Source organism: Dendropsophus ebraccatus, chromosome 1 (assembly GCF_027789765.1).
Source record: "Dendropsophus ebraccatus isolate aDenEbr1 chromosome 1, aDenEbr1.pat, whole genome shotgun sequence".
NCBI lineage: Eukaryota > Metazoa > Chordata > Amphibia > Anura > Hylidae > Dendropsophus > Dendropsophus ebraccatus.
In genome coordinates this window covers 160,085,648-160,157,736 of record NC_091454.1, presented here as the reverse complement: position 1 = coordinate 160,157,736, position 72,089 = coordinate 160,085,648, and the positions used below count along the sequence as shown (strand labels likewise).

Below are 72,089 nucleotides of genomic sequence, written 5' to 3'. Positions count from 1 at the left end.
AGCTATTTGCCAGATTGATAGCACAGCGAGAAGCTCCACTGCTACCTAGCCTGATAAGCAAGGATCAGTCGGGTTTTGTCCCAGGCCATCAGGCATCTGTCAATACACGTAGGCTGCTGAACATCTTGCACACAGTGGAGCAGAGGGGTGCCCCCGTCTTGGTATTGGCGCTTGATGCCGAGAAGGCATTCGACCGGCTTCGCTGGTCGTTTGCCTTCTTGGTACTGAAAAAGATGGGATTTGCTGGCAAGATAATATCTGCCATAGCAGCATTATACTCTAATCCTTTGGCAAAGGTGTTTATAAATGGAGCTTTATCCCAAGATCTAATAATAACTAATGGAAGCAGGGGGGGGGGGCCCACTGTCTCCATTAATCTTTATACTTTCTATGGAGCCTTTGGCCCAAGCCATAGGCAGCAACAGAGATATTACAGGGGTCATTATCGGTGATAAGAAGCATACTATAACTCTTTATGCAGATGATGTCATACTGACACTATCAAATCCAACGGAGTCTTTGCCAGCGGTTATGGACCTGATCGATAAATATGGTATTCTATCATACTATCACCTCAATACATCTAAAACTCAGGCATTACAATGTAATTTACCCCAGGAGGTATATGCTAACATAAAAGAGAAATTTTCCTTTGACTGGAAAGCAGAGGGAATAGATTACTTAGGAATCACACTGACAGCCCCACATGATAGACTATACGCAGCTAACTATGAACCTTTGTTGAAAAAGGTGGCTGAAGAAGCCCAGATACTGTCTAAATAAGAGATTTCCTGGATTGGTAGGGTGGCCTCCTGTAAAATGTTTCTATTGTCCCGATTCCTATATGTGTTTCGTACTGTCCCAATAGGTCTAACTGCCCGCTTTTTTACTAAGGCCCCAAAAATTATTAATTCCTTTGTTTGGGCAAATAAGAGATCAAGAGTTGCCACAAAAACTTTGTTCAAACTTAGAGGAGTTGAAGTTATTATATTGCCTCTATGGTAGCGGGAATTAGAAAATGGTGGCAAGCAAACTCATCCGCTCCTTGGATACAAATCTAATGAAGTACCCCCACTTAGCCTTAACCATGTTATGTTCCTCCCTTTCTGGAAGGGACTACGCTTTGCCTGTTCTAACCCTTTAGTACTAGCGTCTCTCCAACATTTATCACATTTCCTCGGACTCCAACACGGACCTCCACCCCTCTGTAATCCCTCTGTCATTTATTGAAGCGAAATTACCAAATCTTTCACTTTCCGAATGAAAAGCTAAGGGTCTAACCACTACAGCAACATTCTATGAGGCTGATCTTCTCCGCCCTTATCAAAGTCTGCAGGATGAATTTAATATACCAAAAGAAGACTTTTAAAATTTTTTACAAGTAAGACATTTTTTGCAAGAGCTGAGACCTTCAGGATTAAGGGCGGAGAAAGCAGTATTTTTATTCTTATGTTCTAACAAAAAAGGCCTGCGTGCTATACATGAGCAACTAAATAACCTGACGTCCTTTACAAAAATGCCGCCCTTGTGTACTTGGGAGCGGGCGCTGGCCGGCAATTTAGTGGCAAAAATTGGCAAGCAGCCTTTTCTGTTATACATAAAACCTTCACATGTAGCACCCATATAGAATCTGCTATAAAAACCATCTTGCAATGGTACTACACACCCACGAAACTGGCACATATCTACCCAATAACATCAGACAAATGCTGGAGGAACTGTGGCCACTATGGCACGCTCTTCCATCTACTTTGGCAGTGCCCTGTAGTGAAACAGTATTGGGACTCATGTATTAATATCATTAATAGAGTACTATAGGTACAGCTGCCCCTGGGGCCCCACATGATCCTTCTTTTCTTGGATACCCACTCTATTCCTCCCACAATCAGACCATTAGCTTGTCTACTATTCATACACGCAAAAATAGTGTTAGCCAGATACTGGAAAACTTGCAGTTAACTCATCTTTCTATTTTGAAAAGGTTTTAGCATCTGGCGCTGGCCCCACACAATCTTTTATGCGCAAATGGGGTTTATGGATAGAATCATCATACTGTACACACAATGAGCAGTTCACATATGGGCTTTGAGGAAATTTACATTATATTACAATATATTATTTTTCTCTCTTTACCTTGTATATTATCTTTACTGACAAACCAGTATACTTTACACTAATTTGCTCAGGAGGTGCTACACCTAATGCAATTCTACCAGGCTGAATGTATGTTACCACAATTTTATATTTATGTAATATAACTAATGTTACTACTGTTGTTTCTAAACATGTTAACTATACTTTTGGCACTAAAGTCAGTGCTTATAGACTTTCTCTTTTGTAATATGTTCTTAAAAACCTAATAAAAACATTGAACCAGAAAACCTCTCCTGCTCTCCAGACTGGAAAGAATACACCACTTCCTGCAGGGCATACAGCAGCTAATAAGGACTGAAAGACTTGAGATGTATTATTAGAAGTAAATGACAAATTTCTAGCACTTCCTGGCAATATTTGATTTTAAAGATTTTTTTTTTTGATGAACCCATGATTGCAATATTTCATCATTTCATTGCAGTGTTGTATCATTTCATTGTGTTATTGCATTATTTTATTGCAGTAAATAATCAATAATCACCATCCAGAATTTGTGTGAGAACATATAGTGAAAAGCCATTGAAAAAAATCAGTTCCGTAGCTTCTACATAAGATATAAATATCTCACATAGATTCACAGCCACAAGCATGTATTTTTTTAATGTACATTGAGTGAGCCCACAGATGACAAATGTGCACATAATGTTCTGCATATGGATTGTTTCTAAGCACAGGGATGCCTGTAGATCTATGCAGTGATTAAGACGTACTAACGTAGAAACACGTTGCACTATCCGTCTGTTGGATGTTTTATCTTTGTCCGAGCTAAATAAAAAGTGGATTTTATTAAGGACGGCTGTCTCGCTGGAATACGTTTTGGACATTGCATGTAGATCTAGCTATATTAAAACCATTTCCCTATCCATTATATTTGTTGTTCCCTTCTTACACATGAATGTACATCATATATCTCTGCAGATGTGGTTCTCTCATAAATCTTTACTCCGATAATTGAAAGCATTTTTATTATTTATTTGGCTGGTTGTGTACACAATATACACCAGACACATGGAGTTAACATTACTACAAAATATGCGTTTATTTTGACAACTTGTGATTTTTTTTTCACCGAAACCCAAATACATGATGACTTTAGTTGTGCTGTTGTCATAGTCCTTGACACTTTCGCTGGGAGAGATAACGTCTTTTTGATTACTCCCAATGTTAATGTATACGTTAGTTGTTAAGAGGGCTGCACTCATGTATCCGTCAGCTAGATATTATCATTTGTGATTAATTAGTGAAAATCTCTAAATATACAAAAACATACTTAATTCCAAAGCAACAAAACACTTAGCAGATACTTCTATGGGCTTCTGATAAGCCCAGGATATGTGTCTCTATGTGTCCCTAATACAATGCCATGGCTGTATTTCATTATTCCAAGACACTCCAAAAAGTATGTTATTGCACCCCTTCCATCTGCTGCCCCCGGATGTGGGGGCATCACAGCCCAAGCAACAGAAGTCTCCTCAAGCAGTCTGTATTATCATGTTTATCAGCAATCACACCCTTCCCTTTTGGTGCCCACAACCTCTGGCATCATCAGTTCAGTTACACATGAGCCTGCTTGCCTGGGCCTAAGGCCTATGTAACATTATTCCTGTATAAGGTGTATCTGTAATAAACTTGCATAGGGAGTGCAGCAGGTGGTGTAGAGTAGAGCTTTGTCATGTGGCTTTGGGTGGTGTTGATAACTAGAGATGAGCGAACCGGGTTCGGGTTCGAGTCCATCCGAACCCAATTGTTCGGCATTTGATTAGCAGTGGCTGCTGAACTTGGATAAAGCTCTAAGGTTGTCTGGAAAACATGGATACAGCCAATGACTATATCCATGTTTTCCACATAGCCTTAGGGCTTTATCCAACTTTAGCAGCCACCGCTAATCAAATGCCGAACGATCGGGTTCGGATCGACTCGAGCATGCTCCAGATTCGCTCATCTCTATTGATAACCCAATACTCCTAGTGCAATGCAAACTCTCTGCCAAGTAGCTGTTTCAGCCATGCAAAGTGCAGGCAAATGACTTTTGAAACTAGGATTCTGTGAAACAACTGTAAACTTTAATGAACAGTCTCTGTGTAGCAATACAGAAAACAAAATGACTTCTGAGGCTCAAGACTTGCAGTGGACAGTAAAGATGTGGTCACAGTTTCCTTCAGCAAAGAGCACTTTTACAGGTTGCAGGAAACAAAAAACTAAGGCTTGGTGTCTAAGGGCCCTATTACATGGAGTGATACTCGGCCAAGAACCGCCCGAGACAACAAGTAGCCGATGAAACGATCGCCTGATCGTTTCTGTAGACCCAGACTAAAAATCTTTGGGCGCTGATTGCAAAGCGCTACGTGTCAATGGCCAGCGGCTGACGATTCTACAAACAGTATACATGACCCATGCATGCTCCAGGGCTCCTCCTGCTCTCTGCTTCCTCCCCGATCCTGCACGCTGCAGCTTCACAGCGGCCCATCTAACAAGCCGCTCAGCCAATCACTGGCCGCTGTAACAATGTCCATGCATCCCATGATAAATGATTAACGGGCCGTGTAATAGGCCCAGTAAACCAGCCCAGAGTGCCGATTTAGCAGATCAGAGCTCCTTTACAGTATTCATTGGGCCCCCATGTAATAGAACCCTTAGGCTTGGGGTGAGGCCTAGCACTAAGGTTGGACAGCTAAGATGTTTTCTCACTCTCCTGACTAATCTGGAAAAGTCTATCCCTCTGAGATGAGGGGATGGACTGTATTTTTGCACAGATTCTGGGCTCCCTTCACACGAAAGCTGCCTGTAGAAAAGTCATGTGACCAAATCTTTACTTCCTCGCATGTGACCAATACACAATTATGCTAACCCTTGCATTGGCCATATACTGTAGCTTAGTGTATGACGCTTAGCAGTGTGACATATAAAGCATCAGTACATGCAAGAAACCCAAACACAGTTTCTGACTTTATGTAAAAATTTCCCAAGCCACATGACAACTTTGGGCTATTAGAACACTGCATAGCTATGCTATCTATGTAAATTTATTTCTATTTTCTGTGAAAACCTATTCTATGTGTAATATATTATGGTTGGGCTTATTTTTCTAAAAAGATATATGAGTAATCTTAATATGTGAAAGCATATTATGTGCTAATCTCATTTCATGTTGAATTGTAAGGTGAGAACTGTGCCGTCCCTAATGATGACACCATGGCTGGTAAATCTGGTGAGAAGACCAATGGCATTGTCTCAAAGAAAGATGGTAAATAATCTGATGGTATTCATAGCCCTTGGTGTCCTACTCATATCTAATAACACCTGTTTCTTAACTAGACTGCACCATAAAGGCCATAGAGAATCCAATTCAAATTGCAAAAGTAAAAGAAACGTTTGGAGCATGGATGACAGATTTCTCAAACCAGAGCAGCGATGACAGAATCTGGATTGTGGCACATTTTTCAGGTACATAAGATGAAAATATGTTTATAACTTCATAACAAGATGTTGGGAAGTCAGACTAATATTCAGCAGTATTATGGCACTGTTTGACGTTCGAAATCTACCTTTAAATGGGCACAGTCATCTCAAAATACTTGTGATGTGTTGTAGAGACAGTTTCAACCAGTTGAGACCCTGACTAATCACTAGATAAGTAAATGTGTGCTCTAAGAACATCCTCGCACGGCTCTGTTCCAAGTGACTGAGATGCTCTCATCCGTCTTAAGGCCCTATTACACAGAGAGATTAAGGCTGGGTCCACACTACGTTTTTGCAATACATTTTTTTCATCCATTTTTGAAAAAAAAAAAAACGGATGGAAAAAACGGATGCATTTGTACGCATCTGTTTTGATCCGTTTTTCCATTGGCTTCTATTATTAAAGAAAAATGGATCAAAACGCATCAGTTTTTTTAACGTACACAAAAGTAAGGTCAGCTACGTTTTTGTGTACGTTAAAAAAATCGAATGCGTTTTGAACTGTTATTTTTTATAATGGAAGTCAATGAAAAAAATGATCAAAACGGATACACACACATGCATCCGTTTTTTATCCATCTTTTGCAAAAAAAAAAAAAAAAAACAATTGCAAAAACGTAGTGTGAACCCAGCCTTATCTGACAGATTTGTGAAGCCAAAGCCAGGAATGGATATGAAAAGAGAAGAAATCTCAGTCTTTCCTTTATGACCTGTTCTCTGTTTATAGTCTGGCTTTGGCTTCAATGATCTGTCAGATAAATTAGTGTGTATTAGGGCCCTTATGTTGTGTTTACACAGAGAGATTTATCTGACAGATTTATGAAGCCAAAGCCAGGAACAAACTATAAACAGAGAAGAGGTCATAATGGAAAGACTGAGATTTCTCCTCTTTACAAATCCATTCCTGGCTTTGGCTTTCAAAATCTGTCAGATAAATCTCTCTGTGTAAATGCACCCTTAGAGAGCTAGGAGAGAAATGCTCAGCTGCTTGTCTAGTAATCAGAGTGTGAACACTCAGGCCCCACCAACTAAAATTTTTAACTTGTCTCTAGGGCATATCAAAAGTTTGCAATACTATATACAAATACTAAATGGACAAAAGTATTGGGACACCTACACATTACACCTACTGGAGCTTCTTGGATATCCTATTGTCGATCCATATTAGTTAATATGGAGCTGGTTTAATTTAACAGTAATAACTAAAGATGAGCGAACCGGGTTCGGGTTTGAGTCGATCCGAACCCGAACGTTCGGTATTTGATTAGCGGGGGCTGCTGAACTTGGATAAAGCTCTAAGATTGTCTGGAAAACATGGATACAGTCAATGACTATATCCATGTTTTCCACATAGCCTTAGGGCTTTATCCAACTTCAGCAGCCCCCGCTAATCAAATGTCGAACGATCGGGTTCGGATCGACTCGAACATGCACAAGGTTCGCTCATCTCTAGTAATAACAGCTTCCATTCTTCTGGGAAGACTTTCTATGAGATTTTTAAGCAGTGATGGGGGAACCTAAGACCCTGCAGTTGTTGAAAAACTACAATTCCCATCATGCCTGGGCAGCCAAAACTTTGGCTTTTGCTGTCCAGACTTGCAATTTGGGGTCTCCATCCCTGTTTTAGGCCATGTTCCCACTTTGTATGACACAGACCGTTCCGTGACCCGGCCTGGACACGGAATGGCAGAAAAGATCATCTTCACAGCCGCTGAATTCGGATGCGGAAGGTTCAACAAGATTCGAGTTCTATAGAACCTAAGATTTTCCGCTGTTCGATCATCTCTAGTTGAGATCAGGGTTCTGAGCAGTTAAATTCTTCATGGACCTTGCTTTGTGCACTGGCGGGCAGTCATGATGGAACATGACTTTTACTATATATCTGAAAGCATACAATTGTCCATTAGGATTTCCCTTCACTGCAACCAAGGGACCTAGACCATGGCGGTATTCCATCAACTTTTTTAGCAGTCGCAATGCAGTCAGGCAGGTAACATTCTTATGCCATTTAGACCTTTTACAAATGCAGACTGCATTGGAAGGAGCTGAATTTTATATACCTATGGCAATACGACTGAATGGAACACCTGAATTTAATGATGAAGATGTGTGTCCCAATACGTACATCACTGTATGCCTATATTGTACATTGACATTGGCCTTTCATCAGATTTAAAAAGTTGCCCTGATCTTTTTATATAAGGCTTTAGTGCAGTAAAGAAAGAGCTTTTTACAGCTCTGTCAAAATCTATAGTTCTCATTAAAAAGCCCGAAAGTAAAAAATAAAAATAAATAAACATGCATATTTAGTATGTTGCAATGGTGGCTGGGCTATGTATATAATGCATTTTACCCTTTGTGTGCAATCTTATGTTATTCGGCTGTTCCTCCCGCAGGAATAATCATAAAGGAATATGAGAATATAACTGGCTTGCTGAGTGATAATTACAAGACCACAAAACTGCGCTGGTTCTACCATGGATGTGGGCATCTTGTGTATGATAATTCACTGTATTACCACAAGGGAGGATCAAATAAAATTGTAAGGTAGGGATTTATAACAATATTACAAATTACAATATTTCTCTTTTTACCGATGATTTAGACTATGTTCACACAATGTCTTTTTTGCCAAATCGATGGCCAATTTTTTTAGGCGCCCATCATTTGTGGCCAAATAATGGCCGTTTTTAAAGGGGTTATCTAGCGTTAGAAAAACATGGCCACTTTCTGTCAGAGACACCATGACTCCTGTTCAGGTGTGATTTTCAATTAAGTTCCATTTACTACAATGTAACAGAGTTGCAAAACCTACACCCAAACTGTCCCGCCACCCCAGTCACTGATTGGCTTGGCGATGGGTGAGTTCACTTGTTTATTATTTTCTCACCCACCCACACCTGTCTGGCGTTATTACAGTGGGACTTCTTTAACGTACATTGGAGTAAGATGCCCTAAATCTGTTAAGAGGCAAATGCTCAGCAGGGCTCTTCACCTGTCAGGCACTATGTGTAATACTGATGTCTGATGCAGAGGGACCTTTGGATACCAGTTCCCAGGTAGAACCGCTCCCTCTATACCCTTATTGATATGCCCATGCACTCGTACCTTTTTTACAGGAAGTCAGTTACCAGATGAGAATTGGTTTTGGAATAAAGCAGGAAACCCACATAAACACAAAAATAACATACACATTCTATGCAGATGTTATACTTGGTGTGAACAGTGGTAACTACTGTCTACACTGACACTGGAAATAAACACAACTATTTTTTTGTTTTTGATCTTTTAGGTATGAACTTGATTCAGAAGACTTCCAGACTCTCAGCATCGACAATGCGGCTTATCACAATCGCAGCTACCTTTTCTCAAATTCCAAATCTTACTTTAAACTGGCAGCCGATGAGAAAGATCTCTGGATAATCTACTCCTCTGACGCAGATAAAAATATCATGGTTGCTCACTTGGATGACAAAACCTTCTCTGTCACCCAACACATCAACACAACGTACCCCAAATCCAAAGCAGGGAATGCATTTATCGCATATGGAATTCTTTATGTTACAGACACTAAAGATTTAAGGGTGACCTTTGCATTTGACCTCTTGAAACAGAGGCAGGTTGATGCTAGCTTTGACCTTAGGTCATCAACCTCGGTTCTTTCTATGCTATCCTACAACCCTAAAGATCAGAAACTGTATGCATGGGAAGATGGATACCTTATGTTATATACTGTGCGCTTTTTATCTAGTGCGTAGTGGGGGCATACAGCAGCCATAGTTCCTCCAAAGTTAACAAAACGTGATTACACTTCAAGTTTAAATGGACATTGTGTAGACATTAAGCCCTGGTTTATCAATCCGGAAGTCAAATTATAAGTTTACATTTCCAAAAAAATATTTTTTAATAAAAAGGCATCATTGATGAAAGATACTGTTTACTTGTTTCTGCCTAGTCACAAGCATTTCACTTGGCACGAAATAACTTTGTAGACAGAATTCAGTATACAGTCATTTTGCTGTCAGTATCAATCAATAGAGTAGAAATAAAAGTACAAGGTTATGTTACCTAGAGCATGAAGAACGAAAACAGGTTTGTAAAGGTAGTTAAAGAGATATTACCCACCCTAATACCCACCCCCTGACTGTATAATCACACCCATCACCTGACCCTTAGGCTATGTTCACACTACGTATATGTACGGCCGCATATTTTTCGCGGCCGGACATATACATGTAAAACTCCGGCCGGAATTTACGCAAGTTGCGGCCGGCTACGTAAGTACCTACGTAATTTTACTGGGATATCTTCGGCTAGCCCCGGACACCCCACAAAACCTTTTGAATCGGCAAATCAAAGTGGAAAAAAGAAGAAATCACCACTCCGTACGGGACCGCATGTTACGCTACGGGCTTAAGTTCCAGCATTTCCGTCCCGAAACAATGGTATGGTTCATTTTTTACGGCGCCGCATACGATCCGGGCGTAAGTTCGTATGTAGTGTGAACTGTGCAGCCGTAGATCGTATACTTTCCATTGTACGCAAACTACGTAAATCGACGGCCGCTTATTCACGGAGCGCGCTACGGCTGGAAACTTACGTAGTGTGAACCTAGCCTTAGGGTGCGTGCACACTACAGAATTGCCGCATATAACCCGCGGCGTATTCCCTCGCTCGTCCCCGCACGCGGAGGCGCGCATTTCCGCCCGTGCCATAGACACTATTCTGTGCACGGGTGGATTAAAAAAATGTGTCTTTCAAGGTTTGGTGTTTTTCTACTGAAAGTGCTGTCTCCTGTGTTTATTTACAATGGTATTTTGGTCAGTATTATTAAGCCAAAACTAGGTCCAAAATCTAAATACAGTACAACAGTTTGTGTTGTACTAATGTAAAATACTGATCCAAATGCTGGGGTGTGAAAGTGACACAATTTCATAAAAACTTTTTACAAGCTCCAAACAAAGTGAATTTATGGATCTAGATCAGTGAGCTTTTGGATATGAGTAATCAGTATATTCAGGGCCGATTCTGGGGTCTCTGCCGCCTGAGGCAAACCTCAGGCGGCCTCCCTGAGTGATGGCCGGCATCGCCCCCCTCCCCCCCCCCCCCAGCCAGCCGTTCACCTGTCCCACGCCGCAGCCGGCCCGCGCTCTCCGCTGTCTCCACATTCCGTCTGGTCCCGCAACGTCACCCTGCAGCTGTCACGGACCTCCAGGCTGTGGTGAGTGAGTGGGGTGATCACCCCAGCTCGTCCCCCACCGACCCCGGGCACTCACCACAGCCTGGAGGTCCGTGACAGCTGCAGGGTGACGTCGCGGGACCTGACGGGATGTGGAGAGCGCGGGCGACGGGACAGGTGAGCGGCCGCTGTCATTTTTGTTAAGTGATACTTAACAAAAATTACAGCAGGGGGGACATAATGCCGCCCCCCTGCCGGACCGCAAAATCTGCCGCCTGAGGCGGAAGGCTCATTCCGCCTCATGGCAGAAGCGGGCCTGAGTATATTACATAAAAATATCTTTCATATGAGAGATGACTGTCTTACTCATTTTATCGCTGAATTCACAGCAGCATCTAACCTGCTGATATCCCCGTATTGTGCACAGGGTGCTGAGAATGAAGGTGCGTTTCTTACCTTGATTCCTGGTGCTGTTTCGGTGATAGTAGGAGTTTATTCCCTATGCTAATTAGGTGTTTTGGTGCACTGGGGGCGAGCCATTCCCTAACTGGCCCACTCTGCTGCTATTTATTAGGAGGACAAATCTAACCTGCCATGGGTTACTGCTCCATTTTTCTTTTGCACCAGTTTTCATTTGTTTTCTTACCTACTACAAAATGACTAGTTATGGACACCCATTTTATAGTCATGTAGGCCATCAGAATCTTTATATTATTTAATGCAATGTAAATAAATGAAAGCTGCCACTTCCCCGGATTAAAGTGCGTACAAATTAGGGGCCTGCCACCCCAGCAGCAATGTCCAATGTAAACACACACACGAATGCAGTTGTGATTTTTCTTTTTTATATGCAAATTTTTACATCTTACATGCAGTAAAAATTTTCACCCTTGGTGCAAATATCGCTTGTAAACGGGGAAGAAATAAATAAAGTCCACGGCTCACATAGAGCTCTTACAGTCCTCTCGGAACAAGGTCTTGACGTCCGCGTTCACATGCTGCGACGTTTCGAGTGTATTCACTCTTTCTCAAGCATGAACTGTGCAGTCCCACCACCACATGAAATACAAGGGAAGTCTCGCGAGATCACTTCCACTACAATTGAACACAGACAACCGGGATTATAACTTAATACAATCATTTCATTTTGATACATCTTCCAATCCCAAAAATGACTGTGTCCATCTCTGATTAGAAACTTACAGAAATGTTTTAAAAATTATAAGAACACATTAAAATTACATTGCTCGTTCAATCCCAAGGGGTTCAATGTCTCCAGTGTCTGAATCCAGTACACCTCCCTTCTTAGTAATCTTAATTTTACCTCTTTGTCACTGGCGCCCTGTATCTCTTCCAAAATAGTCCTTTTGAGCTCACTAACACAATGTCTGAACTCAGCAAAATGTCTGGCAACCCCGATCTCACCGTATTTACATGTAGCCGCCCCTCCACCTGTAGATGCTCTCCTGATGGCAGCGCGATGTTCGTTAAGTCTAACTTTCACCGTTCTCATAGTCTGCCCTACATATGCCATCCCGCAGGGGCATCTTAGCAGGTAGATGACCTTTTTTTTTTTTATTCACTCCTTTATTAAATTTTTACATAATTACATAAAATAGAGCCAACCCCCCCCCCCCCCCCCCCAACACACACACAATTATACAAAAGACATGTAAACCCACTCAACCCCTCCCCCCAAGAGGAAAAAAAAAACAACACACCCAACAAAACACCCCAACCCCTCCATCCCTCCTCTCCTCTCTAAATGTCCATTATCCTTTTATATTCGGTGGATTCCTTATATTGACACCAGGAATACCAGGTATCTAGAAATCTATTATTGTTTTCTCGTAATTGTGAGGTAAGGTCTTCCATTTTATATATTTTTTCAACCTCATTTAACCACATTTTAACGGATGGTACCTCCTCACTCTTCCATAGCATTGGAATACATACTTTAGCCGCATTAATCAGATGACCTACCAATGAGCGCCGATAACTCCCCATTGGAATATCTGACAGATGTAAAAAAACAAGGCTGGTGTAAAAGGCAAAGGATATGTTGTAAAACTGGAAGTTATCCTCCACACCTCTTTCCAAAACCCATCTAAATGTGGACAATTCCAAAAGGTGTGAATGAGTGTTCCCTCCTCCCCACACCCCCTCCAACATCCTGAGGGACTTTCTGGGTAAATTCTGTGCAGCCACGTTGGAACACGATACCACCTAGAAAGGATCTTAAAACTAGTTTCTTGATATCTGCTCGAAATTGAGGAAGTATGGGTGAGTGCATAAATGCGAGTTTTCTGCTGCTTCCCGTAAGAGTCATCTCTAAATCTCTCTCCCACTCGGACAGGTAAGGAGGACTGATGGTGTTCGGGGGGGGGGGGGGGCGCAAAGAACTGAATAAATAATAGAAAGAGAGTGACGCAGATAACCCACTCCCGTGCATAACCGTTCAAAATCTGTTAAAGGTCTATCATACCTTCTAGCATTAGGCAGAGAGCGCAGAAAATGGTTCAGTTGAAAACATCGCCACCAGCCCAATGGGCAAGGATCAGTTACTCCGGTTAGATGGACAATTGTAATCCAGTGCCCCTCCTTTATAAAAGCGCCAGCTCGCCCTGCATTCGCCCAGTGCCATTTCCTAAATACCGTATCCTCAATTCCCGGAGTAAACTCTGGGTTCCCTATGACAGGGAAAAGCGGGGAGGGGTGGGGAGCTAAATGGCCCTTAGATAAATGCTTATCACACATCCTGAGCGTTGGGGTGATTGTTGGGTGCGAAGAACTGTATTGAAAAGCCCTTGGGATCCACACTACAGAAGTCAGATCCCACTCCATACTATTCTGTTCCAACTTAACCCATAGTTTATTCTCCTGATGGCGATGCCAGTCTATTACTCTTGTTAAGTGTGAAGCAACATAATATAGATAAATATTTGGCAGCCCAAGACCCCCCTCACCCTTAGGACGAAACATTATACTTCTAGCTAGCCTAGGGGTTCTCTGTGCCCAGATGAATTTAGTAAAACGAGATGAGATAGATCTAAAAAAAACAAACGGTATTGATATTGGGAGGGCCTGGAACAAAAACAATATCCTGGGTAGGACATTCATTTTAATAATCGAGCACCTTCCAAACCATGAAAAGGTCCCTTTGTGCCATTTATCCAGATCTTTTGAGATGGTTTCAAGAAGAGGGAGAAAGTTCGCCCTGTATAACTGTGATGTTTTGGGGGTCAAGTGTACTCCCAGATATTTCAGTGAAACTGAATTCCATTTAAAAGCAAAGGAAGAAGATAAGCCCTGCACCACAGAAGCCGGGAGTGAGATATTCAGTGCTTCAGACTTCTGAAAATTTATTTTATAATTGGAGAGCTCCCTGTAACGTGCCAATTCTTTAAGAAGGTTAGGAAGAGAAATAATTGGACTTGAAAGAAAAAATAGTAAATCGTCTGCAAACGCTGCAACTTTGTGTTCATGCTCTTTTAATACAAAACCCCTAATATCCTGGTTGCGTCTAACATAACATAGAAAAGGCTCCAAGGTGAGAATAAAAATCAAAGGTGAAAGAGGGCATCCTTGACGGGTGCCATTAAAAATACTAAAGAAAGGCGAGAGAAGGCCGTTGACCGAGACAGCTGCCGAGGGCGAAGAGTACAACGCTCCCACTCAAGCTAGCATATTAGGACCAAGTCCAAGGTGAGATAAGGTCCGTAAGAGAAAAGGCCAGCTGACTCGGTCAAAGGCCCTCTCCGCATCCGTGGAAAGAAACATTAAAGAAGAAGGGTGTGTGGATGCATGATGTATGATATTTATTGCTCGAGTCGTATTATCACGTACCTGATCCAAATGAATAATATGCTGTAAGTGCGGCGTAAGTCTAGACGCTAGTATTTTTGCAAACAATTTTAGGTCCACATTTAGTAAAGAAATGGGACAGTAATTATGACATTGGGATGTATCCTTTCCCTCCTTGGGAATAACTGTAATATAGGCCCTGAGTGAATCGTTGGGCAGCTCACCATCAATTACAAGCGAATTGAAAGCTTCCAAGAAATGATCCTTGATTATTGGGCCAAATTTCTTATAATATGATAAGGAGAATCCGTCCAGACCCGGGGCTTTATTCGCATCCGAGGACCCAACGGCCTCCTCAAATTCCTTTGTTGTAATCGGTAACTCAAGAGCATCCCTAATTTCAGACGCTAGACTCGGCATGTCTGAGTGTTTAATATAGTCATCTATTGCTGTATATGCTGAAGCAGAGGGGGGCTGTATGTCAGAATTAGGTAATCCATATAGAGCTTCATAATAGGATTTAAATACCTCTGCCATCTGTGATGTCTGGGAAACCCTCTTCCCTCTCCTTGAAGTAATATAACGGATAAAAGTATGTGAGCGTTTTACCCGTAGCACCCATGCAAGCATTTTACCTGGTCTATTCCCAAATTCATAAAAACACCGGTGGCACTTGGCGAATGCCGCCCTAGCCTTCATAAACATCATATCTCGCAATTTCATACGGAGCATGCAAAGCTCCTCACCCACTGCCACTACCCCAATGCGTTTATGGCACCTATCTAGTACCGCAATTCTAGAAAGCAATGAGGAAATCTGTGCTGACCTTTCCTTCTTAAGTCTAGTACCAATTTTAAGAAAGGAGCCCCGAATAAAACATTTGTGTGATTCCCAGACAGTGGTAGGTGGTACCTCAGGTGTTTGATTGAACAAAAAGAATTCTCTTAAATCCCTTTGTATCTCCTCTACCACCTTCGGATCTTTTAGGAGCGATTCATTAAGGCATCACCTCCATGTCCGGTTCTCCTGTGATGAAAGAGAAAGTGTTAAAGAAACCAGTGCGTGATCAGAAAACACGTCAATCTTAGTGGTAGTGACCCTTTCCAAGTGAGCATGAGAGATAAAGACATAATCTATACGTGAGTATGATTTGTGCGGGTGGGAAAAAAAAGTGTAATCCTTTTCCGATGGATGCATAAGACGCCATACATCCATTAATTGAAAAGAGTGAAGAGTGGATTTAACTCTACGCAGTGCTGAGTGAGAAAGTGCAGATGTCCCAGAAGAAGTGTCAAGAGACGGGTCCAAAACCATATTTAAATCCCCCCCAAACACCACCATCCCCTCTAAGAAATCTTCCGCTGCTCGTAAATAAGAATCGAGTGCCGAGTGCTGCCCTGAATTCGGAATATACACCGTCCCAAATGTACACAAAATGCCAGCCATTTTCCCCTTAACAAAAATATATCTACCATTCGGGTCCATCATCTGATCAATGTATTCCCACGGGGCTGAGCGATCATGATGCTGCTGAAGCTATACGCGACGTTCTTTCCATGAATGTCTCATTGGACAATCGTAAAATAGCTTTTCTGATGGAACTTTTAGAGTTCATTTTATTGAAAAACTATTTCCGTTTTGGTGACGATTATTATTTACAGCTGCAGGGGACTTTGATGGGGTCCCCTGCAGCACCAAGTGTCGCCAATATCTATATGTCGCAGTTTGAGCAAAAATATGTATGGATCCACGAACTAAGCTCCCATGTGAGGCTTTGGACAAGGTATGTGGATGATGTTTGCCTGCTTTGGTCAGGCGATAAGGACTCTCTTGTGTCCTTTGTCACATATCTTAACCAATGCCATCCACTCATTGAATTCTCCCTTGAGTGTAATCTTGAATGTATCCATTATTTGGATGTAGAAGTTAGAAAAGGGTCAAGAGGTGAGGTAGTGACTACACTTTATTCCAAACCCACTGATAAAAATAATGCACTGATATGTAGTAGCGCACATGCCCCACAGACCTTTAAAGGCATCCCACGTGGGCAGTTCATTAGAGCCCGCCGCATATGTAGCAGTGATGAAGAATATTGTATTCATTAAAAAAAACTCATTGCTAGATATGCGGATAGAGGCTATGACTCTGTGGAATTAAGACGGACAGGTGATGAGGTGGGGAGAATAGAGAGAAAAGAGTTATTTCAGGGTAGTAAGAAAAAGAAGAACGACGATTGTCCCATGTTTATCTCTACTTATGATGCCCATTCCAGGATGGTTGAGAATGTGATCCGTCCCCATTGAAAAATGATGAAAGGAGATACCAAATATGGCCAGATCTTTGAAAAACCTCCCAGGTTTGTGTATAGAAGGGGTAAGACATTGGCCAATCATTTAGTTCGTGCTGACATGAAAAAACACAGGGCATCTAGACAGATGCTCCTGCGGACAGCAAAGCAGGTGTCACTAAAAGGAAGACATTCATGTAATAGTAAAAAGGTCATCTATCTCCTAAAATGCCCCTGCGGGATGGCATATGTAGGGCAGACTATGAGAACGGTGAAAGTTAGACTCAACGAACATCACGCTGCCATCAGGAGAGCATCTACAGGTGGAGGGGCGGCTACATGTAAATACGGTGAGACCGGGGTTGCCAGACATTTCTGACATGGTGTTAGTGAGCTCAAATGGACTATTTTGGAAGAGATACAGGGTGCTAGTGACGAAGAGGTAAAATTAAGATTACTAAGAAGGGAGGTGTACTGGATTCAGACACTGGAGACATTGAACCCCTTGGGATTGAACGAGCAATGTAATTTTAATGTGTTCTTATAATTTTTAAAACATTTCTGTAAGTTTCTAATCAGAGATGGACACAGTCATTTTTGGGATTGGAAGATGTATCAAAATGAAATGATTGTATTAAGTTATAATCCCGGTTGTCTGTGTTCAATTGTAGTGGAAGTGATCTCGCAAGACTTCCCTTGTATTTCATGTGGTGGTGGGACTGCACAGTTCATGCTTGAGAAAGAGTGAATACACTCGAAACGTCGCAGCATGTGAACGCGGACGTCAAGACCTTGTTCCCAGAGGACTGTAAGAGCTCTATGTGAGCCATGGACTTTATTTATTTCTTCCCTGTTTACAAGCCATATTTGCACCAAGGGTGAAAATGTTTACTGCATGTAAGATGTAAAAATTTGCATATAAAAAAAGAAAAATCGCAACTGTGTGTTTACATTGGACATCTTTATATTATTTTCAGCGTCAGGAAGTAATTGTATAGATACATGCTACCATTGAATGTGAATTATTTATCTTCATGTTGCTAATGCTTTGTACACGGTGTGTAAGAGTCATAATATGAAAGATAGTACACTAATGGGTTACTGCTAGCAGGTTAGGCATGTGTTATCATATCTTACAGGCTACATGTGACTAATATAATTATGAAAAATATGTTCTAGTATTTAACAAGAGTAACAATGCTTAAATATGTATGAGCAATGGAAGCATTGCCCTAACCTGTCTTCCCTTCATGTAGACTTTTGTAAGTACCTTATATCTTTGTGGTAGCCTGTGGATACATTTTCTATTAAATGCAATCTACATTACCAGATGATACAGACACTAATGCTGGTCCTGGACGCTTGGAAATGTGTAAGAGAAGTTTTAAAAAGGTTCTGGAATTACTAGTAGGTGTCTAGAAAGAACTACTTTGTCCCTCTACATTCTACATCATTAATGCTTCTTTCATATTGCATATATTTCTGCATATTTCTTTGCAGAAGAGAAGTACAGGAAAAGGTCATACTGATTTAAAGGGAAATCGATCCGCTATAAGGTGTCATGGATGAAGTCTTGGATCTCAGATCACCACCGGCTTCCAGAAAAAGGCTGGGTTCACACTACGTATATTTTTTTAAGTCAGTATTGTGGTCCTCATATTGCAACCAAAACCAGGAGTGCATTAAAAACACAGAAAGGATCTGTTCACACAATGTTGAAATTGAGTGGATGGCTGCCATATAACAGTAAATAACTGCCATTATTTAAATATACCGTGTTTCCCCGAAAGTAAGACAGTGTCTTACGTTCTTTTTACTCCCAAAAGTCCCACTATGTCTTACTTTTGGGGTATGTCTTATATTGGACAGGGGTGTATGACTGTATAGGGGGGGGAGACAGGGGTGTATGACTGTATAGGGGGGGGAGACAGGGGTGTATGACTGTATAGGGGGGCGGACAGGGGTGTATGACTGTATAGGGGGGCGGACAGGGGTGTATGACTGTATAGGGGGGGGAAACAGGGGTGTATGACTGTATAGGGGGGCGGACAGGGGTGTATGACTGTAGTCCCCTCAGTAACAGTGCAGGACTGTAACATAGGAGGAATGGATGTGCTGCAGCTGGCAGGATAACACACACAGCTATAAGTTATCCCGCCTGCTGCAGCCCATTATTCCTCCTATCCTGTACTGTTACTGAGGGGATGAGATGACAGGTCAGCTGTCACACGTTGTCCTGTGTGTGCAGGGAGGCGGCCATGTCAGAGCTGGAGGAGCAGCAGCACGTGAGGGCGGCTGTCCTGTACTCCCCTCAGTGAGCAGGGACGCCGGACCGGACGGGTGGTGGGCGCATGGACGGTGCGGCAGGACGGGGCCTCAGAGAGGGCGGACAGGTGCGCGCACGGGGGGTGGGGGGAAGGTCGCTTGGACCAGACGGGGGCGGTGCGGGCAGTCACCTGGGCCCTGCTGCTCCTTCAGCTCCCGCACCAATACCGGCGTCCCTGCACATGACGTGCAGCGCTCGTGCCGGGCCGCGCGTGTGTGTGTGTGCGCGCGCGTGCGAGCCTCTGACAGGACGGGCGCAGGGACATAAAAGTACAAAAATACCGCCCTATGTACTATGTCTTACATTCGGGGTATGTCTTACTTTAGCACAGCCCCCGAAAGTCCAACTATGTCTTACTTTCGGGGGTGTCTTACTATCGGGGAAACACGGTAACAGCCGTTGTTTTAAAATAACAGCAAATATTTGCCATTAAATGGCGGCCATCCACTCAATTTCAACATAGTGTGAACAGAGCCTTTCTGTGTTTTCAATCCACTCCTGGTTTTGGTTGCAATATGAGGACCACAATACTGACTGAAATATATGTAGTGTGAACCCAACCTTAAAGGGATCTATAGATAATTTTGTCTCCTTTAATCAGTCAAGAAGATTTCTTTGTAAATCTGACAACATTTTAAGAAAACTGATTTTGATCAGAGGTGTGAAAGGTGTTAACTCACTCTCTAAATTTCTTATATTCTGGAAATCAGTGGTGGTCTGAGATCAAGGGTTCACCAACAGCAGCTTTTCACAGGTATCTATAACATACTTTTTTTCTAGGTTACAAATATTTATTTTCCAAGTAAAGGCCAACTATAAATGTAGTAATTGTTTAGTTATTGATGTCATTAGTGACCATAAGCTAATAACATCTACTTGATCTTTTTCTCCAAAAGGTGACCACACATGCTCTGATCATTTGATAGATTAAAGGGGTTGTCCGGCGATAAAAAATTATTCACAGAATAACACACATTACAAAGTTATACAACTTTGTAATGTATGTTATGTCTGTGAATGGCCCCCTTCCCCGTGTTTCCCGCTGGCCTCCCGAAGAAGACGTCACTGCTGAGGATCGGAGACCGTGGTCGGCACGTGACAGGTAATGTATAGCGCACCACACTTCCGGGTACACGGGTGGGGGTGGTGGGACACGGGGAAGGGGGCCATTCACAGACATAACATACATTACAAAGTTGTATAACTTTGTAATGTGTGTTATTCTGTGAATAATTTTTTATCGCCGGATAACCCCTTTAATTGTCCTCAATCAGGTCTTGTACTGAATGCTTCAGGTGACCCAATATGTTCAATAGCATACAGAGAAAGTTACCAATATCTTGTTCTTTGCAATTAAAGTAGCTTTATGGGACTAGATAAATATGGTTTATATCTTCTACTCTGCCTCTTGTATTACTGTAAATCCCACTTCACTTGCAGGGGGTATACTGCAATACAAATTGCACAGTATCTGGATTGCTAGATAGGAATGGACTGGCTCTGGAGATAAGTTGTTATGTTTTTTCTAAGCGCAATCAATCCTACCTGTTTGAACAAGGAGTCTGCCTAATGGTGCTGCGGCAATTAAGCCAGAGCGGGGCCTTTTTTGGGGGCATAGGTGCGGGAACCAGGGGTGGGACCCACAAGTATTAGACATTTTTTACATATCCTCTAGATTTGCTGTAAATGACAAGATTGGAATATCCCTTTAAGTATGTTGTTGCTGATATCTAAATAATTTTTGTAATGTAGAGAAGTAAAACAAATGACTATAAACACCTATAAAGATGTATTGGAATGTGCCAAAAAGGACAAATAGTTCACCCAATAAGGCTCATGTATGTATGCCACCAGAACAACTATATGTGAAAGAAAGACAGAAACAGATAATACACACATGTGAGAAAATGTAAAGTTGCAAGAAAAGTTAGTGAACCCATCATATTACCTGTGTTTCTGCAATGACTACTAATACAATGTGGTCTTTGATGCTTACTTAAATCACAGTTATAGATGAACACAACTGAAATAATATCACACAAACAGCTATACCATTCACACCTTTTATTGAGATCATTAAAGAAAACATATAGGGCCACATGTATCATCCGGCGAACGGATGATTTTCGGCGGAACGTGCCGATTTGCGTATTTTTTTATTCGCAAATGGCCGATTTGCGAATAAAATATTCGCAAATCGGCACTTTCCGCCGAGTACGCCAGGGGGGCGGAAAGGGGGCGTGTAGTGGGCGGAACGGAGGGCGCGGACTCAGAGTCCGCGCAATTTACCATCCGTTCCGCCCAAATGTACGCCGAAAACCTACTCCAGTCCTCAGCTGGCGTAGGTTTTCGGCGGTGCGCACCGGCGCGCACGGGTTTTATGTAGAGGCAGTCCGCCTCTACATAAATCTCCGTAGCGCCGGAGCTGCGGGGGCATTTATAAATAAATTTATATATATTATTTATAAATTAATAAATGCCACCCATACAGTGCAAAGAGAAAAAGTAAGTGAACCCCTGTTAGTGATTTCTCCAATAGCTAATTGTCACTATAAATAAGTAGATTTCAGGGTGCTTTGGGCTTTAAATGATGGCACACAAAGCTGGGTTACTGACAAATATTTTCTTTATGGTTATTATGAATCATCTCCCAATGCAATAAAAAAAATACTGAAAATGTCAAAGTTAGCGATGCATAAAGCTGGAAAAGGCTATAGAGGCATTTCTTAAAACCTGTGTGTACATCAACCCACCTTTAGACAGTCTGCCTAGAAATGGAGAACATTTATGCTACTTTCCCCCAAAAGTGGATACCTCGTGAAAACAGCTCCAAGAGCTCAAAGGTCAATTCTGTAAGAAGTGAGAAAGAATCCAAGAGTAACAATAAAAGACCAAACTGCAAAAACCTGATCATGTGACTACTATTAGGAGAAGATTGAACAAAAATTGTTTTCATGGAAGAACACTATAAAGGAGACCACTTCTGTCAAAATAAAACGTTGTGACCTGTGTCAATTTTACCTAAGACCTATGGGTTGTACCAGAATATAGATAGATATCACAGGTCAGCACAAATGCACAAAGATCTGTTTAGAGGAAGAAGAATACTACAAACCCACATCAAACCCTTATCCCAACTGTGAAGTGTGGTAGCAGAGGCATTAGGGTTTGGGGCTGCTGGGGCCTCAACATCTTGTGATCATTGACTCATCAAAATATTTGGCAGAAAGTCCATGGCAGTCCATGACCCCAAGATCAGAAGACATTGGGTGATGCAACAAAACAAGATGACCCCAATCCTTGGACTGCCAGTTAATCATGGATACACCCTATGGCTTCCTAGGGCTGCATCCAACTTCTTCAGCCACCGGCATTGAAATGCCGAACAATCTGACTCGTGCTCTCTAATCCTTACACTTGACCATTTTTTATGTTTCCATTAAAAGCTGCAGTTGTACCAGTATAAGCTCTATTATTCACTTCTCCTGCCAGTGGTTATATATAATGTTATAGCTGACTGGTGTATATATAACCATAGAACGTGATTGGGCATATTAGTTGCTAATATCACTAGTCACTCTTAAATAAAAATTACCTGGGAAGTTGCTTTAAATTCATACTCAGTCAGTATTGAATTCAAGTTCTCATTAGGATTTTTATTTTGGTCCCTAATTGAATGAAAACAGATGTAAGGTCAAGTTACTAACTTCTCCTGTTTAGTTGTAATGACACTTATGAAATAAATCACCTGTATCCAAGCAACTGATATCATGGCAACTTCAAGCACCTTTCCCACTAACAGGGCTGGTCATATTTTTTTTTCCACATTCAGTATATTAAAGGGGTACGAAGGCTCCGAGGCTCCTCAGAGAATGCTGACGTGCCCACTGCACACAGGTAGAGTTCTCTCTCTTTTTTGCTGCCTATTTTACTGCATTCAATAGAAAATTACATCAACCTATGTATCCATGCATTTTATATTGGATCATCTTTATGACATCTTTTTGAGGATATTCATCCTATAATTCTATTAAATAGATTAGGATATGTGGGTCATTCCTATTGTTTGTTTAGAATTCTTACTTTTGTAGCATAATCTCTGAAATGATAACTATAGCTAAACTATAGGATGATGATAGGTAAATGGGTCTGGTGCTTTTCCTGGTTTGTAGGATTTTTTAAGTTTATCAATGTTGCATGTATAAAGCTGGGATGAAGAGTGATGATGCTGTATGATGACATTATGCTCTAATGGAAGACATTGCAGAGATGAAACCATTAAATACTGTCAGGAAAAGAGAAAATATAGATTATATTAATATATTATATTATGCAAACGTCCAAGAGCCTAACTAAAGCTGCTATTTATCAGCATAGAACTATAGGTAGCTGCAATAGATGAAAGCTATTCCCTGCAAAATATATAACTATTTTAATGGATGGGGTGGGTCCAGAATTTTTTTTTTATAAAGTTAAGAATAACTTTATTTATATATTTACATATATACATACAAAATAGATCCCAAATTGTTCTAACACCCAGTTAGACACAGCATATATATATTATTATTATTATTTTTTTTAATTTATGCTCTATAAACAACAGTTGTGATACAGTCACTTGATCTTCTCCGGGCAGTCATTTTTGCAAGGGTTTTGAGAATTTTAAGAAAGAAAAACCTAAAACTTTACACAAACCCCATCAGAGTTCTACTCACAAGGGTCCATGAGGCTGAAATATAAGCACCGGTGTGCAGCACCCAGCACCCTAGAGTTACCTTAGCACGTACGGGGTGTAATTTCAATGGAAAGACTACAAATCCTTGAGCCCAAGTTTGACAGAGACAGCGGAGGGCCCATATGTCCCCTTTAATAGGACAGTATCAGATAGTGTAAGGTTCCCAACTGTTAAAAACTACTTGGTTATTTATTCATACATTACTATTAAGAATAAACAAGTGAAATGTTCATTCAGGTACTAGGTTGCAGTTCAGGTACAGTATATTTTCGGTCGGTACTGTGAATTACTATCCTACCGTTTTTGCTGCATTTAAGAATCAGAGCAGAAAGCACAGCCCTATACACTTCAGAATTCATACTGCTCCAGTTCCATGCCATACATACCCATGCCATAACATCCAACAACAACCTGAGAGGGCAGGCAACGCCTTGGTACCATCGGGTGCTTTTGAGAGTTAAATAACAAGCACAGAAAGACAAGAGACCAGGGTACTAAACATCCTACACATTACACCACCATGCGTGGCTTTCTCAGGCGTGCACACAAAGCTGTACAATGCCATGTAGTGCCATTTCCCATGGATTGAACTGCATTTTTACTGTGGATTTTACTGTATACAATTTAGATACACTTATCAAGTAGTCCTCAGGGGATGAAAATGTTTAGAAAGAAACCTTATTGTTGCAAAAATACAAATAAAGCATACTTACCTTTCCCTACCACTCCCTGGTGATTTTCATTTCTTCCTGCTTCCAATCACTGAAATGGGTCACCACTAGAGATGAGCGAACCTGGAGCATGCTCGAGGCGATCCGAACCCGAACTTTCGGCATTTGATTAGCTGTGGCTGCTGAAGTTGGATAAAGCCCTAAAGCTATGTGGAAATCATGGATATAGTCATTGGCTGTATCCATGTTTTCCAGACAACCATAGAGCTTTATCCAACTTCAGCAGCCACCGCTAATCAAATACCGAACGCTCGGGTTCGGATCAACTCGAACCCGAACCCAGTTCGCTCATCTCTAATCACCACTGCTTATGTGGAGATATTAAGGGAGCATATTAAGACCTTAGCCAGGATGTAATGCTTTGGTCTTCCAAATGAGCAATGGCCCTGAGCATAATTCCAAAGTTGTGGCAAAGTATCTTTGTTATAACTATAGCCAGACAAGTGCTAAACAGGAAAAACATCCAATTCTTACCTTCATGCTTCTCCTTTTCCATGAAAATCACAACGCTCTAGTCCCACTACTTGGCACTTCCAGGTTCAGGGTTGGCACATGAATGTACCTGCAGCAGCCTCTCTGCTGTGGGCGGTGATTGCTATTACCACCCTCTCTAGCAGAGCAAGCGGTGATAGCGGTTACCACTTGCTGTGGAGATGCTGCCATTCTGTGCTATAGGGTCAGACAGCCTCCCCCCAGGTACTGTATATAAGCATATATACAGAAGCCCTGCAGTTCCTGACATAAGAGTTGGTGGCAGCAGACAGGGCTGGGCCACTCCTTAATGCTGCCACTAAATGGAAGTGGCTATATAAAGAAAAACTATACATTTAATTCAATGAAGTAATATCACAAAGTAATTAAACCTTATTAAGCATTGTATTAACGAAAAGAAAAGTTGAGTCCCTGGAGTACCCCTTTAAGCAGTTACAGCAGACTGGTTACCCTGCATAGATTTTTTCACCACAGGTAGATGTATTTTTTAAAACCCCATTCTACACATCTGCAGTATATATCCACCCATATGTGTTGACTTATTAAGAAAAAAAATCAGTACAACTACTAAAATATAGTTTTCATATAACCTACCCTAAGACTGGATGGACTGGTGTATACTGTACATCAAAGTTTTGAATTTAACCCTTTATTGCCACAAAATGTGGGTGCTGTACTTGTTCAGAACTATGTTGTTGCTCATTCCCACATTCATCACCGCAGCCACAACTTTTTAGAGGTGATTTACAACTCTGTATATCTGTCTGTTACCAGTTGAAAGTAATTTTTTCTCCACTTTAATACAGTGGTATGAACAGAAGATTGTTTTCATACATTTTATTATGTATTTTTACTTCACCATAAATAATGCATTGAAGTCTTAGAATTGTTCTATATAATTTTATTTATCCTGCACAGCAAATGCTGCATACAAAAATTTGCCAACATATTTTTTATTACATCATCCAAAAATATGATTTAAAAAGCAATCCCTCAGTCATATGCTATCAATAAAAATTATAGCTTAGCCTGCTGAAAAATTATCTTTTGCACTTTGGTTTTGTCTTGTATTTTTGCTTTATATGATATTCTTCCAGGTCTTGGTGGTCACCCTAATTATAGAGCTTTCCCTTTGCTTGCTTTCCTGGCCATGTTTCTGAACAATTTTAAGTGTTTTTATATGTGTTTTAGAATTGTAAAGTGCTGCGGAAAATGTTGGTGCTATATACATTTAATTTTTATTATATTTTTTGGTTGTTGGACTTTATTATTCATTTCTTAGGTTTACAAATAGTGGTGTGCACAAAATTATTGTTTTGTGCTCTTTTCCTTGGTGTTATTTGTAAGTCATAAATGGTTAATGCAATATTCTTGTTAAACTTTAAATTTAAGATGGAAATTCTCATTTTGGTCACGCTTTGATTATTATTATTTATTTTTAAAGCACCCTTGATTCCAGAGCGCTATACAAGAGATAGGGGTTAACAGATAGGAATGTTACGAGATCGAAAACACATGACATGAATAAGGTAAATAGCAGACTGGTACATGGGGAGAGAGGACCCTGCCCTACTCTTTGATGACATTGACTGCTTATAAACTATAAACCTATAGGTACCTAAGTGAAAATCATAGGAAACACAATGTAATTAAACTAATACCACGCAAACAGATTGATATTTTTTATTAAGAGCGTTAAGTAAAAAATTACAATGGAGGGAGAAAACATAAGTGACTCCCGTATGTCTGTCAGTATAAGATGTATGGGGCTCTCCCGACCTTCCACCAACAGTTAAAGTTGGTGGAGATAAGGGTCAGGTGTGATGGAAAATTACAAACCAACCCCTTTGTTCTGCGACAGATAAGCTGCAGTCTGAGCTCTCTGGTTGTGGCTTAACCCTACCTTTAGAGAACACAGGAGTGCTCAGACTTGCCAAACGTTCTTGTGTATGGGGAGGATGAGGGCCAGACCAAAGAGATAAATGACGTCTAGACACTTGATTGGCCGTTAGTTATTGAAAGTATATGCCCACCTTAAGGTACCCATGCCTGAGGCAGCTAAGCAGCCCCAAATCATAATGCTTCCTCCACCATATTTGGGATGAAGTGCTGGTGTGCTAACAAAAAGTTCTATTTTTTTTAACCCCTTAACAACAATGGACGTAAATGTATGCCATGAAAGTCATACAGGACAGAAGCTGTGCTCCTGTCACTGTCCAATCTGGACCCCCACAGTGTAATGCGGGGGTCCCGATCAGTCTATCTGGCTGCCTGAGGTCTCTTAACTCTTCCCTAGCTGTCAGATCTGCGATCACTGCATTGAGTCTGCCACAGGCAGGCTCAGTGCTATGATCGCAGTTAACACTGATCAATGCTATGCCTATGGCATAGCAATGATCAGTGTTACGGATCGAATGTATGCAAGTTATAGTCCCCCAGTGTGAAAAAAAAGGATTTAAAAACATGCCATAGCCCCTCCCCCAATAAAAGTTGAAATTCCCCCCTCTCCCATTTGATAAATTAAACATTGAAAAATAATAAAATAAATAAACATATAATACACCGTAGCATGCGTAATTTTCTGATCTATTAAAATAAACCTTCACTGTTCCCATACAGTGAATGGCATAAACAAAAAAACTGTAAAAGATTGCTAGTTTTTTATTACATTTTATATTAAAAAAAAAATTATAAAAAGCGATCAATACGTCTGATCTACACAAATATGGTACTAAAACTAAAGATTATGCCGCAAGAAATTATGCCGGATACAGCCCTGTAGGTGAAAAAATAAAAGTGCTATAACAGTCACAATGCGGCCTTTTTAAATATACCTATTTGCAAAGAAAGATGTTTTACTGGTGATAAAAAAGTAAAACATTAGAAAAGCTATATAAACTGCATATGGCTATGTTCACACAACATCAAAAATATTGAAAAGGTGTCCGATTTTCATATTTAAAAAAAACGTCCGTTTTTGCAGAGATTTAACTGACTGCAATGGCAATGCATTAAAGTCAATGAGAAGACGGACGTCCATTGCACACAGTGTATTAAATAACGGATGTTTTTGCCACAGGCGTTTTTATTTTGTCACTGTTCTTTCTCTGTTTTTACTATTAAATGTAATGGACTTTTCAATTAAGCCGTATCCAAAGGCCAATTAGTAACCCCAAACTAGAATAATGTACCAACAGCCGTCATTACACTAAGGGGAGGCCAGACAGCTAAATAACGTCTGTTATTTTAGCCTCAAAATAACAGACGTAATTTTAAATGGAGCTCAAAAGACGTTGTGTGAAGATAGCCTATCGCTGTATTCAGACTGACCTACAGAATAAAGATAAAATGACAGTTTTACTATAAAGTGCATTACTTAAACACGGAAACCCCCCCAAAATGTACAGAATTTACTTTTTTTCCCAATTTCACCCTATAAATAATGTTTTGGGGATTTCGACATTCATTTTATGGTAGATTGAAAGGCGGCATTACAAAGTACACCTGTTCCTGAAAAAAACAAGACCTCATTGGGCCCTGTAGATGAAAAAAAAAAAAAAAAAAGAATGTTATTTCTTCTAGAAAGCGACGAGGAAAAAACAAAAACGCTAAATTTAAAATTGTTGTGGTCATTTGGGCCATTTTAGGCTTCGTCCTAAAGGGGTTAATTTACCCATAGAACATTTTTCCAGAAGCACTGTGGTATTGGCAACTTGACCAAGACTAGTGATGAGCAAATTGTGAAATATTCGAATATTCGATATTCGTACGAAAATCTCCCGAATATTCGATCCCATTAAAGTCTATGGGAACAAGTAATCGATTGTTGAAAAACATCTATTGGACCACTTGGAGGTAAAAAACGGAAGCTGGGGGATTTGAACGCTTATGGAATATTTATCGAATATTCGGCGAACTATTCGATAATATTCGATAGATCGAATACCTTACTATTCGATCGAATATCTATTCGATCGAACAGTATTCGCTCATCACTAACCAAGACCATAATTATAGATTATTGAACTTGCCAAAAAGTTTTCCCAGGAAACAAGATTAAAATGCTGTTCATTCAGGTTAGTGGAAACCTGACCTTTCCGCAAATTCACTCATCTCTAACCACAAGGGTTTTTTTTTTTTTTTTAAACATTCCTTTCCTTTGTGGTGCCCTTTAATTAACTTTTTCACATTGTTTCTAATAGCAGACTAGGAATTAGCGAATTTAAGGTAGTTCGCTAGGCTTGATGTTGCATTGTCAGCAGGGAAGTTTCCCTGGACAGGATTCAGCTTTTCCAGGCAGCCAGAATGGAGCAGCATGCAGTTTAAAGGCAGCAGGCTGACAAGCTGAAGGCCAAGGATAGTGAAGCGATTCACTTTGCTTGTACAGTAAATTCGCTCATCCCTAAAGCGGACACATGAAAAGAGGTTTTTGAAGTTCATGGACCGTTGTGTGCTTCTATTATCATTTTCTTTGTACTCTTTCTCTTCTCTTTCAGGATTGCTCGTTGTAAGGTTGGGAAGTGTTAAGGAACAGTATGGTTGATCGTTGTATATAACACAATCAGATTAGAACACAATCTTGCCATGTCTTGACAACAGACTAATGGTCCATTTGCACAAAATACATTTTTAATACATAGACAAACCACTGGTGGCTTAATGATGCCTTATGATGGATCTTGTGTATGCTGAGCATTGACAAATAGCTGTCAATCACTGATTAGGGCCACCCACTTGACTACTTAGCCCAATATGAGTAGAGGTTTACATGAAAAAATTACAACTTTTTCTACAAAACTATGTATCAATCTGCTCAACCCTCCTGCTTTGTGTCACAAATGCCTACAGGTTGGATAGCATTTTCAATGTGACAGGCTTTGTCCCTTAAAAAGTTATGAAAAGAATTAGTTTACCATGTATACAGTAAGAGTGCCATGGAAGTCCCTCCTTAATTGGCTTGAACTTGTAATAACCTTCAGAATTTCTTAGGTTACACTGCTGCAAATGACTTGTCAAGGGCATCTCTCCGCTTCACAGATGGCACATGTATAATCAAAGAGAAATGTGGAGTGCAAAGTTGATGTAGAAATGTTATCTCTCTATTTTGACTAATTTTTTCTGCTATCAGGCAAATTCCCAAAACATGAAAAGGGTAAATGCCAACATAGTAGGCCTTAGATCTAACGCCCTTGTCTGCTGTCACTCAGGGTTTTTAAAAGTCCAAGGTGATTAGAAGTTTATGCTCTCTACCTAAACTTAGGAAAGAAGACAGAAGCCCTAGAAAGCCATGATTCCAGAAGTTCTGAACCCAATGCAGTACAACATCACAGAGGTTATGCCCAGCGTGGCCCCCGCAACAGCCGCTTCTGTGCTGGGATTCATATTCTTGCTTATACTTATTTGGAATTACGAGGAGACGTCATCAATACCAGGTAAAGAGATTTGTTTTACTTCTGACTTTTCAGCAGGGGCTGTTAAGCTGCACTACTGCCAGCAGTTTAGTATGTTTTATAGCAATTGTTATAGATTAAAAGATTTCATCTTATGCAAACTCAGTCAATTGAATTTAAACAGTTATTCCAATCTCCTGTTCTGCACTTTCTAGCCCCCTCTGACCTGTTTGGGGCCACAGAGTTGGCCAAGAAGCCACAACAGCTGGGGCAGGGGCCTTACATAGACAGCATAGCTCACATAACTCCTTACTCTCCTTGGCTGCTCTGGGCTTCATACCACCTCCAGGAGAGTATCCCTTTAAGTTAAATTTAATATAATCAGTATCAAAGCAAAATCAGTATCCATCATCTATCCATTTATTTTTGTTTCCCACACAAATGTGTAGGGCTGCAGAGTAGGTTACATTATATACATAGATATACAATAATGTAGCAGTGCTAACTTAGTGATGTATAGATATGCTAAGCTTGTCATTTCACACAAGATACAGTATAGTCGGATGTGACTAATAATTTTATTTGGACTGCCTTAACCATACAGGTTATTAGAGTATATAGATGTTATAATAGGATCCCGCATTCAGGAAGGGAAACTACAGAACACCAGGGGGCGTTATAACAAGTATATAACAGAAATACTGTACCTACATACTGGGGCATTGTTTTTTGCACCATTTTAAAAAATAATGTGTTATGAGATCCAATATAGTAAATTATTATTTGGATTTGGGACAATCACTTTAAATGAGCTTCACATTATACTAACTGTACATTCACACTGCATGGCTGTCAGTTCAGGCCATCAGATCTGTGGTCGCCACAGTGCTCGCCATTCCCTGGCTAAACAAATAGCCCAATAGGGTAAAACCAGGTAAAATAGCCCAATGGGGTAAAACCAGTTAAAAGCTGGACCTATTGCAATTATTTCTTTACATCTATTTATTCCGTTTATCTTTATAGCTCTCTATCTGCCTTTTCAGCCACATAGCTGCTGTAACTTTATTTGTCATTTCCAGGTCCGTCCTATTACCTGGGAATTGGCCCATTGATTTCCTATGGAAGATTCCTGCTAACAGGAATTGGGACAGCATCAAACTATTACAATAACATGTATGGAGAATTTGTAAGAGTGTGGATTAATGGTGAAGAAACCCTCATTATCAGCCGGTAATATGCATTTATTACAGCGAGATTGATATATCCTGTATGTCACCTGGGTCAATAAGAAAAGGAGAGAGGGGGGGGGGGGCGCTTCCTTGTGTAGTAGGAGGAGGCCAGGTGTGTGGTAGTAGAAGACTACAAGGGGCCACTCACCTGGAGGAGTTGTGCAAGATTAGGCACAACTCTATTGATGGCATGAATGGTTGTACTCCGCAGCTGTTCCAGGGCATCACCACTGAAGGTGGGAAGAGAGTATGCAGATATCGTAACCAGCCGGTTACAGGACCAAAAACAGGAACCCCCTACAACTTGGGTCAGCGCAGAAGTACTGTGGCATATACGTGGTGGTATAAGTCGGCTCCGTATACTTACTAACGGTATATACCAACCGCACTGGATATAGTAGAACAGTTACTTTTATTGCAATAAAAGTAACTGTTCTACTATATCCAGTGCGGTTGGTATATACCGTTAGTAAGTATACGGAGCCAACTTATACCACCACGTATATGCCACAGTACTTCTGCGCTGACCCAAGTTGTACGGGGTTCCTGTTTTTGGTCCTGTAACTGGCTGGTTACGATATCTGCATATCTGGGTCAATGAGCACATAGCTATAGATGTTTAGTAGTTGAGTGAATTATTACTAAGACTCAGGTTGACAATAAACCTCACATACAGATTGCAGTCAACAATGGGAGGCTAGTACCATGTAAGACATTATGACTTATATTATTGGGGGACAAAATGAATAGTTTGGGAGTATAATATTGTCCAGCTTAAGCGCCCTATTACACCAACAGATTATTTGACAGATTTTTGCAGCCAAAGCCAGAAACAGACTATAAACAGAGAACAGGATCATAAAGGATTTCTCCTCTTTTCAAATACATTCCTGGCTTTGGCTGTAAAAATCTGTTACATAATCTGTCAGATATCTGTGTGTGTGTTTGTGTGTGTGTGTGTGTCTGTGTGTGTGTGTGTTTGTGTAATAGGGCCCTAACTGCATTATCCTCCAAAGCACAGAATGATGGCTGCTTTCTGCCAGTGAATGAAAATGTTTACTGTCTATGTTAAAAGCTTGAAAACTTAGATCATGAGTGTCTGATAGCAGGGTGCCACACTCCGGGGACCCCCTCTGATCATGAGAATGGGGTTTCTGTGTCTGACATGCAGCAAGGGAAGGAAAAGCAGCATGCATGGCTGACCTCCACTCCATTCAATGGGGACCATGGGACCAACATTCCTGTGATTGGAGGGGGGGTCCCAGGAATGGGGCACCCAGTGGTCAAAAACACTTCACCTTTCTAGTGACATTAATATTAATGGTGAAAAACCCTGTAAACCAATGACTGTTAGCATATTACAACAGCCTCTCTGCTCTATCCATTTACAGAACGGAGGTGCTGCTGCTCTCTATTGACTGTAGATTTATGCACATGCAGTAAGACTGGCAGCTTGCTATGCCCTTACTACATAACTAAAATTATAAAACAACTTTATATACATGCATTATGATAGAGGTGGGTCACTTTCACATTGCATCGGCACATGTAAGCCAAAACTAGCAGTGTAACCTACACAAAGCAAAGCTATTAGGCTGCTATCACACAGTATTATGTCAGTTCTTTGGCAGACAGCCACTGCAGTTTTTGAAGTGGGTAAAAGGGTAGTTCAGCAAAAAAAAACAAAAAAAAAAAACTTTCAAATCAACTGGTGCCAGAGAGAGACAGAGATTTGTAATTTACTTCTATTAAGAAATCTCAAGTCTTCCAGTACTTATCTAGTGCTTTATGCCCTGCAGGAAGTGGTGTATTCTTTCCAGTCTGACAGTGTTCTATGCTACTAACTCTATCCATATCAGTAACTGTCCAGAGCAGGAGTAAATCCACATAAAATACCTCTCCTGCTCTCCAGACTGGAAAGAATACCACTTTCTCACTTTCTGCAGGACCTACAGCAGCTGATAAGTACTGGAAGTACCCGACGTACTGCTCTCCTGCCCGGCCAATCAGTGGCTCCGGCTGGGCAACACACTGATTGGCCGGGCGGGAGAGCAGTACGCCGGGACCCCGTGCAGCGAGGAGAGGTAATGTATACAGATCGGGAGCGAAGCAGGAGCCGGGCGGCAACTTAAGGGGCCGGCAGAATTACATACACGCAGCGGTTGTTCAGACAGCTGCAAATATGTAGTGACCATGAACTGCCAGGACCTGACAGACTCACAGCGAGATTTACGCTGCGAGTCTGTATGTGTGAACTGACCCTTATGAAGATATAATGAAGATATAGCAGCAATATATATATATATATATATATATATATATATATATATATATTGTGGGGAATAGCTCTGGTCGATCCTAGGTAGCGGTGCAGTAAGCAGGGACACAGACAGGATAACGTCCGATTTAAGTGTTTTTATTTCACACTTAGCACAAAGTAAGACCTTAACAAAGGCTCTAACACAAACAAACCCTGCTCGGCTGAGCACTTACTAGTACATAACCAATTCCTGACTATACGTGGGACCAGCTATCCAGCCCACGGGTACAAATAACAAAGTATGGTGTGGCCCATGCAATACCTTCAGTATTCCAGCAGACAGTTCTCCAGGTATGGCCACACTCAGCACTGCAGTGAGCTTCTTTTGAAGGCCCTGATGACCCCCAGCTGTGGGCTATGGAAGCCCAGGACCGAAGCCCGGGTGGAGTGAGCGTCCCACTGCCAACCTCACTCACTCCAGAAAAAGCAGGTCCCAGTACATATTTTTACAATCAGTCTATGTTAGCTATGGCCAACACAGACAAACAGGCTATCAATCCTGCTTTACCTGTGTCTGGGTTAACCCCTTGGTTACCAGAGACACACCCAGGGCTTACCAGACACAGTTTAACCACTTCAGTGGCAGATATCTGTGCTCCCAAACCATGCCTCTCTTACAATATATATATATATATATATATATATATATACGCACACACACTACCGTTCAAAAGTTTGGGGTCAACCAAACAATTTAGTGTTTTCCATGAAAAGTCACACTTATTCACCACTATACGTTGTGAAATGAATAGAAAATAGAGTCAAGACATTGACAAGGTTAGAAATAATGATTTGTATTTGAAATAATATTGTTTTTACATCAAACTTTGCTTTCGTCAAAGAATTCCCCTTTTGCAGCAATTACAGCATTGCACACCTTTGGCATTCTAGCTATTAATCTGTTGAGGTAAGCTGGAGAAATTGCACCCCACGCTTCTAGAAGCAGCTCCCACAAGTTGGATTGGTTAGATGGGCACTTCTGGCGTACCATACGGTCAAGCTGCTCCCACAACAGCTCAATGGGGTTCAGATCTGGTGACTGCGCTGGCCACTCCATTACCGATAGAATACCAGCTGCTGCTTCTGCTGTAAATAGTTCTTGCACAATTTGGAGGTGTGTTTAGGGTCATTGTCCTGTTGTTGGATGAAATTGGCTCCAATCAAGCGCTGTCCACTGGGTATGGCATGGCGTTGCAAAATTGAGTGATAGCCTTCCTTATTCAGAATGCCTTTTACCCTGTACAAATCTCCCACCTTACCAGCACCAAAGCAACCCCACACCATCACATTACCTCCACCATGCTTAACAGATGGCGTCAGGCATTCTTCCAGCATCTTTTCATTTGTTCTGCGTCTCACAAGCGTTCTTCTTTGTGATCCAAACACCTCGAACTTGGATTCATCCGTCCACAACACTTTTTTCCAGTCTTCCTCTGTCCAATGTCTGTGTTCTTTTGCCCATCTTAATCTTTTTCTTTTATTGGCCAGTCTCAGATATGGCTTTTTCTTTGCCACTCTGCCCTGAAGCCCAAAATCCCGCAGCCGCCTCTTCACTGTAGATGTTGACACTGGTGTTTTGCGGGTACTATTTAATGAAGATGCCAGTTGGGGACCTGTGAGCCGTCTGTTTCTCAAACAAGAGACTCTAATGTGCTTATCTTCTTGCTTAGTTGTGCAACACGTCCTCCCACTTCTTTTTCTACTCTGGTTAGAGCCTGTTTGTGCTGTCCTCTGAAGGGAGTAGTACACACCGTTGTAGGAAATCTTCAATTTCTTAGCAATTTCTCGCATGGAATAGCCTTCATTTCTAAGAACAAGAATAGACTGTCGAGTTTCAGATGAAAGTTCTCTTTTTTTGGGCCATTTTGAGCATTTAATTGACCCCACAAATGTGATGCTCCAGAAACACAATCTGCTCAGAGGAAGGTCAGTTTTGTAGCTTCTGTAACGAGCTAGACTGTTTTCAGATGTGTGAACATGATTGCACAAGGGTTTTCTAATCATCAATTAGCCTTCTGAGCCAATGAGCAAACACATTGTACCATTAGAACACTGGAGTGATAGTTGCTGGAAATGGGCCTCTATACACCTATGTAGATATTGCACCAAAAAACAGACATTTGCAGCTAGAATAGTCATTTACCACATTAGCAATGTATACAGTGTATTTGTTTAAAGTTAGGACTAGTATAAAGTTATCTTCATTGAAAAGTACAGTGCTTTTCCTTCAAAAATAAGGACATTTCAATGTGACCCCAAACTTTTGAATGCTAGTATATATATATATATATATATATATATATATATATATATATATATCCTTATAACCTTATGTGAATATACTCTGATCAACTAATAAATGCCAAAATCCTTTCCTGAGTTTCATATAAATCCTTTCCTGAGTTTCATATGTCTTTGCATAGTAGCTGATGGCTTATTCCCTTTGAACACATCAGAAAGAATAGTACAAAGGCAAAAGATCAAGAGTGGGCAGCACCACGGCCTCCTGTATCTGTCATCATTTGGCACCAATTAGATGTACAACTGCAGAAAGGACACAAAAAGAGAGCCCAAATTATAGGTGTCTTTTACTATCAAGTTAAAGGAAAAAAGCCTCTGGTGGGGAAAAGAATGACTGCTTTTCATTTGGGATTTTTGGGCACAGTTATTTGGCAAGAGAGATTTTTAGTCCCCATCCCCCAATTAGGTGTCCACACCCATTGGGGGAGATTTATCAAACATGGTGTAAAGTGAAACTGGCTCAGTTGCCCCTAGCAACCAATCAGATTCCACCTTTCATTTTCCAAAGAGTCTGTGAGGAATGTAAAGTGGAATCTGATTGGTTGCTAGGGGCAACTGAGCCAAGTTCACTTTACACCATTGTGTACTGCATGGTATGGCCACATGGCATTGTACTTTCACCCAGAAGGAATCCCTCTATAACATGACCAAAGATCACGGTACTTATGTTCTTTTCATTTTTCTTATGTTCTTTTCTTTTTTTTTATTTCTCTTTTCATTAAAAAGATAAACAATTAAATAGACATGTATATCCAAATAATTAATTATACAGTAAACAATCATATTTTATCTTGATACCAATATAGTATTGTTTTCCATCTTATTATTCATTTCTACTATGTCTTCCATTCTCCTTCACTTCTCTCTCCTTTCCTTGGCTATTGGGGAATGCTCCCATCTTCATCCATTGTTCTCTATACCAATACAATCTTTAATACCAGAACTCCAATGTCCTTCTTCTTACCAAATATTGTAAGTTTTGAGTAGTCGTATAAAAATCTGTAACTTCAATATTTTGTACTTCTACTACTACTATACATCTGTTATATAGTGCTGAATACAGCTATTCTTTCCCCATAGATCTTCAGCAACATGCCACATCATGAAGCATAGTCACTACGTGTCAAGATTTGGCAGTAAATTAGGATTACAGTGTATCGGCATGAATGAAAATGGAATTATTTTCAACAGTAACCCGACTCTATGGAAAGTCATCCGGCCTTTCTTTAGCAAAGGTGATTATATAGAAGCAACTGCATACTACTACTACTACTACTACTACTACTACTACTACTACTAATAATAATAATAATAATAAATGCATTTACAATCCATTGTTTTGGATCTGTTGTGAAAAAACAAAACTTGACTCTACAAGAACATTTAAAAGCACGTTTAAAACTTTTCAGTAGCATAAAATATATTCTGTATACTTACTATTACAAATGACATTGTCCTACAAGTATAGAAATAAAAGGGTATCACACTGCCACCTACTGGTCAGTGTCAGCACAGCAGCACATGTAATAAACCTGTATAAGATTATGGACCATCAGGTTTCGAAAATTAGTTTCATATAATAATTTTATACCATTCTATGACATTTTAAATCAATAGTCCAGGATCCTCTATTATTATTACAAAGAGCATCTCTTCCTGGAGGTCCTGCCCTGCATTACCCAGACAAGGCATTCATCTGAATGGGCGCATAACTTAAAAAGGGACTCTTGAACCCCTCATTATTGATCAACCTTCCTCAGACAGTATTAAAGGGGTTGTGCAATTAAGACTCCTATTAGCATGTTGTACCCCCCGCAATTGTGAAGGGTAACTCCATTCCAGTAGACTATTACCACTTATTACTGCAGAAGAAAAGTACATCTATTTGAAGCTTACCATGGAGATAAAAGGCAGTTTCATATACCTGACTTATGGTTATCATTGCCTTTATTGTTTACCAAGCATTGTGCTATACATTTGGCTAGGATTAGCCACAGCTCACAGCAGTAATGACCACCTAATTTTGACCTATCACAACTTGAAAAATTTGCCCTCAAAAATATATGTAAACATAAAAAAAATAAAAATTTAGTGAAAGTAAAAATTCTTCATATGTACATATATCATGTGTAAATTACTTAGCTCACTGCAGGAGTTGGGTATAAACTTCCTTAAGTAGAGCCCTTATTGTGCCTAGCGGCATATGAGATACTAGTTATGTGAGGTCTTATGGCACTGACTAAAGCAAGGCCATATATAGTATTTCTTTGGCCTTTATCAATGTTTAGATAGTATACATCAATAAATAGTATAAAAGTAGTATATACAGTGCTGTTTTTAATCAGACTTGCAAAATCATAAAGTATCTGGTGAGATCTTGTGGTTTTACACTGTATACTGCTAGGCACAATGGGAGCTGCATTACAGTAAATTCAGGCATCATTTTTCTTGGATTTTGTTAACTTTGTAACGGGCTAACAGTTATTTTCAAAATTGCACATGGTGATACTAATCATGCCGCCTAAACAATTAGTCATTGGGCCCTGGTGGCTTTTGCTTGCCCCACCACCACGATTCTTAGAATTTTCTTTATACCCAGGGGTGGGACAAGGACCAAGGATGGCCCCAATAACTCATTGTTCAGGCAGCATGACATTGATGACTTCCTAAAGTACAGCCCCTTTAAGTGAAAAGGAAAGAGCTTCAAGCAAGCACAGTCACACCTAAAAGTGCAGCACAATGTCTGATAAATAATAAAGGGGACATGGGCCCTTCATGCAGTACATTTTTAGGAGTGTCAGGGGGACCATGTCCTCTTTATTACAGTACAAATTGTTATACAATAAAAACAAGAACAAATACATGGTGGATGCCACAGACACCAACCTAATCTCTAGGATTACCATAGGCTACTGGGATGAGGCCACTTGACCAGACTACGACTCTGCAGTTAGAAAGCTTTGCACATATTCAGCACTGTGCTAAGCAAATTTCCATCACTTTGTGTAAGTGAGAGCTGATTTTCATCACTGTACTCTCCCACGGGGAACTTGTTGTACATTATGAATATATATGTTCCTAAAGGCCACATAAATAGATTTAAGAACTGTGGTGTTGGCTCATTTCGACATTTAGTTGATTTTTTTTCCTACTCTTTTTAAGTTTTTTATTCTCTGACACTTATCTGACAATGAAGGACTAAACACAAATCACCAAAGAAAGCGGCATAATGCAATCAGCCTAGCAGTTGTTGTGTAAAGCATCAGACTCGCACAAGCTGTGCTGTACTTCTACATGCTTATTTGCATTCATAAAAGGGGGGTAAAAAGTCTTTAGAAAACATTCACTGGTACATACTGATCGCTTTTTATATGGAAAGTTTATTAAATTCGCCAAACAATGCAGTGGTCAGGAACATTTCTTTGCTTGGTTACGCTTAGTTAGGGTTGTTGGTTTGTCCATACAGCCTTTAACACAGGGATGGGGAACCTTCGGCCCTCCAGCATTGCTTTGGCTGTCCAGGCATTATGGGAATTGTAGTTTTGCAACAGCTGAAGGACCAAGGGCTCCCCATCCCTGCTTTAACAAAGCAAAAGTAAGATGTCTCCCTTACCTTTGAAGTGTCACTGTCGTTATAACTTTCAAAATCTAAAACAACAGTAGATGTGATATAAAGCAAGTTTGCAATTTACGTTCATTATTTTTTTTAGCTATGGTGGAGAAATTGGCACTTCCTGTTCTCTGAGTCAGAAAACAGGAAGGCCAGTGTATCCCAGGCCATCTGAGCGCTCACAGAGAAGGCAGTCATGTGATTGATGGACACATTGAACCGTGAATCTCTGTTATGGCCGGAACTTCTGTGTTTAGTCTGTTTTTTTCAACCAGCACAAGTCTAAGTCTAAAATATCTGCCTCCTGGACCTGGATTTCTGGTAAGTTCAGCTTTATTTTACAGCATGATATCAACAACAAAAATTAATGAATGTATGTTGCAAACTTGCTTTATATCACATCTACTGCTGATTTAGATTTTGAAAGGTACGACAACAGGTACACTTTTAAGAGGCACTCCAATGACAACATCATGGTAACCCCCTGTAATGACTCTGGAGAAGGGTTGTTGTTCAAGGGATTATTTTGACTTGAACAGGAGATTTTTGCCTTCCTCTGGATCAGCACTACAGGGAAACAGGCTGAGCTACAGTAGATGGATGTAGTTTTTCACCTCTACAAACTATGTTGCCATGTTACTATATCCTCTGACAAATGCGTAAGTATTGGCGGCCATTCATCCTGCTAGTTTTCAATGCAGTGGTGAACTCTACCTAAGTTGTAGATATGCTACTACATCTATAACATTTTCAAATTAAAGAGATTTTACCTATGAAATGAGCTATGTATGTGAATGATGACATCTCAGGTTGTGTCCATTAGAGGTGAACAGAAGCTTCACCGCTTTAGATGTACAGTACATACATCCACCAGAAAGACACCCATACTAGTTTAGTATTAATTGTGTAAGTGACTATTAATGTGAATGGATCCCAGAACTCCAATATTTTCAGTTTAAACTGAACCCTTCTTAACCAGGGACCTATCAGAGATGGTGGCTTTCCATAAAATATCAGGTGCTCAGCATTGTAAGGCAATGCTGGTTTTCATTTTCTCTTATTATGGCTGTCTACAATCTTGTTAAATGTATCGTTGTTGATCTTTTAGCACTGTCTGGACCTGGACTACAACAGACCACGGAGCACTGTGTTACCTCAGCCAAGTGCTTCCTGGCAAAGCTGAGTGATGTCACTGATGGCCAGGGCAAAGTAAATGTTCTCAAGCTGATGAGGCTGATCATGTTAGACGTCTCCAACAACCTCTTCCTCAGAATTCCATTAGATGGTAGGTAAATGAGAAAACCTGTACATTGTAAGTCAATGGGGTTATTTATGGGCACTGACACTTGAAACTATTTGTGTTACACTATATATACTGAACCTATATATCCATGTGCATTATATCTTATGATCAGACTGTATATTCTCAATTCTTAGGAATTCAAATTTTAATATTCTGTTACTCCAATTGGGGAATGGACCTTTGGGGGTATCTGTTTTTTATTAATTAATTAATTAATTAATTAATTAATTAAATTCATTCATTCATTCATTCATTCATTCATGGATTAAATAGAAAATCACAGTTTTCTAATAGGCATGTACATTGAATTCTCTTTGAAAACCTTTTTAATTAAAAAATATGTATATTCTACAACCCATTAAGGCTATGTTCACACAACATTAATTTCAGTCAAAAGAACGGCCGTTGGTATTGAAATCAATACGTTTGTATTGATTGCAATGCAACAACAGCCATAGTGTATACACACAGTATACACTATGGGGGACATTTATTAAGTCTGACGTTTTTTACGTTTAACTTAAAAATGTCCCTGCATCTCCGGCGCTACGGAGATTTATGTAGAGGTGGACTGCCTCTACATAAATCCAGTGCGCTCTGGTGCGCAAGGCCGAAAACCTACGCCAGTTGAGGACTGGAGTAGGTTTTCGGCATAACTTTAAGAGAAAAAAATAATGAATCCCCACCCCCCTGGCATGCCGTTTTGCGAATATTTTATTCTCAAAATGGCCGTTTTGCAAATAAAATATTCGCAAAACGGCACTTTCTGCCGAAAATCAAAGATACGCCAGATGATACATGTCCCCCTATGGTGGTTGCTGAACTTCAGCCGTAAAAAATAAACAGCATGTCTATCTTAATAGCTGTGTACACAATGTAAGTACGGCTGCCGGCTGTACTTTACAATGTGTTCAACTCTTAATTGGATTGCGGGCACTCAAAAGTGCCTGCAATCCAAATGGGAAAAAGATACTGATCCTGAAGCTGATATGGCAGTGCCGGCGGCAGGAACATGTTATACAGTGGCCGTAGTTTGCTGCTGAATACAGCGGCCGTAGTAAGCTACAGCTGCTGTAAAACGGTGTGTGACCATAGCCTAATCTGGATCATAGGATTTTTGATGCCCTATTTCAGGGGAGTGTAAACTAGTGACAGAGACAGAGTTCTTTTAATGATGTATTACGTATATGTTAGGGTTTATATAGGGAGGACTACAGCTGACCAGCGTGTTGATTGTAAATGCTGGTTTTACGAGGTCTGTAGCATTAATAGATGTAGCTAATATACATCATGGAACCACTAGATAGGGCAGCCCAATCCTGGTGACAGATTCTCTTTAAGAAGATTCTATTTTTCCTCTCATGGTTTTCAGCATTAGTCAGTATTAATCTTGTGAACAAAGAACAACTCGTGACTGATAATACTCTAGTGGTGAACCTAGACTAATCTGTATTTGTTTACAAATCCACTCCGTCAGCTCACTCATTGAAAGAGCCTATATTTCTGCATGTATGGGTACTATTCAAGTAATCCTGCGATGTGCTGTGTGCTTTCTAGAAAAGACAACTCATTGACGAGACTACATAAGATTCTGTATATACAGCAGATTAGCTCAAAGCCGTATAAACTTAGTGCAATCAATGTTCTATCAATGTCATTGTATCTTTTTATTCTGACCTTTTCATCGTAACTCTTCATAAGACAGAAAGCGTCATGTGTTGTGGCAGCGGCTTCTTATTTCAATAAGAGTAATTATGAGACCTTATAGCATAACTTGGAATGGGGCCGACTCCACCAGGACATAAAAGGCTTATTTTGGTCTCTACTATATCCCTTGTGTCTTTTGCTCATTGGCTTGATCTGCATTTATTTTCCACTCTAGCTGTTATGCCTGCATCCCTTTAAAAAAAAAAGAAAGAAAACAATTTACTCATATGCTGGCCTAAAAAAATCACTGCTCCCATTTACCCCTTCATAATAAATGTGCCCTCTTAGTTAGGAAACAGATTTTTGCAGCATCTGTATTCAATTCCATTTACACTTCTATTTACTGTATAAGGCTATGTTCACACTACGTAAGTCTCCAGACGTAGCGCGTTCCGTGAATAAGCGGCCGGAGACTTACATAGTTTGCGTACAATGGAAAGTATACGATGTACGGCTGCACAGTTCACACTACGTATGAACTTACTCCCGGATCGTACGTGGCGCCGTAAAAAATGAACCAGACCATTGTATGAGGACAAAAATGCCGTAACTTACGCCCGTAGCGTAACATGCGGTCCCGTACGTAGTGGTGATTTCTTCATTTTGCAGCTTTTTGTGCCGATCCAAAAGGTTCAGTGGGGTGTCCGGGGCTAGGCAAAGCTTTCCAAGTAAAAGACCGCTGTCAGATCGCTACGTGGGGCGCTCAGGAAGCGTAAGTAGACTACGGGTGTAAGTTCGCGGTCCGTACGTAGCCGGCCGCAACTTGCGTAAATCCCCGGCCGGAGTTTAACACGTATATGTAGTGTGAACATAGCCTAAAACTGCTGTAAAGGCCCTATTCCACGGAACGATTATTGGCGTTGTGGCCAGTAATCGTCCCGTGGAATAGAAGGCAACGTTTATGTTGGCTGATCATTGCTGTTGGTTTTCTTTCAACGTGTTGAAAGACAAACGACTGTGATAGCAGCAACCTGCTAACGTCGCTCCGTGGAAAAGGAGCGGCGTGAGCAGACCTCCACTATCCTCTATGGGCTGCCCGGATGATCTAGCGATTGTCCGGGCTTAAAGAGCGTGGGATAGGGGCTTAAGACCACCGGCGTATAGTCTGTCCTGGCCCTCATTGCCATCAGGTCTCAATTACTGCTCTGTCTGTTTGCAGGTCTGGCTTCCTCCTCTCATCCTCTTCTACTGTCTAGCACTACCAATTTAAAGCTAGTCTACTCGCTCACCTGTGCTAGAGAAGTGGTGTAGTTTTATCATTATTATCATTATTATACATAGCAAAGGAGTGCTGTTCTTACCTTTTTCCTCATCCTGTATCTGACCTGTGCCTGTTCATCTGACACGACCATTTCCTTAGGCTGGGTTCACACTGCGTTTTTGCAATCCGTTTTTTCATCCGTTTTTTGAAACGGATGATCTGGGGTTTTTTTACGGACACAAAAACGTAGCTGACACTATTTTTGTGTCCGTTAAAAAAAACGGATCCGTTTTGATCCTTTTTCTTTTACAATGGAAGTCAATGGAAAAACAGATCAAAACGAATGTACACAAATGCATCCGTTTTTTTCCATCAGTTTTTCATCCGTTTTTTGCCAAAAACGGATGAAAAAACAGATTGCAGAAACGCAGTGTGAACCCAGCCTCACTCTTGTGCACTTTGCTAACCCTTCTGTGCTTCACCCTGACCACCATGCCTGAATTTGTGTTGTCTGCCACCACTCATCTGCTTGTATCTGATGCTGAACCTGTAAACAGCTAGCACAGCAAGTTAAGATATGAAAGCTAAACTGCCATTGGTTGCTCTGGGCAAAACCAGACAGTGTGGGTTTCAGGCAGATTTATAAATCTGGACCAGTGTGTTAAGGGGATTATCAGGATTAAAAGAAAAGAAAAAAAAACACAGCTTCTTTCTTGCAAAAAGTGCACCTCATCTGTCCTTAGATTGGATGTGATATTACAATTCGGCTCCATTCACTTCAATGGAACTGACCTGCACAACCCCATCCAAACCGAGGACAAGAGTGGTGCTTCTTCAGGGAAAAAACGGAGATGTGTTTGTAAACCTCGATAACAACTTTAAGGAAAAATAGATGTAGGGCCTCGTGAGGGTCAGTGTTCAAATGTTTTATGCAATGTGTCAACTTATAAAGCAGCCCTGATCCGAATGGATCTATCTATATAAACCGTTTTTTGAAAGCATCAGGGAAAAGGTTAGGACTAGTCCCCAAATTGTGGCCAATTGGCTCATACAGGCAAAGATTCAATAGCTTCTCGCTTAGTGTATTTCTTCTTTCTTTCTTTGGTTAAGATCATATGATTGAGGTAAAAAATCAACAGTTATAAAACAATCTTTTATATATATTAGGGATGGTCCGAACCTGCCGAGGTTCTGGTTCGTATGAACCCGAACTCTCGGTAGCAGATTCGCGCTGTATGCCCGCTCCGTGGAGTGGGCAGATACAGCGGGAGGAACGCCTGGAAAACTGGGATACAGCCTATGGCGATGGCTGTATCCCAGTTTTCCAGGTGGTCCTCCCGCTGGATCCGCCCACTCCATGGAGCGGGCAGACCACGGGAATCATTACCGAGGGTTCGGGTTCGTACGAACCAGAACCAAACTCGGTTCGGACCATCCCTAATATATATGTTTCCCATTCTGTTATGTAAATGACTGGTAACCATTGCTTCTCCTGTAGATAACAGCTACCATAGTAACTGAATTTAATCTGACATAGTAAAATCATTGCTTATTTAGAGACAATCTCTATGTGGTGATCACCCTGTAGGAGAGGTATTAAAACTTGTGCAGTGGAGCAGAGGAGCAGTTGTTCAGAGCAACCAATCAGATTGCTTCTTACATTTAAAAAATTAAAACTGGAATCTGGTTGCTATGGGCAACTGCTTCACAAGTTTCAATAGGCCTTTACCTTGTCATCAAAGGATTGGCTGGCTTCATGTCAGAAAGGATTCAGTTTAATATATGAGTGATTTCCACCCCAGAGAAAAAAGGAGCATGGAAACACTCTGTAGGATTACGTAAGAAGTCTTTGCAATATTGTCACCTATCTATTAAAATAAAATATTCTGCTAGATTAGCATACATCTAAGGATGGTTACACTCTTCTGGCCGCTTAGGATATTGTGTGTAAAGAGTAGTCTGCAAGAAATAGAAAAACACACAATATTGCTGGACTTACATATGGAAATATGGAAAGACCTTGGAAAGGACAGACGGTACTGTTAGCTATTTCTATTGAGTCTATTGAGTGATGGGGGCTGTAACCTCCTCCACTGTCTTTACAAGCAACACTCAGTTGTTTATGTGACTGTAAAATTATAAAAATAATAATAATTATTATATATTACAATAATCAGCATTAAAGCATGAAATTCTATCTATCCATCTACTGTCTTTCTTTAAAAAATAAGACCTACCCCTTAAGGCCCCGTTCCCACTGAGCAAAGGTAGCGGAATTCCGCTACGGAATTGTCCGCCGCGGAATGCCGTTAGCCTCCCGCTCATAATGGGAGTCTATGGGAGGCGCGCGCTCCTGCTCTGGGCGTGATACACCACTGAAGTCACTTACTGTCTGAGTGGGTGACTGGGCCGCTGGAAGAGCCAGGTTTCCAGCAGAAGATCACAGATGGCTGCTGTGAACGGGACTCAGGAATGGCGCAATGGAGGCACAGGGACAGGTGAGTTCACTTGTTCATTATTTTCTCTCACCTTCCTGCCTGACTGCCAATTTTAGTGTTTGTGGGATTTCCTCTTTAAGGCTGGGTTCATACTGTGTTTTTGCAATCTGTTTTTTTCATCCGTTTTTTGAAAAAAATGGATGAAAAACGGATTGCAAAAACTGATGCATTTGTGTGCATCCATTTTGATCCGTTTTTCCATTGACTTCCATTATAAAAAAAATTTTGACGGACACAAAAACGTTGCTGACGTATGCTAAAAACGCAGTGTGAACCCAGCCTAACTCCCAGTTAAAGTCAGCTGACCAGATCCCTGACACTGGGTAGCCAAGCATTGGCCAATCAGTGGCAGACTTGTTATGCTTTGCTCAACACAAGCTGCATGGAAGGCAGGAGTGATAAGAAGATGCACAGTTGGGGACAATGAATGTGGGGGGACAGAGGGTATGTGGGGAGAAGGGAGGTATACAGTATGGGGGAACAGCTACAGAGGGAGGAGGGAGGTATACAGTATGGGGGAACAGCTACAGAGGGAGGTATACAGTATGGGGGGAACAGCTACAGAGGGAGGTATACAGTACGGGGGAACAGCTACAGAGGGAGGAGGGAGGTATACCGTACGGGGAACAGCTACAGAGGGAGGAGGGAGGTATACAGTATGGGGGAACAGCTACAGAGGGAGGAGGGAGGTATACAGTACGGGGGAACAGCTACAGAGGGAGGAGGGAGGTGTACACTATGGGAGCCTTACTGCAGAGGGGGTAAGTATACAGTGTGGGGGAACAATTACAGAGGGGTGAGGGAGGTATACAGTATGGGGGTACAACTACAGAGGGGTGAGGGAGGTATACAGTATGGGGGTACAACTACAGAGGGGGGAGGGAGGTATACAGTATGGGGGTACAACTACAGAGGGGTGAGGGAGGTATACAGTATGGGGGTACAACTACAGAGGGGTGAGGGAGGTATACAGTATGGGGGTACAACTACAGAGGGGCGAGGGAGGTATACAGTATGGGAGCCTTACTGCAGAGGGGGATGTGTAAAGCATGGGAGGCCTTACTGCAGAGGCGGGATGTATACAGTATGGGGGAACCACTACTGAGGGAGGAGGTATACAGAATATGGAAGCCCTACCGCAGAGAAGGGGTATATACAGTATAGGGGGATTGGGGGTCTAACTACAGGGGAACTGACAGTATAGGAGCCTAACAACCGTGAAACATACAGTATATGTATCTGTCCATGTGTAGTTTTTTTTGTTTTTTTTTAATTAAACAAATCTCAAAGACATTTTTCTTTTATATTTTAAATCTCTCTGAGATACTTTATTATGTTATTACATACATTATGTTATTGCATGTAATTATACCTTTTTAAAGGGGTTTTAAAACAGCACTCCAGGCAGAAAGTTTCTTTTTTTTACCTCCCACCAGTAACTACCCATACTTAGCAGCCACACTGATGCTGCTCTTACCAGGTGGCTTTTCAGTCCTGCTGCTTGTCCATGTAACTGCTATATGGACCGGAAGTCACTAGTTCACCTTGTGCACCTGTATGAGACTCACATGGAGTGTTCTATAGAGATGCCAAGGGAGAGTGGCTTCTGATCCACACACAGTAGTAACTGTGGAATCTGCATAGTCACAGTGCCATAACTATCAGCAGGTTCTTAATTAGATTAAAAAAGTCAAAAGGGATTTTTTTTCACCTAAGGGTGCGTTTACACAGAAAGATTATCTGGCAGATTATCAGCCAAAGATTTAAAGCCAAAGCCAGGAACAGACTACAGGTCATAAAGGAAAGCCTGAGATTTCTCCTCTTTTCAAATCCATTCCTGGTTTTGGCTTTAAATCTTTGGCAGATAATCTGTCAGATAATCTTTCTGTGTAAATTGACCCTAATGCTGGGTTTAAACGGAGAGATAATTGGCCCGATCATACGATTAACGATTTCTAAGTAATGATTTTTCTTTTATAGCATTTAGATGGAACGATATATCGTACAGAAAATTCGTTTTCCGATCGTTTTGCGATCGCTTAAGCCTATCTTGCTAGGTAAAATCAGTGAACGACTGTTTACACGGAACGATCGGCGAATTTTTTGCGAACGACGAACGACGATTTAAGAACAAGTTGAAAGATCAAAATGAACGATTTCTCGCTCGTCGTGCGATCGTTCGCTGCGTTTACACGTACGATTATCATTCGGATTATCATGCAAATTCGCACGATAATCGTTCTGTGTAAACCCAGCATAAGGCTGCATCTATTACGCCAGGCATATACAGCAGTGTGAATGGTGCGTTTACACGGACAGATTTATCTGACAGATTTTTAAAGCCAGGAATGGATTTGAAAAGAGGAGAAATCTCAGTCTTTCCTTTATGATCTTTTCCCTGTTTCTGGCTTTGGCTTCAAAGATCTGTCAGATAAATCTCTCTGTGTAAACGCACCATTTACAATTTAAGACTAACGATAAACGATAAATGTAAATGCACCATAAAGAGAACCAATCACAGTTACTGCTCACTGTTTAGAAGAAAATCTGAGATCACGTAACAACCAGACTAGAAAGCTAGAGGAGGATTTTAATGTACAGAATAGTTGGTTATTTAAAAACAGTAAATTCACATGGTAAAATCTATTCTCAATTTATTTAAAATAAGTCTAGTAGCATACAACTATAGTGTTTTTGCAGCACATATTATTTCATTGTATACATTTTTTTCAACCATAGGCAGATCATGGGAAAAAGTCTACTGCATAAAGTTGCTTTATACAGACATGTGCTCACAGTGGTTTGTCATGTTTTCTTTGTTGTTTCAGAGAATGACATTGTTTTAAAGATACAGAAATACTTTGATGCATGGCAGGCACTTCTGCTGAAACCAGACATATTCTTTAAAATTTCCTGGCTTTACAAGAAGTATGAGAAATCAGCGTGAGTTCCCACTGTCTAAACAATGCTCTCCCCTCTGTGAATGTAATGGTCTATGAATCCAGAAATAATGCTGCCGATTCTAAAAGTAACCATCCTCTCTTTGTACTTCAGCAATGATTTGAAAGAAGCTGTCGAAATTCTCATCGAACAAAAGCGACAGGAGATTTCCACTTCAGACAAGCTGGATGAGAATATCGATTTTGCAACCGAGCTTATTTTTGCACAGGTGTGTAGTAAGAGTCAGCTTAAATAAATACATGTATAAGTAAGTGTGTGGAGAGTAGCAGATGGCACTGTGCTTACAAATCTAAGAAGAGAATGATAAAACGTATCTCATCTACACTGAATCTCATGCACACAACTATTCCATATACACAGAGTGCATTACAGGTGTGCAGCACCAGCTCATACTGCAGTATATAGGCAGCTGCATGATGTCTCTAGAAGTAATGATTTTAGGGAAGAAAATTCTTTATAATTATAAGAAAAATCCACTGGGTCGGTATCCATGTTGTGTATGCACATGAGATATAAAGAGACCCAGAAAGGATTGGTTCAGAAATATAAAGGGTTATTTTTGTTATTAGTACAATGTGAATCCTACAAAGCCACAAATGTGATGACAGATAGGGGACTGGTATATTTGCCCTCTTTTAAAGGGGATTTCGTGACATTTTTTTCTCGTTAGAGGCCTATCAATAGGGTTGGCCATTAATATCTAAAACCTAGGACACTGCTCATCAGCTGTTTGCAGCATCTTTAATTCACAGTGAACAGAACTGGAAGCAGACAGCTCTTATTATTGTATAGTGGCCCTGCTGGACTATTGCAGCTCATCTCCTATTGAAGTGAATAGGAGCTGAACTGCAGTAACTTAGCGCAAGAACTAAACAATGTATGGGGGCATTTGCCTCCTGCTCTATTAACTATGTATTGTAGGTGCTGCAGCTCTTGCAAAGATCTGAATGGTAGAGTGCCATGGTACCCCCCCCCCCCCCCTTTAAAAAAAAAAAAAAAAAAAAACATCAACAAAAGTATTGGTGACTTACCACTACCTCTATTGTAAGGGTGCATTTACACAGAGATTTATCTGACAGATTTTCGAAGCCAAAGCTAGGAACAGACTATTAATAGAGAACAGGTCATAAAGGAAAGATTGAGATTTCTGCTCTTTTCAAATCCATTTCTGGCTTTGGCTTCCAAAATCTGTCAGGTAAATCTCTCTGTGTAAATGCACCCTTAATCTTCTGGAAAGTGACATCTAAAATCAACTTGGATCCCTTAGACTTATTCCCATTGTACAAAGTGATAGTATAGCACCATGATGTGCTACTATGTTGTGACTGCCAACCTCTGGAACTCCCACTAGCCCTGAGAATAAACAATTATCTATATTTTCCCTGTACAGTGGTGTTCCTGGCCACACGCTATGTGGGCAACTACAGAGAAAGATGAGACTAGGGATAGAAGAAAACTGTGGACAAAAAAAAAAAACTATAATCCCAAAATATTTATATTCTATTTTCTCTTTGTCAAGAACCATGGAGATCTTACCGCTGAAAATGTGAACCAGAGTATCTTGGAGATGCTGATAGCTGCTCCTGACACCATGTCCGTCTCTTTGTACTTCATGCTAATCCTCATAGCTCAACATCCCAAAATCGAAGAGAAGATAATGAATGAGATCAACACTGTCATTGGTAAATATATTTTCTTTCATAGCATAGAAAACTTTTTACCTCTGGTTTCTTTTTACCATTTTTTTTTTGTGCCATAATAAGCTATAATCAGCAAGTTTAGCCCAGTGAACTTCTGTAGCATATCAGCACGTTCATTGGGCTGAACTTGCTGATAGTGACACTTTAAATGTCTCAGTATGGACACTGGTGGCATATTGCAGGGATATGCTACCAAATTCCCAGCTAATGGCTAGTATGCATCTTTATCACCTCCTGGCAGGTACACGGTTGATCACTGACTATAAAAAGCAAACTATGTATGTTCTCTGGAGAAAGCTGGACAGAGATTACAGACACCACTGAGCCAGAAGTAGCACAGTGGTCCCCGAGTGCTGCTGCCCATCATTTTGTTGATTAGTTGTAGTTACAGCATGAAGACCCCTGCAGATGTACATTACCAGCATGGACTAGAATGGAAGAGGTCCTATTTTATACCCATTTCACAGCCTAGAAAGTTCTGTGTTTCTGTTATTCTGACACACCAGAGAGCTTCCTTGCACGCTGTTGAAAGAGAACTAAAGCGGTCCCCCTTCTCCATCATGGCTGATGCTGAGAAAGTAAGGAAGCTGGTTTAGCTGGTTTATAGTATTAAAATGAGCCACACTTCAACCCTCTTTGGCACATTACTGGTCACCTCCTAACACAGAAAACAGGATGAAACTCTGTGCTACTGTGTGTTGAAATAGCAGAAGAACAAAAGTTATAAAACTGCAAAACAGGCACTAAAATAGGATGATCCAAGGAGTTTTGATAAATAATGTTTAGTAAGGTTATGTATTTTACATTTAAAAAACTAACTTTTTTCATTGTCTGACAGCTTCTTTAAAGTTTACACCTAAACTATCCCTTTAACTTTAATTTATTACAGCACATCAAAAACTCCAGGGGGAAATTAATTAAGTCTGGCGTTTTTTGTGCTAAATCTAAAGTGAACCAATCCCGGTATTATCAGTGTAACGCTAGGACTTGCTAAAACGCTGCCGTATCATATGTTTTGTGGGACCTGAAGTTGCTGCGGCTGCTGAAACAAAGCTTTTTATTCCGGCACTGGAGACAAGCAGAGAGCCGGGAACTAGTCATCTGGGCCGTGACTAGTCATGGGTCTTTGCCTGTCAGCGCCCTCTGCAGGATGATTGGCAGCAAAAGAGGGCAGTTGGATGCCGTGATAATTGCCGTGATTGGTTCGCTTTAAAAATGTCCCCATTGCGCCGATGCTCCTTGGATTTATTTAGAGGCGCAATGCCCCTACATGAATCCCATGCGTCCCAGTATGCGCATGTAATGGAACCTACGCTAGCTAAGAGCTGGCGTGAAAAATCTTAAATTGAGTGGACACAAACCCTGCAGACCGATCTGCCCTCTGGCACAACGGACATAGAGGGGCCCGATGCAAAAAAAAATTTCACACGACAAGTGTGTGCTAATAAATGTATTTGCATCTGGTCCCTCTACCCCAGAAAATAGCCACTTCACACCGTAATAAATGTCCCCCCCCCCATGTTTCAGCAAATAATTGGTTTGTCTCTTCTACATTTGTAGCATAAAGTGGTATAAAGATATATCACTGCCCAATGTGAGCATTTAGTCATATGCATGAATACTCATTTTCATACAAAAAAAAAAAGATAAATGAAACCAGGCCCTTTTATCATATTATACAGTATGTGTACTTTTTTTACTATGGCTATCCTATTTTATGTGCAGCACTTGGACAATGTGGCTGTAAATCTGATCTCTGATTTACTATTGATAGTTATTGAGAAGCAAAGGATGTATTACACACAAACACACACACCTGTATTTTTTTATACATCTTTTAATTTACAGCATGAACCTACTAAGTGACATTGTCCTGCCTGATGACAACAAATTGCCTAGAGATGGCTAATATGTCACATTACATCTGTCTAATGTTTTTTTTTTTACAATAGGCAATGAATGAGTCTAGTTGTACAACTATGCAATGTCAAATGTCTGGCCCCATTCTTGCAGTGCAGAGCTTGTGGCAACATGTCACATAAATGATAGTGATTAGTCTGTAACATGAAGGCATTTTATATGACATTGTAAAGCCCAAGTCATATATAGTATCATAACAAGCCAAGGTTAACATTAGCTGCAATGTATTTATCCATGTGGCAAAATTCACTCTTATTAGAGAGCAATCATAGTATATTTATTATGGGCCATAGCAAATAGAGGTTTTCACCCTTAAAAGTTAATGGGGACACCATATAGTATATTTATAGACGTCTACAAAGGCAGGTAAACTGCATAAAAACATTTCTGGACTGAACCATGCGGAGACCTTTTCAGCTATATTCACACTTCGTTGAAACGGCGTCTGGCTTTAACAACAAATATTTTTTAACAATGGATGCTATTATACAAATGATGGCCATCATTATAAAATAACGGCCATCAAATAAAAACGCCCTTGATTTCAACAGTAAATAAGTCATAAATAAATAGCAAGTCGTAAGCAATGAACGTGCTAATTTTTTACACCGTTATTCTATACTGTGTGCACATATTAATTTTTTTAAACTCCTTATTTTTAATCTTCCTTATAATTGTAGGTGATCGGGACATACAGAGTAATGACCTGCAAAACCTTAAGGTTCTAGACAATTTTATCTGTGAATGCATGAGGTACCAGCCCGTGGTGGACCTGGTTATGCGCAAAGCTCTGGAGGATGATATCATAGATGGCTATTATGTTAAGAAGGGAACCAACATCATCCTGAATCTTGGACGTATGCACAGAGTTGAGTTTTTTCCAAAGCCAAATGAATTCAGCCTGGAAAACTTTGAGAAGACGGTATGTACTTGTTAAGGGGTAACAATTGTCAGCACTCTAAAATGACGAAGAAGGAACTTAAAGGGGTTGCCCAGTGAAAAATCTTTACTTTCAAATCAACTGTTGTCAGAAAGTTATATAGATTTGTAATTTACTTCTGTTTAAAAAGTGTTGTTGCTGTAGAAAGTGTTGTTTTATTTACATTCAGACACAGTGCTCTCTGCTGACATCTCTGGCTGAGACAGGAACTGTCCTGAGCAGGAGAGGTTTTCTATGGGGATTTGCTACTGCTCTGGACAGTACCTGTCTCGGCCAGAGATGGCAGCAGAGAGCAGTGTGTCAGACTGAAAATATAACAACATTTCCTGCAGGACATATAGTAGCTTATAAGTATGGGAAGACTTGATTTTTTTTAATAGAAGTAAATTACAAATCTATAAAACTTTCTGATATCAGTTGATTTAAAAGAAAAGTTTTTTCACTGACAACCCCTTTAATTCAAATTCAAATGTGCACATGCAACATTTCAGCCCATCACCTTGGATCTTTCTCATGATATTTTATTATATCATTATAGCTCAATATTATTTTTAACACTTTCAAATTGTAATCCAAGTCTTTACATAACCCTTGAATATTTTTCTAGATATTAAGTTTGCCCCCTCTTTCTTCCTAAAAAATGTAATTGTTTAGATAGGTGTGACAAGTCTGGCTGCTCTTACCATTCATAATGCTAAATCATCCCCTTCCAATATTCTAAACAAAAAATAGAAAATAAATTCAGACACCATCTAGTACTGCTGTTCACTGCATATCTCTTCTTTTTCAAATCATGAGATTTAATTATTTTTGGTACATATATATTAATCCCATCTTCTTCAATTTGTGATTGTAATATGTACCATTCTATCCATATTTTCTCTTCAGCGCTATATACTGTATATTTTTGCAGGTTGTATGTGCTAATTAATATGCTGCAACCAAGCTATAAGAGGCTTTCCTGTTTTAGCTTACCGCCTCTATTCAAGTGGAAAAAAGTGTTCACGGCTTTGTAAATATGGTTTTCAGCCTGATAGCTGGCACAACTATATTAATATATATGCTCCAACAACCCCCGTTTCTCTGTTAGACTTCTATGTGGCTGTTTGTAGAAACCGTTTCAACCTGTTTTTATGTTTTTCTTATTTATTTGTAGGTCAAAGCCAGGTATAGTATATGATCATCTAACTCTAGTTTGGAGTGTGATAGAATAGGAGTTTAACCCTTTGTGAACATTATATTAACGCATTTGTAGAAGTGCATTTGTATCATGAAAGTAGCACTTTAAGATGGAAACACATAACAGGATACATGCACTATGGCTAGTTTCCATTGTTACAATATCCTCTCAAATAATCACAGTGATAATTGCGTGTTGTTATTAGAATTGAGTTTGGTGAGTAATACAGAACGTGGGCATATTAATAGGACAATGCAGTGGAAAATTAAAGCACAGAGCGCTTTTCAAAAACACATTTCTGGAGCTTCAGTAGTCATACGTGTATTATTATTTATTTCTAGGAACCATCCTGATAATTAAAATAAAGGCAATGACATTATCAAAGGCAGCGCTTTAATGTTTTTCACGCTACAATGAATTAGGATAAATATAGATAACTTATCTCATGTAGGCTATTCACAGATTACATATATATATATATATATATATATATATATATATATATATATTTATTTATTTTTTCTAATTTTCAATGTGGTTGATATGGGTTATATAATGAAACCCATGTGCATCTCAGCCATCGGCTATCTGATATCTTTGCAAAATATGTGTACATACACGGTACTGGTCTGAGGTAACAGCTGCAGTGTAAAAGATTTCCTTTTACTTAAAGGGGATGCCCAAACTGTAACCACAGATTAGTTTGAAGGGAAACTCACGGCTAGTTAGAAGGGGCTATAACCTGCTGTTATGTTCCTATAGCACATAGAATGCTAAAAATGAAGGTAATTTTCTTACCCTCATCCTCAGTGCCATTTTTGTTAAATCTTCACTTTAATCAGTATGTAAATTAGGCGATTTTGTGCAGTGGGGGGCAGGACTACGGTCCTGTCCACCCGCTCCTCCTCTTGAATATTTATCCAGTGCTCTGCAGTGATGAGCACAAGTGACATCACTGCAGACTTTTCTCTATATAAGGGTATTTCCACTCTATAGAATCCCGCCGGATTGCCCGCCACGGATTCCGCAGCTCATCGCTCGCGAGTGGAGATAAGTTGCGGAATCCACAACGGGTAATACGTCGGGATTCCGTAGTGCGCACATACTCTCAATGAGGAAGGGCGGGTCAGCAGGCGGATTGGTACCTTGAGATTAATAGTCTAGCCCCACTGCACCAAATCCCCTAATTTACATATCGATCAAAGTAAAGATTTAGCTAAGGCAGCGCTGAGGATGAGGGTAAGAAAATGACCTTCATTCTTAGCATTCTATGCGCTATGGAAACATAACAGCGGGTTATAGGCTCTTCTAACCTGCTGTTGGTTTCCCTTGAACTGTTTTTTAATTGTTACAAGGGTTTTTCTGTTGAGTAATAAACAGATGTGCCTATCAACAGCACCTGTCAAAAGAAAGTAAAAATGTATAGAAACATACAGGTTTTGTAGGCATATCCTTTTTACCTATCCACCGATTAGTCATAAATAATACATAGGTGAGTGCCTGTTCCACTGCTTTTATGGATCCTCACTACACGCCAGATTGGGGGACACCTTATAGAATTAAATACTACATTATTAGAGTTTGAAAACCAAGCTATAAGCTTATAAAATACTGTCCTGAACGGTTTTCCTTATGATTCTAGGTCCCGCATCGCTACTTTCAGCCCTTTGGATCTGGTCCTCGGGCATGTGCAGGAAAATACATAGCTATGGTGATGATGAAAGTGATCCTGGTGACTCTGCTGAAGAGATACAAGGTGCAGAACTTGCAAGGACGATGCCTGGAGAATATCCACAATAATAACGATTTGTCCATGCATCCTGATGAATCCCAGGCCTCATTAGAGATGATCTTCATTCCTCTTCACACAGATCCGCTCACACACTAGCACACAACGTATTCATTACACCAAGTCTGGAACTAGGAGTTGTAATTCATCTAGTCACTGTGTTGGTCTGTGTTAAATCCTTCCATTGTGTGACAGCTGTAATTGTCAGTGACAGGTTTCTAGTCTAACAGAGTGATTTATTTTATGTATATTTAACAGTATTATTATTAATAAAATATCTTGTTTTTTTTCACGTTTGAAACATTTATTCAAATATCAGGCATTGCTCAGTTCTTTCCCAAACATTAGTAGATTTTAATGGTAAAGTTTGTGCATATGAATGCCCACAATTCCATTGCAGTCTATGGGGAGCATTAAATCGAAGTCACTAAACTGCCTGTTCCCCTAGCACCCATCTCAATATATCCTGTGGGTGTGCATAAATCATCCCCGTAAACTTTTATCTATATAGTCTATCTTTTCAACTTCGTGTAAGGTATACAGTTCTGTTCACACTGGTGTTTTGGCTTCTGCTTTACAGGATACATAAAAGGTAAAATGTATCCATTATGATCCATCATATTCACTAAGGATTTCTATTTCTTCAACTGGATTAAATAGAGCAGCAGACTACACTATTCTAATTGTAAAAAATCAATTAAATGAACCCTAAGGCTATGTTTATACACAGTATGAGACCGGCCATTCCGTGACCAGACCACAGAGTTCTGATGTGGGCGCATCCGTGCGCTCCCGCATCAGAACTCTTCACTGCACACAATGGAGCAGGTGGCCAGAGCCGCTCGCTCCACTATGTGCACTGACAGGGTTTTCTGTGGCCGCAGAAAACTGACATGTCAGTTTTCTACAGCGCTGCGAGAGATCCCGGCTGGAGCGTATGCGATCTGTATACGCTCAGGCCAGAATTCCATAAGGCAAGGCAACATATATTTTCGTAAAAAGTACGACCATTGTTGCCTATTGCAACAACGGCCGTACTTTTACAAAAATATTTGTTGTGTGAACATGGCCTAATAGTAGTTTGCACAAAGCCTAGGGGCAACATAAAATGGAAAGAAGAAAAATGGGGGGAAAAAAACATGTAGTAGGCAAAGCTTGCCAATGAGCAGTTTTATGAGTAGCAATATGGACTATTGTCTACTTCAAGTAGTTATCCTGGTGATACGTAAAGCCCAAGTACTAGTGTGAAAGGCCTAGCAATCAGCCAACAAAAGTGCAAATGCTTGTTCATTAGCTGATCACATCTTTCAAGTATGCACTGTTTGTCAACTGCAAATCTCCACTTGTTTTAGGGAATGTGCGGCCCCTAAATGATAGAAGTAAGGGGCCCTGCCCACACGATAGTGAGGCCCTGTACCAAGATCTTTAAAGGGGTTATCCAGCATTAGATAACTAGGATATGGACTAGAGTATGTTTATGTGTAAGCCCATAAATATCACATGGACGGACATGAGACAATAGCACTTTAGTGACTGATTGTCAGTTTGGCTCTAGGTGTTAGATTTCTGGGGTGGGGGGGGGGCTGTTTTCTGTTGGTGTCTGTTTTTTTATTTTCCATGACTCTCTAATACAGTACATAGCGGCAGGGGTGGATCATAATGCGGGGAATTCTGATAGCCGCCCAAGGCTCCTGTGGGGCCCATGGCTGTCCAAACCTCCCACATCTGATCCTGTCGGGTTCCCAAGTGATATGTGCCCCATAATTACAATAAATGATGAGAAAAAACAACTCACCTTCCACATGCTCCACCATTACTGAAACTCTCCCAGTACACATTTTCTTCTTCTGTCTTCAGGCACAAGCAGCATGTGTTATAGATGCTGCCTGCACTGGAAATCCCTTCTGCCTGTCAGCACTTGAAGCCTGCAATTGATGGGGCCAGGACTTCCGGTGCAGGCAGCACCTATAACACGTGCTGCCTTTGCTGGAAGGTGGACATTAAAGGGGGGCTGCACAGGGGGCCATCTACTTTAGGGGGTCGCACAGGGGTAATTTATTAAAGGGGACCTACACAATGGGCGATCTACTTTAGGTAGGACTACACAGAGGGGGCCATCTGCTATGTTGGAGGCTACATAGAAGGGCATTTTTTGAAGAAAAAAGTGGCAGGGGATTCAAAGAGGCTGGGCCTAGGCCTGCAATGCTTCTCTGTTCTTCCATCCCACCTCTCTGCATTTCAGTAACACCCCTGGGCTGTAGGAATATTGCCACTGCAAACCAATATTGCCACTGCAAACCAGTAGAATGTGAATATTTTTACCTGTTGCCATCTCAGTAACTATAACTTACCACTACATACACAGTTTTCTAGGTACACCTGCACACAATTTTAAAAGAAACTCGGTAGAGAAGTTGTTCCAAACATCCTGGAGAACTAAATTTCTTCTGTGGATGCAAACCTTCTGATTGTTCATGTAATCCCAGACAATGATATTCATCCCACACAATTCTTCCATGAAGACCACTTCTGGCCAGACTCCTCTGAAAAGTACCTGTGTTCTAGTGGTTTTGCCAGTTCTGAGGTGAGAGCACTGCTGGCTCTCTTTATCGTTGCAGCCACACACCAGCCACTTAACACATATCGCAGCTCATGGCTTATCTCAGATGTCTAAAGGCCCCATTACACAAAACAATTATCAGCCGTGTTTGGCCGTACTTGTAATAGCTCATGTCGAAAGGCAATGATCAGCCAACATGCAAGATTTCGAATGATAATGGTCTTTCAGCATGTTCCAAAATCCCAATCATGATAGCAATGGTCTGCTGCCCGTTGCGCCGTGCAATAGGAGCGGCGTCAGCAGACCATCACTCTCTTCTATGGGCCAACCAGATGATCTTGGCATCCCCTCCCACAGCTCCCCGCACCCCTGGTCCCCCTGACAGGTTGACGCTCTCTTCTTCCCCAATATCGGGCCATGTAATAGGGCCCTTAGCCTGAGCTAAGATGTTTGGAGATGTTTAGTACACTGGTAAAAATCTCCAAATTATAGGCTTTCATGGTTCTCTCCTTTAAATCTGTTCTGTTTGTGAAGTAACCCTCTTAAACCTTATAAATGATATTCTTTTGTTTATGGAATAGGGTCACAGTTATACTACATAGTCTACCAACTATACTGCCTTGATTTCCCTGTAGTGCCATTTTTCTGTGATATGCAGCCCACTCATACCACTCTGCAGCTTTTATTTGTACGTTACAGCTCTAAAATTGGATTTAATTAAATGGTAATTGAAATAACATGTTCTTCAAGCAAGTAGTAATGTGCCAATTAAATGCTATACTCATATGTCTATTAATGTAAAAGGTGTCTTAGCTGTGATTAGTATCGCTCAATAACAACTTGAATATTGATAAAAGTATATTGCCACACTCATCTTCATTAGGATCATAACATTATAGATAGTATTTGTTATACATCAAACAATTTTCTATTATGCACCAATGACCATTACTGATCCAACAATGGTGGCAATAGAAAAATCCTATCCCATGTCATTTTTTGTAGAAGCATAACAATTTCAGCCATAGCGACGTGCTTCTGCCTAGTGCAAATGGTGTTTTAGGAGAGCTGACCAAATTTGTCTTTTTTTATGAGAAGCATAACATTACCTTTTACTAGATTCATTTTTAAGTGTAACATTGACAAAGAATAATTAGCATCAAATTGCTGTATAGTTATACCCTATAGCCTGTCCGCTGCAAGAATATAGCCCCTCTGCCCTATTACCGAACAGCTACCGGACCTTTGAAGAAGCTCATACATTACCTGCCTATGCTCCAGCTTGCTTCTCCAGCTACTGGGTCACTGATGGCACTCAGCCAATCAGTGTGTTGCAATGCAGGTAATGTATGAGCTTCTTTAACGTCTGGCAGCTGATTAGTGAATAACGCAGAGGGGCTGCAATGCAGAGGCCATAGGACATAACTGTACCAAATATTGCAGCGAATTTCGCTGCGGGACTCGCTGAGAGAAATCCGATGCACATGTGAACGCAGCCTTAAAAGACCTATTTCCTATGTCCTGTGATAAACATTCTTTTTTCTGGTTTCAGCCAGGGATGTCTACATCAATTGATTGATGAAAAATCTTTTATGTTTCATAGATGTGTCCAATCTTAAAATAAAAATATTAAATAAGAAATATTTTGCATATATGCAGTTATATCCTAGGCCAGATTTAATTTAGCAGCTTTATATCAATCAATGCAGACTAGCATTGCTTCGGGAATGACTGGAGGAGGTAACGCTGCAACATGCCACTACTGTAGCTTTAGTGGCTTCAGGTTACTGATTATAAATAGAGAGCCAGGTGATGCCGCATTAAGGACACCGGGAAAGCTTTTATTGATTTTGAAAATGGCATCCAGGGTAATGAAGCTCAGAAACAATCCATGAAAAAGGAAGCCTTTTTTTGCCATTCTCAGCTGCATTCGATGTGTACAGATGGAGCAGTGCTATGGTTTATACAACAAACATCAGCATTTTCCAAATAACAGGATACCCAGATAAAAAGAGCTGATTCTGTGGTGTCTGGTATTGTTCACTGTAATGATGATTTATGAATGTGGATGTATGCATCTTGATTACTATGAAGCACCGCTACCAAGTGCAACATAGAAAATAGATAAAATACTTTGATTAGGACATTGGAGAACTGTAATTTAGTTACGTCTTTGATAACAGTGCTTGAACTCAATTCAGTCACTGAAAATAGCAAAAATAAACACAATGCTCATAGAAAAAGCAGGGCAAAAGAGAGGTATCCTTAGTAGTCCTCATAAAGCTACTGTGATAACTTCAAAAAGTAATCTATGGCTAGGTTCACGCATAGCATAGAAATTACAGTGTGGAACCCAACCTAAAAAAATCTAACCAAAATCTGCAATAAAAAAACGCAGTGATTTTCATTGTTGTCTTTGGTTTCAAATTTGATTGTTGCTTTTGATCCCAAACTACTGCAAAGGATCTGTGAAACCTCACAGTCCATAGTAAAATAATAATAAGCTACTTTCCTTGTCTATTTCCAAGAAGCAGTAAAGCTAGTGAGAGATCGTGTTGAGCGACCATGCTCGGTCGAGAATAGTGTTCGGTTAAGCATTTGGGTGCTCCATCAAGCTCAATGCTCGACCAACTTGTTGCTTGGGTAAAGGAACACCTTCAATTACTGACGGCCAAATGATCGTTTGGCCATCAGTTATATTTCCTTCCTACCTGTTCTAATTGTTGTACATTTCGTCCCTTGAAGGGAAACAAAGTATACAAAACTTAGAAGTAAAAAATGCAACAGGTTTCTACAAGACACACTAGAACTTTGACAGTATGCCAGCATTCTAATTTTTGTAAATTTAGTTTACACAACCCTTCAAGGGATGAAATATGCAAAAATTAGAACAAAAAAATTCAATAGGTTACTTGAAGCAAGCAAGGGGCACCTGGTTATATGCTGTAATCTAACACTGAACTCAATGGGGTTCGTTACTCGAAAATTGCTCGGCTCAAGCAATGAGCATTTTAGTACTTGCTCAACACTAGTCAGAGGTGAGAAGCTCCAAGGGTGTCCCTTTGCTTGTCTGGTGCCTAGGACAGGCATTCAGCTGGGGCCAGACCTTTGTGGATAAAATATTACATTTCCACTGGATTTGCATCCTATTACAGTACATTGCAATTTGTCATCTGTGAATAAGGCATTCCCCCACCAAGTTGTGATGACGCTACGACTCGGGAGACAATGCCTTGCCCATCTAATGGATTGTCCGCTCAGCCAATCAGTGACTGCAGCAGTGTCCCTCCCCTGTCACTGACTGGCTGAGCAGGTAGTACATTAAACGGGTAGGGACGTCAGTACTACAGGAGATCCTGGAGCCACAATCCAGTGCTGGAAAGGCACAGGGAGAGGCGAGTAGTAATTGTTTATTATGTTCCCCCCATGACCTACCATTTGAATTTTCTTTTTACATTGCTGGACTTCTTTAAGACACCCACCATGAACTTTATTGCTCACATTCCCCTACAAACATTTTGCCCTCCAGTCAGCTACCACCCAGGGACGGTGTTAGCACAAGGCTTACCCAAGCAAGTGCCATAGCTGACAGTGCCCCTAAGGGCCCAGAGCTCTGATGTTAGACCCCTCACTGTAGTGCAGGGTGAGTGCTAAACATCAGAAGACACAGGAGATGGAGCAGGAACTGAGAGAGTAAAGCATGAAAGACCTGATCACATGACCCACAGGTCCTCAACCTTACAGTGTGGAGATCATCCCAAAAGAGAGGAAGAGGGAGACGACGGAGCTGTAAGTGCTGTGTGTGTCACTCAGTCAGTAATGTGTGTGTGTGTGTGTGTGTGTGTGTGTGTCAGTCAGTAATGTGTCAGTCAGTACTGTGTGTCAGTAAGTGTGTCAGTCAGTAACGTGTGTCAGTAATTTCTGTGTCAGTGTGTGTGTGTGTCAGTAAATATGTGTGTCAGTAATGTGTGTTTGTGTATGTTAGTGGTTTCTCAAGTGACTGGGCATAGTAGATGGATGAGGGTCTATCGCCCAAGGGCCCTGTGATTACATTATCACTGGTGTCTGACTACTTCATTATGCAGAAACCACCACAGACACCCAATTGCCACACACTAGACACATTACACTGGAAGAGCCTCTGGGATCGGAGATTCCAGCAACTCCACTAGGTTTTAAGGGGGTTGGAGGGTGAGTTTGCACAAAGAACATCTCTTAGGACCAGAGGTCCCACTTCAGCTATCATGACTTAAGCTTGCTATTGTGTGCAACTGCAAGTCCCAGCCGGCCTTCAGCTCAACACATCTGCATTTCTAGCTGAACTCTGCAAAACAACACCCACAATGATAATACATGATGTCTGGGATATAATCCAAACATTATCCAAAAACAAGGAAGACAAAGAAAAAAGAAAGAAGACGAAGAAAGAAGAAGGAAGAAGAAGAAAATTTCTTTATTTATGTAACATGCTGCCCATGCCAAGACGCTAGCTTTACTGTGCTAATAAACCCATCAATATTTCAGAGAAAACAACACATCGTAAAACACATTAGCCTTAATTACTGGTAGTTCTATGGGGTGTCTCATGCCACCCTTCCTTTTGAAGTGCACAGCTGCAACCTTCATGTATGTATCTACAAAGCCATAGACCCTAAACTACAGGACTATATAATCTACTGTTGGCTTCAGAAAGGCAGACTGCACACTGGGGTAGACTGACATTAGGAAGGGGTTCTTAAGAGATGAAAGTTCATAGAACTGATGATAACTCTGTTGGGTATTGACTATTTGCTGTTAACTAGGGACACACAACAGTTAATGAGGCTCCTGACAGTCATGAAGGGCGCCCCCTGCACCTTTCCAATAAACCACACTAAGACTCACATACCCTATGATGGTGCTCAGATTAAAGTTCATACAGAGGTAGCAAATTCTAATTTTGTATGCTATTCAGGGTTCTGTGCCCACTTATATTTAAAAGAAACAAATCACCACTAAATAGTCTCTGCAGTTATAAAATAGTGTAAGGCCATGTTCACACAATGTATATTTTCAATAAATAATGACAGTTGTTGCAAATTGCAACACCGGCCGCTATTAATTGAAAGTATAGGTTAACATTATTTTCTTTTATGGAACAACGGCTGCAGTGTATGAACTCTGTATACACTAAGGCTGTTGTTCTATATGACCACACAGAAAACTGACATGTCTATTTTGTGCCGCCGCAATTTACTGAAAAGCAGCCGCACAAAATAGCCCGTGCACACAATGTAAAGTACAGCTCCTGGCCGCACTTTGCATTATGTTCTATGGTTAATTGGAGCGTCGGCACCCAAAAGTGCCTGTATTCAAATAAACATGAAGTGATGTTCACCTGGCTGTTACTGCAGTATTGGCAAGGTGAACATCACAGACAGCGGCTGTTCTGTGACACGGCCGGGTCACAGAATGGCCACTGTTTTTACAGCGTCTGAACTTGGTCCAAAAGGGTTGGTAGCACTGTTTGCAAATATATAAGTAGTCGATATCTTTGTAACACAAATCTCCTGAAAGTGAATTTTGTACTTCTCCTGTGCGGTGTGTAAATTATACTTAACTAGATGTGTGGGCAGTCCTCAGCAGCGAAATAGTGGCCGCTGGCAGGAAAATCCTCTGCAATCCCACTTCTCTGGGAGCATAAGCACTCAGCAATGGCCCTTCGGTGACACCGTTTGCTCCTATAATGAAAATCACACCAAGAGAAGCACTATTACAGTGGATTTTTCCCACCAGTGCTGACCACTTTGAGGCTAAGGACCACCCACATGCTTAATGGAGTATAATTTACATATGGTGCCGGAGATTACAAAGTTAATTTTCTGGGGATTTGTGTACCGCGAGTACTTGTTATGATGGCAAACAGTGTTGCTAGCCCTATAACACTGTATGTATAACTGCAGAAGTTACTTGGTGGTGATTGGCTCACTTTAAGGCCATATTCTTAGTCTGTTTGCAGTGTACATAGATCCATCACTCATGCTAAGATCAGCTTTATTAATTTATTACAGATCAGCACAAAGAAACAAAATATCAATTTTTCGAAGGGTGAAAATAGGAGTTTGTGCAAAAAATTGCGACTTTTTAACCCCAGAAGTAAACTAGTATACCCGCTTTAGTAAATTCCATCCAGTGTCTTGTAAGCAGGCTACAAGCTGGGTTTTTCTTGTTTGTTGCTATACAAACCCATACGGATACTGAAATGGTTGACAGTTGTCTCCCATAAAGATAATATGGTATAATGCCATATCAATATTACATTTGTTTTCTATTAACCAGATCACTTTCAGGAGATTTCCTAACTATGTTTTACCTAAGGTGAACTGCAGCAGGAATAATAGCGTCTGTGCTCTTATTGCAGAAGGGAATCAAATTTAGACTCTGGTTATATGAAACCAATATTTGTCCATGAAATCACGACCTTATAGATTCAAATGTCCCTATTATTCTCTGCGTTACAATCACAAAGCTTCCTGAAGGGAAGTTATTCCATGATATTGTTCTGATTAAATTAGCAATCAAACATGCAGACACAACAACATAATTTCATACTGTCTGATAAGCTGATGCTTATAATGCTTGACACATCTTTGCTTAAAGTTGGCGGTTCTCTCTACATAAAGATTAGTTTTGTACTTTACAATGAACCAATATAATATAGGAAATGGATTATTGTGAACATAGCCTAAGGCTGTATCCATGTTTCCAACATCCAACGTCATTAGCTACCAGTATACAAATGCCGAACAGTGGGAGTAGTAGAGAATTTAAGTAACATATGATTCATACAAGTCATTGCCGTAAATCTACTCCAGATGTTATTTATAATAAAAAAAATAATGGCTTTGTTCTCTGGGATCATCATAGTAGGTAGTGTAATAATTCAGAACTTTGTGATATATTTAGGTTCTTTTTCGGCTCAGGATGACTAGTAATGAAAAGTTGAGCTATGTTCTAACATACTTCAATTAAACTACTGTATTATACAAACAAAACAGAGGTTGCCTGAATCTATTTAAGATGCAACTTTACATTTTGTAGTCTTGAGACTGTGCAGCCTGTGAATTAAAGTAAATTATGCTGTGGAGAAATGATAGCAGCTCCTTGTAAACAAACGCTTAGTTTGACTATTCATGTTTCATTATGGTGAAAAAAAGAACTGGAAATTATATCTCATTTACAAGGCTGCAATTTCTTTGATATGAATGTCATTTTCTATTTTCCTTTCTTTTTAATCAGTATGTCAAATTAAGGTATGCATAATTTAAGAAATGAAGTAACAGAAGATGAAAACTCTGTTAACCCTTATCTAGTTACCAGGGATAGGAAAAGGCTATGCTGAGAGTAAGCTGTATAAGTGGGAGATCAAGTATCCTGTCTACATGCTGCTGCTGCAGTAGTTGCTGTATATGTGCTTAGAGCTAAAATCTCAGATGATAGAATATAATAGAATATAGCATAAAGTAGCACAACTATACAATGCGCTACATAAAGTAGTGAGGCCCAACATTGTTATTACCATGATGTCCCCCCACAAATCCCTACCCCCTCTCATACGACATAGAAGCTTTGTGCATGTGGTGTGTACAGTTTTCCATGATTTTATAATCAGGCTTATATTAAGTGACTGCTTTGCCTGTCAAAACTGACAGCTGTATTTTAATGGCCTTTGTGTCTCATCATTGGTGGTCTAGTGGTGGGATCAAACCCCACCCCCCACACATGGGCGATGCAATCACGGAGGGGTGATCCCTGCTTTGTGATCCATTGCTCTGGACTCCAACAGGCAAGAGCAATGGATCACTGATCTCATTGATCTATGGAGTATGTATATACTGCAGAGATCTCAATGAGAGATCAGTGTAGTTAAAAATTTAAATTATCACATTCCTGATCTCACACAGTAAACTACATAAGTCTAACAAAAATTCCAAAGTGCAAAATTGCTGATTTTTAGCACCATCAAATCCAGAAAAATTTAAATAAAAAAGCAATAAAAAAGTCAGGTATATGCAATCAATGTACCGACAGAAAGTACAGACCATGGCACACAAATTGACATCTCATACGGCACCATAGACCAAAGAATAAAAGTGTTATAAGCATGGGAATAGAACAATTTTAAGAACATTTATTTCTTTAAAAAAAGGCTTTAATTTTTTAAAAACCATCAAGTAAAGTAAAAGTTATATAAGTTGCATATCGTAATTGTACTGACTTGAGGAACATATATAACATGTCGGTTACCATAGGACAAACTGCGTAAACATGACCCCCCCCCCAATGAAAAAAAAAATGTTTAGTTTCCCATTTCACAATGCAAATAACTTTATTCTGGTTATGCTCCATGTTTTACAAAAAGATTAAGTCTGTCATTGCAAAGTATAATTGGTGTCATAAAAAAATAAGGGATCATGTGGGTTTGCAGGTAATTCAAGCGCTATGGCCTTTTAAACACAAGGGTAAAAAAAAACTAAAGTGCAAAAACTAAATTTGGCCTGGTCATCAAAGGGTTAAAAACAGGTGTAGCCAGATGCATCCAGGAGTGACATTCACTGTGATGACATGTCAAAAGTTACTCTGAAGGACAGTGATACTTTAAAGTTTCAACAACTCATCTAAGTTGTATCCTAATAAAGCAGCCAACCAGGGGCGTAGGTAATGTCTCCTGGGCCCTGGTGCAAGAAGTCAACTTGGGCCCCCCCCCCTTCCTCGACCAAGCGATGCTATTGCTGTGTATATATATTTACCAAGACTGATATTACCAATAATACCAGTACATAGGAAGGAAATATTATCACCATACATAATACCGCCATACTGTTACAGACCAAATCCAGTATACTAACACCACCGCTGCTACTGAATAACCCACTGTACGCAGATCACCATCACCTTATGCAGTCATATAGAGGTGGACGCAGCTCTACACTGGTTCATATACACCATATACATTATAGCGCAGTTATATTTAGTGACTCACAGGGGACGTGTTCTGATCAGAGTTCTTCCTTTTTTATCTTCTCCATATGCCCCGGGCCATTATGAGAACTTCTCCGAGCCACGAATCCACAGAATCTGCCAGACAGACATATTAGACTCCTCACTCTGGCACCATCCTCATCTTTATACAAACTGCACATCTGTATTGATCCCTTTACACCGTTTAGTGGGTAGGCTGACTCTATGTGACCCCCTTATAGTATATGCCCCCCCTCTGAGTAGACCACTATAGTACATGCATCCCTCTGTGCATGCCCTATTGTATATGCCTCCCGTGTAATCCCCCTTATAGATGCCCCCTTTGTAGTCACCCCTTATAGATGCCCCCTGTGTAGTCACCCCTTATAGAAGCCCCCTGTGTAGTCCCCCCTTATAGAAGCCCCCTGTGTAGTCCCCCCTTATAGAAGCCCCCTGTGTAGTCCCCCCTTATAGAAGCCCCCTGTGTAGTCTCCCCTTATAGAGGCCCCCTGTGTAGTCTCCCCTTATAGAAGCCCCCTGTGTAGTCTCCCCTTATGGAAGCCCCCTGTGTAGTCACCCCTTATAGTACTTCCGGCGCAGGCAGAGTCTCCTGTCCCGGAAGTGCTCCCGCCCCCCCCCCCCCCCCCCGACCGGGAATTCCGGGGGACACCCCCAGGGAGCTGCTCACCAGCCAGGGGCAGTCAAAAACTGCATCTTGTGACCGCAAGCAAAACACTGCTTGCGGTCACAAGATAGGGTGATATGACGGGACGGGGGGCGGTGGCGTAGCTACGCCACTGCAGCCAACACTGGAGAAAAATACTTTTAAAAGGTTAGGTTACTAACCAGATCGGTTACTCTTTGCATTCTTTTTTAGTATACTTTAGTATAGTAGTTTATTAAGCACCAGCTCAGATGGATAAATCTTTCTGTTGCATAGAGTTACATAGAGCTCAATGAATATAAGACATACAGTCCTTTATATTTGTTAGGCGATAACCAAGGGAAATAGTCATTGCCTTTATCTTAGCAAGCGCAGCTGGAAGAAAGTGCAGTAAAATTGATTCTCGGTTGTTGCACAGTGACCAATTTCAGTTAAAACGCAGCACAAATATAATTTATTTCTGCAAATGTTTCGGAAAAATACAGTGCACTACATTTCTCCCATAGTACTTAGCAGAACACTTAAAGGTCTTGGTGTATTCTATTTTAAACATAGTTAACATTAACGTAGAAAATCTGCTCTTGCATTAAAAGGAGAAGTCCGGCCAAAATTATTTTTTTATATGTTATTACTTATGGAAAGTTATACAATTTTCTAATGTACATTAATTATGGGAAATGCTCATATACTGCTATTTCCCTTAATTTAGTGAAGTGTTAGAATTCTCTCAGAACCAGTGACGTCACGACGAAGGGTGTAATTCCTATGGAGTGTCCAGCAGGGGGCGCTCTCTATATAGAAGTCAATGAGTACCATTGACTTCTATATATAGTGCGCCCCTGCTGGACACTCCATAGGAATTACAGTGTATGTAATGTAATGTTATGCACTGTACTTTTGTGACTTCAATACATTTATGGAATACTTTAGGGAGCAAGTGTCCTTGCTCCCAAAAGTATCCCATAAATGTATTCAATGAATACATTTGCTGGGCACTGAGCAGGGAGGGAGAGAGGTGCCACCTACCTCCCCCCTCCCTCCCTGCTCGGTGCTGGGAACATGCGGAACATGGGAATCTGCAGATAATGGGGGAGTAGTACCTTTTGCTATCCCTATCAGTGCCCGCGCCGCCGCCACCGCCGCTCACACAGGGGCTGCTTTTCATGCCCCCCCGCCACTCCCCCTCCTCCTCCCGGCTTCAAACTTACTATCGCGCCGCTGATTTCCCGCGGTCCGTGCCGCTCCTCACTATCCGGCCGGCCGCTGACTCCCTTCCTACCGTTCCGCCCGTTCACACTATCTGGCCGCCGCTCTCTGCTCTTGCATGCCCGCCCCCACCCCGGCCAGGGACACCAGGAAGCGCCGTGCTCCCGGCCGGGGTGGGGGCGGGCATGCAAGAGCAGCGGCCAGATAGTGTGAGGAGCGGGGTGTAGGAAAGGGCGGGCGGGAGGGAGTCAGCAGCCAGCCGGATAGTGAGGAGCGACACGGACCGCGGGGAATCAGCGGCGCGATAGTAAGTTTGAAGCCGGGAGGAGGAGGGGGAGAGGCGGGGGGTATGAAAAGCAGCCCCTGTGTGAGCGGCGGTGGCGGCGGCGCGGGCGGTGATAGGGATAGCGAAAGGTACTACTCCCCCATTATCTGCAGATAATGGGGGAGTAGTACTTTGTATATGTTCCCAGCACCGAGCAGGGAGGGAGGGGGGAGGTAGATAGCACCTCTCTCCCTCCCTGCTCGGTGCACAGCAAATGTATTCATTGAATACATTTATGGGATACTTTGGGGAGCAAGGACACTTGCTCCCCAAAGTATTCCATAAATGTATTCATGAAGTCACAAAAGTACAGTGCATAACATTACATTACATACACTGTAATTCCTATACAGTGTCCAGCAGGGGCGCACTATATATAGAAGTCAACATTGACTTCTATATAGAGAGCGCCCCCTGCTGGACACTCCATAGGAATTACACCCTTCAGCGTGACGTCACTGGTTCTGAGAGAATTCTAACACTTCCTGATACACTAAATTAAGGGAAATAGCAGTATATAAGCATTTCCCATAATTAATGTACATTAGAAAATTGTATAACTTTCCATAAGTAATAACATATAAAAAAATTATTTTAGCCGGACTTCTCCTTTAAGTTCACAAAAGGCAAAAGGGAAATATCTGTAAATAATACAGAAGAAGAATGTTTCTGCAACAAGTAAAAGTGATTTTTATGAACCCCCTTTAAATTTTTGGAGAGATTTCCAGTTGCAGAAAATGTAAACATACTTTTAAAAACTAAGCAATGTTCTGTTCTGTTAGTCCAGGGATGGGGAACCTTCGGCCCACCAGCTGTTGCAAAACTACATTTCCCATCATGCCTGGACAGCCAAAGTGAAAGCAAGTATGATGGGAAATGTAGTTTTGTAACAGCTGGATGGTCAAAGGTTCTCCATCCCTGTGTTAGTCAATAGAGAAAATCATAATCTCCAATAACATAAGAGCCTCTCCATCCAGCAGGAAGTTGTATTTAGCCTGTATTTACTCACGTTAAAATGTGATGCCTTTCTGGTTCAATGTGCACTTTTCCTGGGCTCACACTACATATATTTCAGTCAGTATTGTGGTCCTCATATTGCAACCAAAACCAGGAGT

The 72,089-nt window shown here is 40.8% G+C and overlaps 2 protein-coding genes across 2 annotated transcripts in view; both read left to right on the top strand.

The window, feature by feature from the left end:
* GLDN (gliomedin) overlaps window positions 1–9,522 on the top strand; it is an 18,419-nt gene extending 8,897 nt beyond the window's left edge. Inside the window, exons 7-10 of the mRNA XM_069956588.1 lie at window positions 5,315–5,398; window positions 5,470–5,598; window positions 8,010–8,160; window positions 8,906–9,522. Coding sequence (XP_069812689.1) covers window positions 5,315–5,398; window positions 5,470–5,598; window positions 8,010–8,160; window positions 8,906–9,371 — 830 coding nt within the window. The 3' untranslated portion in view covers window positions 9,372–9,522. The remainder of the gene's footprint in view (window positions 1–5,314; window positions 5,399–5,469; window positions 5,599–8,009; window positions 8,161–8,905) is intronic.
* A 13,536-nt stretch (window positions 9,523–23,058) lies between these two features.
* Window positions 23,059–57,469, top strand: CYP19A1 (cytochrome P450 family 19 subfamily A member 1). The gene is made up of 10 exons (XM_069956583.1): window positions 23,059–23,106; window positions 30,431–30,602; window positions 31,640–31,790; window positions 37,491–37,645; window positions 41,129–41,305; window positions 49,558–49,672; window positions 49,784–49,898; window positions 51,210–51,372; window positions 53,991–54,232; window positions 57,073–57,469. The coding sequence occupies exons 2-10, from the start codon at window positions 30,458–30,460 to the stop codon at window positions 57,316–57,318; spliced, it is 1,509 nt and encodes a 502-aa protein (XP_069812684.1). The 5' UTR covers window positions 23,059–23,106; window positions 30,431–30,457; the 3' UTR covers window positions 57,319–57,469.
* The last annotated feature ends 14,620 nt before the right edge of the window (window positions 57,470–72,089 follow it).

Coding starts and splice junctions, on each gene's coding strand:
- CYP19A1 (XM_069956583.1), top strand. CDS start 30,458: ATGATTCCAGAAGTTCTGAACCCAATGCAGTACAACATCACAGAGGTT. Junction 49,673..49,783: donor AAGAAGTATGAGAAATCAGC/GTGAGTTCCCAC, acceptor TTTGTACTTCAG/CAATGATTTGAAAGAAGCTG. Junction 49,899..51,209: donor CCGAGCTTATTTTTGCACAG/GTGTGTAGTAAG, acceptor CTCTTTGTCAAG/AACCATGGAGATCTTACCGC.